Source organism: Pan paniscus, chromosome 12 (genome assembly GCF_029289425.2).
Source record: "Pan paniscus chromosome 12, NHGRI_mPanPan1-v2.0_pri, whole genome shotgun sequence".
In the NCBI taxonomy this organism is placed as follows: Eukaryota; Metazoa; Chordata; class Mammalia; order Primates; family Hominidae; genus Pan; species Pan paniscus.
Genome location: NC_073261.2, coordinates 13,397,977 through 13,470,065, shown reverse-complemented (window position 1 = coordinate 13,470,065; position 72,089 = coordinate 13,397,977).

Sequence of the window (72,089 nt, the reverse complement as noted above, 5' to 3'; positions counted from 1 at the left end):
CATGTTGATACAGATGGCTGTGCAACTATTTCCATGTTTATACAGATGGCGGTGTAGATATTTCCATCTTTGTAGAGATAGCCATGTAGATATTTCCATGTTTATACAGATAGCGGTGTAGATATTTCCATGTTTATAGAGATAGCAGTGTATATGTTTCCATATTTATACAGATAGCAGTGTAGATATTTCCATGTTTATACAGGTAGCGGTGGAGATATTTCCATATTTATACAGATAGCGGTGTGGATATTTCCATGTTTATACAGATAGCGGTGTACATATTTGCATTTTTATAAAGATAATGGCGTAGATGTTTCCATATTTATACAGATAAAAGTGGAGATATTTCCTTGTTTATACATATAGCGGTGTATATATTTCCATGTTTATAGAGATAGCGGTGTACATATTTCCATATTTATACAGATAGCGGTGTAGAGATTTCCATGTTTATTCAGATGACGGTGTAGATATTTCCATGTTTATACAGACGGCGGTGTACATATAACCACGTTTATACTAATAGCAGTCTAGATATTTCCATGTTTATACAGATTGCAGTGTAGATATTTCCATGTTTATACAGATAGCGTTGTAGATATTTCCATGTTTATACAGACCGTGGTGTAGATATTTCCATGTTTAGACATATAGTGGTGTAGGTATTTCCATGTTTATACAGATGACTGTGTAGGTATTTCCATGTTCATACAGATGGCAGTTTAGATATTTCCATGTTTATAAAGATAGGGGTGTAGACATTTCCATGTTCATAGAGATAGTGGTGTAGATATTTCCATATTTATACTGACAGCTGTGTAGATATTTCCATGTTTATACAGATAGAGGTGTAGATATTTCCATGTTTATGCAGATGTCGGTGTAGATATTTCCATCTTTCCACAGATGGCAGTGTAGATATTTCTATGTTTATAGAGATGGCAGTGTTGATTACTCCATGTTTATACAGATGGCGGTGTAGTTATTTCCATGTTTATGCTGATGGCGCTGTAGATATTTCCATATTTATAGAGATGGCGGTGTAGATATTTCAAGGTTTGTTGAGATAGCGTTGTAGATAATTCCATGTTTATAGAGATGGCGGTGTAGGTATTTCCATGTTTATAGAGATAGTGGTGTAGATATTTCCATGTTTATACAGATAGCTGTGTAGAAATTTCCATGTTTCCACAGATGGCAGTGTAGTTTGTTCCATTTTTATGGAGATGGCAGTTTAGATATTTCCATGTTTATGGAGATAGCGGTTTAGATATTTCCAATTTTACACAGACACTGTTGTAGATAGTTCCATGTTTATGGAGATGGCGGTGTAGATATTTTCACGTTTATAAAGGTGGCGGTGTAGATATTTCCAGGCTTATATAGATGGCGGTGTAGATATTTCCATGTTTATAGAGATAGCTGTGTAATGACTTCCATGTGTATAGAGATACCGGTGTAGATATTTCCATCTTTACACAGATAGCTGTGTAGATATTTCCATGTTTATACAGATAGCGTTGTAGATATTTCCATGTTTATACAGCTCGCAGTGTAGATATTTCCATCTTTATACAGATGACAGTGAAGGTATTTACATGTTTATGCAGATAGTCGTGTAGATATTTCCATGTTTATACAGGTAGCGGTGTAGCTATTTCCATGTTTATATGTTTATAGAGATAGCGGTGTAGATATTTCCATGTTTATACAGATGACTGTGTAGTCATTTCCATGTGTATTCAGATGGCAGTGTAGATATTTCCATATTTATACAGATGGAGGTGTAGATATTTCCATGTTTATACAGATGACTGTGTAGATATTTCCATATTTTTACAGATGCGGTGTAGATATTTCCATGTTTATACAGATAGCGTTGTCGCTATTTCCATGTTTATAGGGATAGCGGTGTAGATAATTCCATGTTTATAGAGATGGCTGTGAGGATATTTCCATGTTTATACAGATGGCTGTGTAGATATTTCCATGTTTATACAGATAGTGGTGTAGATTTATCCATGTTGATACAGATTACTCTGTAGGTATTTCCATGTATATACAGAAGGCAGTGTAGATATTTCCAAGTTCATACAGATAGCCATGTAGATATTTCCATGTTTATACAGATAGCAGTGAAGACATTTCCATGTATATAGAGATAACGGTGTAGATATTTCCATATTTATACAGATAGCGGTGTAGATACCTCCATGTTTATACAGGAAGAGGTGTAGATATCTCCATGTTTATACAGATCACGGTGTAGATATTTCCATCTTTCTACAGATGGCAGTGTAGGTATTTATACGTTTACACAGATGGCGGTGTAGATATTTCCATTTTTACACAGATTGCGTTGTAGATATTTCCATGTTTATGCTGATGGCGGTGTAGATATTTCCATGTTTACAGAGATTGCGTTGTAGATATTTCTATGTTTATAAAGATAGTGGTGTAGATAATTCCATGTTTATAGAGATGGCGGTGTAGTTATTTCCATATTTATAGAGATATTGGGGTAGATATTTCCATGTTTACAGTCGGCGCTGTAGATATTTCCATGTTTATACAGATAGCAGTGTTGGTATTTCCATGTTTACACACATTGCTGTGAAGATATTTCCATGTTTATACAGCTCACGGTGTAGATATTTCCATCTTTATACAGATGGCAGTGTAGGTATTTCCATGTTTATTCAGATAGCGGTGTAGATATTTCCATTTTTATACTGATAGCGGTGTAGTTATTTCAATGTCTATGGAGATAGTGGTGTAGGTATTTCCATGTGTATACAGATAGCGGTGCAGATGTTTCCAAGTTTATACTGATGGCTGTGTAGATATTTCCACGTGTATACACATGGCTGTGTAGATATTTCCATGTGTATAGAGATGGTGTTGTAGATATTTCCATGTATATACACATGACTGTGTAGATATTTCCATGTTTCTACAGAAGGCGGTGTAGATATTTCCATGATTATAGAGATAGCAGTGTAGATATTTCCATGTTTATACAGATAGCGGTGCAGATATTTCCACGTTTATAGAGATAGCGGTGTAGATATTTGCAACTTTGCACAGATTGTGGTGCAGTTATTTCCATCTTTACACAGATAGCGGTGTAGATATTTCCATGTTTACACAGATAGCGTTGTAGACATTTCCATGTTTAAACAGATAGAGGTGTAGATAATTCCATGTTTACAGATATTAGGTGTGAAGATGTTTCAATGTTTATACAGATAGCGGTGGAGTTATTTCCTTGTTTATACAGATAGCGGTGTAGATATTTACATTCTTATAGAGATTCCGGTGTAGATATTTCCACGTTTATAGTGTTAGCGTTGTAGTTATTTCCATGTATATTCAGATGGTTGTGTAGATATTTCCACGAGTTTACAGATGGCGCTGTAGATATTTCCATGTTTATACATATAGCAGTGTAGATATTTCCATGTTTATACAGAGAGTGGTGTAGATATTACCATGTTTACACAGATAGCGGTGTAGATATTTCCATCTTTGCACAGATTGCGGTGTAGATATTTCCAACCTTACTAAGATAGCGGTGTAGATATTTCCATCTTTGCACAGATTGCAGTGTAGATATTTCCATATTTACGCAGATAACAGTGGTGATATTTCAATGTTTACACAGATAGCGGTGTAGATATTTCCATGTTTACACAGAAATCATTGTAGATATTTGCATGTTTATAGTGATAGCGGTGTAGATATTTCCATGTTTATACAGATAGCGGTGTAGATATTTCCATGTTTATACAGATAGCTGTGGAGATATTTCCATGTTTATACAGATAGCGGTGGAAACATTTGCATGTTTAAACAGATGGCGGTGTAGATATTTCCAACTTCATGCAGATAGCGGTGTAGGTATTTCCATGTTTATTGAGGTAGTGGTGTAGATATATCCATGTTTATAGAGATAGCGCTGTAGATATTTACATGTTTATGAACATGGTGGTTAAGGTATTTCCAAGTTTATAGAGATAGTGGTGTAGATATTTCCATGATTATACAGATAGCGGGGTAGATATTTCCATGTTTATGAAGATGGTGGTTTATGTATTTCCAAGTTTATAGAGATAGTGGTGTAGATATTTCCATGTTTATACAGATAGCGGGTTAGATATTTCCATGTTTATATATCTCGCGGTGTAGATATTTCCATCTTTACACAGACGGCAGTGTAGGTATTTCCATGTTCATGCAGATAGCGGTGTAGATATTTCCATGTTAATACAGATAGCGGTGTAGATATTTCCATGTTTACACTGATAGCGGTGTAGATATTTCCATGTTTACACATATAGCAGTGTAGATATTTCCATGTTTTTACAGATGACTCTGTAGGTATTTCCATGTTTATACAGATGGCATTGTAGATATTTCTATATTTATACACATGGCGGTGAAGGTATTTCCATGTTTATACAGATGGCGGTGTACATATTTCCATGTTTATGCAGACGGTGGTGTAGGTATTTCCATGTATATACAGATGGCGGTGTAGATATTTCCATGTTTATAGAGATAGCCATGTAGATATTTCTATGTTTATACAGATAGCGGTGTAGACATTTCCATGTTTATAGAGATAGCGCTGTAGATATTTCCAAGTTCATACAGAATAGCGGTGTATGTATTTCCATGTTTATACAGATAGCGGTGTAGATATTTCCATGTTTATACAGATAGCTGTGTAGATATTTCCAAGTTTATACAGATAGCCGTGGACATATTTCCATGTTTATACAGATGGTGGTGTAGATATTTCCAAGTTTATACAGATGGCGGTGTAGATATCTCCATGTTTATATAGAGAGCAGTGTAGATATTTCCATGTTTATACCGATAGCGTTGTAGGTTTTTCCATGTTTACAGAGATAGCGTTGTAGATATTTCCATGTTTATACAGATGGCTGTGTAGATATTTCAATGTGTAAACAGATGGCAGTGTAGATATTTCCATGTTAATACAGATGGAGGTGTATACATTTCCATGTATATTTCCATTTTTATACAGATAAGGGTGTAGAGATTTCCATGTTTATACAGATGGCTGTGTAGATATTTCAATGTGTAGAGAGATGGCAGTGTAGATAATTCCATGTAAATACAGACGGAGGTGTATACATTTCCATGTATATTTCCATGTTTAATGAGATAGCGGTGTAGGTGTTTCCGCGTTTATAGAGATAGCGGTGTAGGTATTTCCATGTTTATAGAGATAGCGTTGTAGATATTTCGGTGCTTATACAGATGGCCTTGTAGATATTTCCATTTGTAAACAGATGGCAGTGCAGATATTTCCATGTTTATATATATGGTGGTGTAGATATTTCCATGTTTATACAGATGACTGTGTAGATATTTCCATGTTTTTACAGATGGCGGTGTAATTATCTCCATATTTACAGAGATAACTGTGTAGATATTTCCACGTTTATAGAGATAGCAGTGTACATATTTCAATGTTTATAGAGATAGCGGTGTAGATATTTCCATGTTTATTCACATCGCTGTGTAGTTATTTCCATGTTTATACAGATGGCTGTGTAGATATTTCCACATTTATACAGATGGCAGTGTAGATATTTCCATGTTTATACAGATGACTTTGTAGATATTTCCATGTTTATACAGATGGCAATGTAGATATTTCCATGTTTATAGAGATAGCGGTGTAAATATTTCCATATTTATACAGATAATGGGGTAGATATTTTCATGTTTATTCAGATAGTGGTGTAGATATTTCCATGTTTATACCGATAGCGGTGTAGATTTTCCATGTTTATACAGTCATTGTGTAGGTATTTTCATCTTTACAGATAGCAGTGTAGATATTTCCATGTTTATAGAGATAGCGGTGTAGATATTTCCATGTTTGTAGAGATAGCGGTGTAGATATTTCCATGTATGTAGAGATAGCTGTGTAGATATTTCAATGTTTATTCAGATGGCAGTGTAGATATTTCCATGTTTATACAGATGGCGGGGTCGATATTTCCATGTTTATACAGATGGCGGTGTAGATATTTCCATGTTTATACAGATCACAGTGTAGATATTTCCATGTTTACAGAGATAGCGGTGTAGATATTTCCATGTTTACCCAGATATCGGTGAAGATATTTCCATGTTTATAGAGATAGCGGTGTAGGTATTTCCATGTTTATAGACATAACGGTCTAGTTATTTCCATGTTTATACAGATGGCTGTGTAGATATTTCCGAGTGTATACAGATGGCAGTGTAGATATTTCCATGTTTTTCAGATGGAGGTGTAGATATTTCCAAGTTTATACAGATGACTGTGTAAATATTTCCATGTTTTTACAGATGGCGGTGCAGATATTTGCATGTTTATACAGATAGCATTGTAGATATTTCCATGTTCATAGAGATGGCTGTGTAAATATTTCCATGTTTATACAGATGGCAATGTACGTGTTTCCATGTTTATACACATAGTGGTGTAGATATTTCCATGTTTATGCAGATGACTGTGTAGGTATTTCCATGTTTATACAGATGGAGGTGTAGATATTTCCATGTTTATACACATGACTTCATAGTTATTTCCATGTTCTTACAGATGGCGGTGTTGATATTTCCAGGTTTATACAGATATCATTGCAGTCATTTCCATGCCTATAGAGATAGCGGTGTAGGTATTTCCATATTTATACAGATAGCATTGTAGATATTTCCATGTTTATACAGATAGCGGTGTAGATATTTCCATGTTTTTACAGATTGCGGTGTAGGTATTTCCATGTTTATATAGATAGCGGTGTAGATATTTCCATGTTTATACAGATGACAGTGTATATATTTCCATGTTTATACAGATGGAGGTGTAGATATTTCCATGTTTATACACTTGGCTGTGTAGATATTTCCATGTTTTTACAGATGGCGGTGTTGATATTTCAATGTTTATACAGATAGGGTTGTACATATGCCCATGTTTATAGAGATGGCTGTGTAGATATTTACATGTTTATACAGATGGCAGTGTAGATATTTCCACGTTTATACAGATAATGGTGTAGATATGTCCATGTTTATACAGATGACTGTGTAGGTATTTCCATGTTTATACAGATGGCGGTGAAGATATTTCCATGTTTATAGAGATTGCCATGTAGATATTTCCATCTTTATGCAGAAAGCGGTGTAGCCATTTCTATGTTTATAGAGATAGCGGTGTAGATATTTCCATATTTATACAGATAGCCGTGTAGATATTTCCACGTTTATACAGATAGCGGTGTAGACAATTCCATGTTTATAGAGATTGCGGTGTAGATATTTCCATGTCTATACAGATGGCAGTGTGGGTATTTCCGTGTTTATACAGATGGAAGTGTGGATATTTCCATGTTTATACAGATGACTCTGTAGATATTTCCATGTTTTTACAGATGGTGGTGTTGATATTTCCATGTTTCTACAGATAGTGGTGTGGCTATTTGCACGTTAATACAGATAGAGGTGTAGATGTTTCCATGTTTCTGCAGATGGCTTTGTAGATACTTCCATGTTTATACAGATGGCAGTGTAGGTTTTCCATGTTTATTCTGATAGTGGTGTAGATATTTCCACGTTTATACAGAGGACTGTGTAGGTATTTCCATGTTTATACAGATGGCAGTGCAGACATTTCCATGTTTATAGACATATCCATGTCGATATTTCCATGTTTATACAGATAGCGGTGTAGACATTTCGATGTTTATGGAGATAGCGGTGTAGATATTTCCATATTAATACAGATAGCGGTGTAGAAATTTCCATGTTTATACAGATAGCGGTGTAGATAATTCCATGTTTATACAGATAGCGGTGAAGGTATTTCCATGTTTACAGAGATGGCGCTGCAGATATTTCCGTATTTGTATAGATTGCGGTGTAGATATTTCCATCTTTACACAGATAGCGGAGTACATATTTCCATGTTTACACAGATAGCTGTGTAGTTATTTCCATGTTTACACAGATAGCGGTATAGATATTTCCATGTTTATACAGATAGCGTTGTAGATATTTCCATGTTTATAAAGATAGTGGTGTAGATATTTCCATGTTTATAGATATGGCTGTGGAGATATTTCCATGTTTATACAGATATTGATATAGATATTTCCATGTTTATACAGATAGCGGTGGAGTTACTTCCATGTTTATCCAGATAGCATTGGAGATATTTCCATGTTTATACAGATAGCTGTGTAGATATTTCCATGTTTACAAAGATGGCGCTGTAGATATTTCCAAGTTTAAAAAGATAGAGTTGTAGATATTTCCATGTTTATACAGATAACGGTGAGGATATTTCCGTGTTTATACAGATTGCGGTGTAGGTTTTTCCATGTTTATAGAGATAGAGGTGTAGATATTTCCATGTTTATACAGATTGCGGTGTAGGTTTTTCCATGTTTATAGAGATAGCGGTGTAGATATTTCCATGTTTATACAGATGGCTGTGTAGATATTTATATGTGTATACAGATGGCATTGTAGATATTTCCATGTTTATACAGATGGAGGTGTAGATATTTCCATGTTTATACCGATGACTCTGTAGATATTTTCATGTTTTTATAGATGGCGGTGTAGATATTTCCATGTTTATACAGATAGCGGTGTGGCTATTTCCATGTTTATACAGATAGCAGTGTAGGTATTTCCATGTTTATAGAGATAGCTTTGTAGACATTTCCTTGTTTATACAGATAGCAGTGTAAATATTTCCATGTTTATAGAGATGGCTGTGTAGATATTTCGATGTTTATACCGATGGCCGTGTAGATATTCCATGTTTATACAGATAGCGGTGTAGATATTTCCATGTTTATACAGATGACTGTGTAGGTATTTCCATGTTTATAAAGATGGCGGTGTAGTTATTTCCATGTTTATAGAGATAACCGTGAAGATATTTCCATGTTTATACAGATAGCGGTGTATACATTTCCATGTTCATACAGATAGCGGTGTAGATATTTCCATATTTATACAGATCGTGGTGTAGATATTTCCATATTTATACAGATAGCGGTTTAGACATTTCCATGTTTATACAGATAGTGTTGTGGTTTTTCCATGTTTATACAGATAGCGGTGTAGATATTTCTGTCTTTATAAAGACAGCGGTGTAGATATTTCCATGTTTATATCAATAGCGGTGGAGATATTACCATGTTTATACAGATAGCGTTGTAGATATTTCCATGTTTATACAGATAACAACGTAGATAGTTCCATGTTTATACAGATAGCGGTGTTGGAATTTCCATGTTTATAGAGATAACGGAGTAGATATTTCCATGTTGATACACATGGCAATGTAGATATTTCCATGTGTAAACAGATGGCAGTGTAGATATTTCCATGTTTATACAGAGAGCGGTATAAATATTTCCATGGTTATACAGATAGCGGTGTAGACATTTCCATGTTTATACAGATGGCTGTGTAGGTATTTCCATGTTTATACACATGGGTGTGTAGATATTTCCATGTTTATACAGATAGGGGTGTAGATATTTCCATTTTTATACAGATAGCGGTGTAGATATTTCCATGTTTATACAAATAGCAGTGTTTGTATTTCCATGTTTCTACAGATAGCGATGTAGGTATTTCCATGTTTATACAGATGGCGGTGCAAATACTTCCATGTTTATGGAGATGGCAGTGTAGATATTTTCATGTTTACAGACATGGCGGTGTAGATGTTACCATGTTTATAAAGAAAGCGGTGTAGATATTTCCATGTTTATAGAGATAGCTGTGTAGGCATTTCCAGGTTTATAAAGATGGCTGTGTAGATATTTCCATGTGTTTAGAGATGGCAGTGTAGATATTTCCATGTTCATACAGATGGTGGTGTAGATATTTCCATGTTTATGCAGATAACTGTGTCGATATTTCCATGTTTTTACAAATGGCGGTGTAGATATTTCCATGTTTATACAGATTGCGGGGTAGATATTTCCAAGTGTAAAGAGATAGCGGTGTAGATATTTCCATATTCATACAGATAGTTGTGTAGATATTTCCATTTTTATACAGACAGCGATGTAGATATTTCCGTGTTTATACAGATCAGGATGTTGATATTTCCATGTTTATACAGACAGCAATGTAGATATTTCCATGTTTATACCGATAGTGGTGTAGATATTTCCATGTTTATACACCTCGCGGTGTAGATATCTCCATCTTTCTACAGATGGCAGCGTAGATATTTCCATGTGTATACAGATGGCGGTGTAGATATTTCCATGTTTATACAGATGGCGGTGTATATATTTCCTTGTTTATGTAGATGGCGGTGTATATATTTCCATGTTTATAGAGATAGCTTTGTAGATATTTCCATGTTTACAGAGATATCGGTGTAGGAATTTCAATGTTTATATTGATAGCGGTGTAGATATTTCCATGTTTATACAAATAGCAGTGTTGTTATTTCCATGTTTCTACCGATAGCGGTGTAGATATTTCCATGTTTATACAGATGGCAGTGTAGATATTTCCATCTTTATATAGATGGCAGTGTAGATATTTCAATGTTTATGTAGACGGCGGTGTAGATATTTCCATGTTTATAGAGATGGCGGTGTATATATTTCCATGTTTATAGAGATTGCGGTGTAGGTATTTCCAAGTTTATAGAGATATTGGTGTAGGTATTTCCATGTTTATAGAGATAGAGGTGTAGTTATTTCCATTTTTATACAGATAGCGGTGTAGATATTTCCATGTTTATACATATAGCTGTGTTGGTAATTCCATGTTTCTACAGATAGCGGTGTAGATATTTCCATGTTTATACAGATGGCGGTGTAAATAGTTTCATGTTTATGGAGATGGCAGTGTAGAGATTTTCATGTTTACAGAGATGGCGGTGTAGATATTTCCATGTTTATAAAGAAAGCGGTGTAGATATTTCCATGTATATAGAGATAGCAGTGTAGGCATTTCCACGTTTATAAAGATGGCTGTGTAGATATTTCCATGTGTTTAGAGATGGAAGTGTAGATATTTCCATGTTCATACAGATGGTGGTGAAGATATTTCCATGTTTATAATGATGACTTTGTCGATATTTCCATGTTTTTACACTTGGCGGTGTAGATATTTCCATGTTTATTGAGATAGCGATGTAGATATTTCCATGTTTATACAGATTGCGGTGTAGATATTTCCATTTTGTACAGATAGCGGTGTAGATATTTCCATGTTTATACAGTTCAGGATGTAGATATTTCCATGTTTATTCAGACAGCATTGTAGATATTTCCATGTTTATACAGATAGCGGTGTAGATATATCCATGTTTATACAGATCGCGGTGTAGATATTTCCATCTTTCTACAGATGGCAGCGTAGATATTTCCATGTGTATACAGATGGCGGTGTAGATATTTCCATGTTTATACAGATGGCGGTGTAGATATTTCCTTGTTTATGTAGATGGCAGTGTAGATATTTCCATGTTTATACACATAGCGGTGTAGATATTTCCATGTTTATAGAGATAGCGGTGTAGATATTTCCATGTTTATACAGATAGCGGTGTAGATATTTCCATGTTTATACAGATGGCTGTGTAGATATTTCCATGTTTATACACATGGGTGTGTAGATATTTCCATGTTTATACAGATGACTGTGTAGATATTTCCATGTTTATGGAGATAGCGGTGTAGATATTTCCATGTTTATAAAGGTAGCGGTGCAGTTATTTCCATGTTTATGGAGACAGCGGTGTAGATATTTCCACATTTATAGAGACAGCAGTGTATATATTTGCATGTTTATACAGATGACTTTCTAGATATTTCCATGTTTTTACAGATGGCGGTATAGATATTTCCATGTTTGTAGAGATAGCTGTGAAGACATTTCCACGTTTATACAGATAGCGGTGTAGATATTTCCATGTTTATGCAGATAGTGGTGTAGGTATTTCCATGTTTATACAAATAGCGGTGTAATTATTTCCATGTATATACAGATCGCGGTGTAGATATTTCCATGTTTACACAGATAGCGGTGTAGATATTTCCATGTTTATACAGATCGCGGTGTAGGTATTTCCATGTTTATACAGATAGCGGTGTATATATTTCCATGTTGATGCAGATGGCGATCTTGATATTTCCATGTTTACACAGTTGGCCGTGTAGATATTTCCATGTTTATACAGATGGCGGTGTAAATATTTCCATGTTTATGCAGATGGCGCCGTAGGTATTTCCATGTTCATAGAGATAGCGGTGTAGATATTTCCATGTTTATAGAGATAGCGGTGTAGATATTTCCATGTTTATACAGATAGCGGTGTAGATATTTCCATGTTTATAGAGATAGCTTTGTAGATATTTCCATAGTTATACAGATAGCGGTGAAGATATGTTTATACACATAGCGGTGTATATATTTCCTTGTTTAGACAGATTGCGGTGTAGATATTTCCATCTATTTACAGATGGCAGTGTAGCTATTTCCATGTTTATACATATGGAGGTGTAGATATTTCCATGTTTATACTGATGGCGGTGTAGATTTTTCCATGTTTATAGAGATTGCGGTGTATATATTTCTATGTTTATAGAGATAGCGGTGTAGATATTTCCAAGTTTGTATAGATGGCGGTCTATATATTTCCATGTTTATCGAGATAGCCGTTTAGGTATTTCCATGTTTATATAGATGGCGGTGTAGATATTTCCTTTTTTATGTAGATGGCGGTGTAGATTTTTCTATGTTTATAGAGATGGTGGTGTATATATTTCTATGTTTATAGAGATAGCGGTGTAGATATTTCCATGCTTATAGAGATAGCGGTGTAGATATTTCCATATTCATACAGATAGTGGCGTAGATATTTCCATTTTTATACAGATAGCGATGTAGATATTTCCATGTTTATACAGATCAGGATGTAGATATTTCCATGTTTATACAGACAGCATTGTAGATATTTCCATGTTTATACAGATAGTGGTGTAGATATTTCCATGTTTATACAGATCGCGGTGTCGATATCTCCATCTTTCTACAGATGGCAGCGTAGATATTTCCATGTGTATACAGATGGCGGTGTAGATATTTCCATGTTTATACAGATGGCAGAGTAGATATTTCCTTGTTTATGTAGATGGCGGTGTAGATATTTCCATGTTTATAGAGATGGCGGTTTATATATTTCCATGTTTATACAGATAGCTGTGTAGATATTTCCATGTTTACAGAGATATCGGTGTAGGAATTTCAATGTTTATATTGATAGCGGTGTAGATATTTCCATGTTTATACAAATAGCGGTGTTGGTATTTCCATGTTTCTACAGATAGCGGTGTAGATATTTCCATGTTTATACAGATGGCGGTGTAGATATTTCCATCTTTATATAGATGGCAGTGTAGATATTTCAATGTTTATGTAGACGGCGGTGTAGATATTTCCATGTTTATAGAGATGGCGGTGTATATATTTCCAAGTTTATAGAGATTGCGGTGTAGGTATTTCCATGTTTATAGAGATAGCGGTGTAGGTATTTTCATGTTTATAGAGATAGCGGTGTTGTTATTTCCATTTTTATACAGAAAGCGGTGTAGATATTTCCATGTTTATACATATAGCGGTGTTGGTAATTCCATGTTTCTACAGATAGCGGTGTAGATATTTCCATGTTTATACAGATGGCGGTGTAAATAGTTTCATGTTTATGGAGATGGCAGTGTAGATATTTTCATGTATACAGAGATGGCGGTGTAGATATTTCCATGTTTATAAAGAAAGCGGTGTAGATATTTCCATGTATATAGAGATAGCAGTGTAGGCATTTCCACGTTTATAAAGATGGCTGTGTAGATATTTCCTTGTGTTTAGAGATGGCAGTGTAGATATTTCCATGTTCATACAGATGGTGGTGAAGATATTTCCATGTTTATACAGATGACTGTGTCGATATTTCCATGTTTTTACACTTGGCGGTGTAGATATTTCCATGTTTATAGAGATAGCGGTGTAGATATTTCCATGTTTATAGAGATAGCTTTGTAGATATTTCCATAGTTATACCGATAGCGTTGAAGATATTTCCATGTATATACACATAGCGGTGTAGATATTTCCATGTTTATACAGATCATGGTGTTGATATTTCCATGTTCATACAGATATCGTTGCAAATATTTCCATGTTTATACACATAGCGGTGTAGATATTTCCTTGTTTAGACAGATTGCGGTGAAGATATTTCCATCTATTTACAGATGGCAGTGTAGATATTTCCATGTTTATACAGATGGAGGTGTAGATATTTCCATGTTTATACAGATGGCGGTGTAGATTTTTCCATGTTTAGAGAGATGGCCGTGTATATATTTCTATGTTTATAGAGATAGCGGTGTAGATATTTCCAAGTTTGTATAGATGGCGGTCTATATATTTCCATGTTTATAGAGATAGCCGTTTAGATATTTCCATGTTTATATAGATGGCGGTGTAGATATTTCCTTTTTTATGTAGATGGCGGTGTAGATTTTTCCATGTTTATAGAGATGGCGGTGTATATATTTCTATGTTTATAGAGATAGCGGTGTAGATATTTCCATGCTTATAGAGATAGCGCTGTAGTTATTTCCATGTTTATACAGATAGGGGTGTAGATATTTCCATTTTTATACAGATAGCGGTGTAGATATTTCCATGTTTATACAAGTAGCAGTGTTGGTATTTCCATGTTTCTACAGATAACGATGTAGGTATTTCCATGTTTATACAGATGGCGGTGTAAATACTTCCATGTTTATGGAGATGGCAGTGTAGATATTTTCATGTTTACAGACATGGCGGTGTAGATGTTACCATGTTTATAAAGAAAGCGGTGTAGATATTTCCATGTTTATAGAGATAGCTGTGTAGGCATTTCCAGGTTTATAAAGATGGCTGTGTAGATATTTCCATGTGTTTAGAGATGGCAGTGTAGATATTTCCATGTTCATACAGATGGTGGTGTAGATATTTCCATGTTTATGCAGATAACTGTGTCGATATTTCCATGTTTTTACAAATGGCGGTGTAGATATTTCCATGTTTATACAGATTGTGGTGTAGATATTTCCAAGTGTAAAGAGATAGCGGTGTAGATATTTCCATATTCATACAGATAGTGGTGTAGATATTTCCATTTTTATACAGATAGCGATGTAGATATTTCCATGTTTATACAGATCAGGATGTAGATATTTCCAAGTTTATACAGACAGCAATGTAGATATTTCCATGTTTATACCGATAGTGGTGTAGATATTTCCATGTTTATACAGATCGCGGTGTAGATATCTCCATCTTTCTACAGATGGCAGCGTAGATATTTCCATGTGTATACAGATGGCGGTGTAGATATTTCCATGTTTATACAGATGGCGGTGTAGATATTTCCTTGTTTATGTAGATGGCAGTGTAGATATTTCCATGTTTATGCACATAGCGGTGTATATATTTCCATGTTTATAGAGATAGCGGTGTAGATATTTCCATGTTTATACAGATAGCGGTGTAGACATTTCCATGTGTATACAGATGGTGGTGTAGATATTTCCATGTTTATACAGATGGCAGTGTAGATATTTCCTTGTTTATGTAGATGGCGGTGTAGATATTTCCATGTTTATAGAGATGGCGGTTTATATATTTCCATGTTTATAGAGATAGCTGTGTAGATATTTCCATGTTTATACAAATAGCGGTGTTGGTATTTCCATGTTTCTACAGATAGCGGTGTAGATATTTCCATGTTTATACAGATCAGGATGTAGATATTTCCATGTTTATACAGACAGCAATGTAGATATTTCCATGTTTATACCGATAGTGGTGTAGATATTTCCATGTTTATACAGATCGCGGTGTAGATATCTCCATCTGTCTACAGATGGCAGCGTAGATATTTCCATGTGTATACAGATGGCGGTGTAGATATTTCCATGTTTATACAGATGGCGGTGAAGATATTTCCTTGTTTATGTAGATGGCAGTGTAGATATTTCCATGTTTATGCACATAGCGGTGTATATATTTCCATGTTTATAGAGATAGCGGTGTAGATATTTCCATGTTTATACAGATAGCGGTGTAGACATTTCCATGTATATACAGATGGTGGTGTAGATATTTCCATGTTTATACAGATGGCGGTGTAGATATTTCCTTGTTTATGTAGATGGCGGTGTAGATATTTCCATGTTTATAGAGATGGCGGTTTATATATTTCCATGTTTATAGAGATAGCTGTGTAGATATTTCCATGTTTACAGAGATATCGGTGTAGGAATTTGAATGTTTATATTGATAGCAGTGTAGATATTTCCATGTTTATACAAATAGCTGTGTTGGTATTTCCATGTTTCTACAGATAGCGGTGTAGATATTTCCATGTTTATGCAGATGGCGGTGTAGATATTTCCATCTTTATATAGATGGCAGTGTAGATATTTCAATGTTTATGTAGACGGCGGTGTAGATATTTCCATGTTTATAGAGATGGCGGTGTATATATTTCCATGTTTATAGAGATTGCGGTGTAGGTATTTCCATGTTTATAGAGATAGCGGTGTAGGTATTTTCATGTTTATAGAGATAGCGGTGTTGTTATTTCCATTTTTATACAGATAGCGTTGTGGATATTTCCATGTTAATACATATTGCGGTGTTGGTAATTCCATGTTTCTACAGATAGCTGTGTAGATGTTTCCATGTTTATACACATGGCGGTGTAAATAGTTTCATGTTTATGGAGATGGCAGTGTAGATATTTTCATGTTTACAGGGATGGCGGTGTAGAGATTTCCATGTTTATAAAGAAAGCCGTGTAGATATTTCCATGTATATAGAGATAGCAGTGTAGGCATTTCCACGGTTATAAAGATGGCTCTGTAGATATTTCCATGTGTTTAGAGATGGCAGTGTAGATATTTCCATATTCATACAGATGGTGGTGAAGATATTTCCATGTTTATACAGATGACTGTGTCGATATTTCCATGTTTTTACACTTGGCGGTGTAGATATTTCCATGTTTATTGAGATAGCGATGTAGATATTTCCATGTTTATACACATTGCAGTGTAGATATTTCCATGTGTAAAGAGATAGCAGTGTAGGTATTTCCATATTTATACAGATAGTGGTGTACATATTTCCATTTTGTACAGATAGCGGTGTAGATATTTCCATGTTTATACAGATCAGGATGTAGATATTTCCATGTTTATACAGACAGCTTTGTAGATATTTCCATGTTTATACAGATAGCGGTGTAGATATATCCATGTTTATACACATCGCGGTGTTGATATTTCCATCTTTCTACAGATGGCAGCGTAGATATTTCCATGTGTATACAGATGGCGGTGTAGATATTTCCATGTTTATACAGATGGCGGTGTAGATATTTCCTTGTTTATGGAGATGGCAGTGTAGATATTTCCATGTTTATACACATAGCGGTGTAGATATTTCCATGTTTATAGAGATAGCGGTGTAGATATTTCCATGTTTATACAGATAGCGGTGTAGACATTTCCATGTTTATACAGATGGCTGTGTAGATATTTCCATGTTTATAAACATGGGTGTGTAGATATTTCCATGTTTATACAGATGACTGTGTAGATATTTCCATGTTTATGGAGATAGCGGTGTAGATATTTCCATGTTTATAAAGGTAGCGGTGCAGTTACTTCCATGTTTATGGAGACAGCGGTGTAGATATTTCCATGTTTATACAGACAGCAGTGTAGATATTTCCATGTTTATACAGATGACTGTGTAGATATTTCCATGTTTTTACAGATGGCGTTATAGATATTTCCATGTTTGTAGAGATAGCTGTGAATACATTTCCACGTTTATACAGATAGCGGTGTAGATATTTCCATGTTTATAAAGGTAGCGGTGCAGATCTTTCCATGTTTATAGAGAGAGCAGTGTAGATATTTCCATCTTTCTACAGATGGCAGTGTAGTTATTTCCATGTTTATAGAGATAGCGGTTGAGATATTTCCATGTTTATACAGATGGCAGTGTAGATATTTCCAGGTTATAGATATAGCGCTGTAGATATTTCCATGTTTATACAAATAGCGGTGTAATTATTTCCATGTATATACAGATCGCGGTGTAGATATTTCCATGTTTACACAGAAAGCGGTGTAGATATTTCCATGTTTATACAGATCGCGGTGTAGGTATTTCCATGTTTATACAGATAGCGGTGTAGGTATTTCCATGTTGATGCAGATGGCGATCTTGATATTTCCATGTTTACACAGTTGGCCGTGTAGATATTTCCATGTTCATACAGATGGCGGTGTAAATATTTCCATGTTTATGCAGATGTCGCCGTAGATATTTCCATGTTCATAGAGATAGCGGTGTAGATATTTCCAGGTTTATAGAGGTAGCGGTGTAGATATTTCCATGTTTATACAGATAGCGGTGTAGATATTTCCATGTTTATAGAGATAGCGGTGTAGATATTTCAATGTTTATACAGATAGCGGTGTAGACATTTCCATTTTTATACAGATGGCTGTGTAGATATTTCCAGGTTTATACACATGGGAGTGTAGATATTTCCATGTTTATACAGATGACTGTGTAGATATTTCCATGTTTATGGAGATCCGGTGTAGATATTTCTATGTTTATAATGGTAGCGGTGCAGTTATTTCCATGTTTATGGAGACAGTGGTGTAGATATTTCCATGTTTATACAGACAGCAGTGTAGATATTTCCATGTTTATACAGATGACTGTGTAGATATTTCCATGTTTTTACAGATGGCAGTATAGATATTTCCATGTTTGTAGAGATAGCTGTGAAGACATTTCCACGTTTATACAGATAGCGGTGTAGATATTTCCATGTTTATAAAGGTAGCGGTGCAGATATTTCCATGTTTATAGAGAGAGCAGTGTAGATATTTCCATCTTTCTACAGATGGCAGTGTAGTTATTTCCATGTTTATAGAGATAGCGGTTGAGATATTTCCATGTTTATACAGAAGGCAGTGTAGATATTTCCAGGTTATAGATATAGCGCTATAGATATTTCCATGTTTATACAAATAGCGGTGTAATTATTTCCATGTATATACAGATCGCGGTGTAGATATTTCCATGTTTACACAGATAGCGGTGTAGATATTTCCATGTTTATACAGATCGCGGTGTAGGTATTTCCATGTTTATACAGATAGCGGTGTAGGTATTTCCATGTTGATGCAGATGGCGATCTTGAAATTTCCATGTTTAAACAGTTGGCCGTGTAGATATTTCCATGTTCATACAGATGGCGGTGTAAATATTTCCATGTTTATGCAGATGTCGCCGTAGATATTTCCATGTTCATAGAGATAGCGGTGTAGATATTTCCAGGTTTATAGAGATAGCGGTGTAGATATTTCCATGTTTATACAGATAGCGGTGTAGATATTTCCATGTTTATAGAGATAGCCTTGTAGATATTTCCATAGTTATACAGATAGCGGTGAAGATATTTCCATGTTTATACAGAGAGCGGTGTAGATATTTCCATGTTTATACACATAGCGGTGTAGATATTTCCATGTTTATACAGATCATGGTGTAGATATTTCCATGTTCTTACAGATATCGTTGCAAATATTTCCATGTTTATACACATAGCGGTGTAGATATTTCCTTGTTTAGACAGATTGCGGTGTAGATATTTCCATCTATTTACAGATGGCAGTGTAGCTATTTCCATGTTTATACAGATGGAGGTGTAGATATTTCCATGTTTATACAGATGGCGGTGTAGATTTTTCCATGTTTATAGAGATGGCGGTGTATATATTTCTATGTTTATAGAGATAGCGGTGTAGATATTTCCATGTTTGTATAGATGGCGGTCTATATATTTCCATGTTTATCGAGATAGCCGTTTAGGTATTTCCATGTTTATATAGATGGCGGTGTAGATATTTCCTTTTTTATGTAGATGGCGGTGTAGATTTTTCCATGTCTATAGAGATGGCGGTGTATATATTTCTATGTTTATAGAGATAGCGGTGTAGATATTTCCATGCTTATAGAGATAGCGGTGTAGGTATTTCCATGTTTATATTGATAGCGGTGTAGATATTTCCATGTTTATAGAGATCGCACGGTAGATATTTCCATGTTTACACATATAGGGGTGTTGATATTTCCATATTTCTAGGGAGAACCGTGTAGATATTTCAATGTGTACTCAGATAGCGGTATAGATATTTCCATCTTTACACAGTTGGCCGTGTAGATGGTTAAATGTTTATGGAGATGACTGTGTAGATATTTTCTAGTTTATAGAGATGGCCGTGTAGTTATTTGCATGTTTATTGAGATAGCGGTGTAGATATTTCCATGTTTAAACAGATGGTGGTGTAGGTTTTTCCATGTTTATAGAGTTAGCGGTGTAGATATTTCCAAGTTTATAGAGATGGCTTTGTAGATATCTCCATGTGTATACAGATGGGAGTGTAGATATTTCCATGTTTGTACAGATGACTTTGTAGATATTTCCAGGTTTTCACAGATGGCGGTGTAGACATTTCCATGTTTATAGAGATAGCGGTGTAGATAGTTCCATGTTTATAGAGATGGCTTTGTAGATATTTCCATGTGTATACAGATGGCAGTGTAGATATTTCCATGTTTGTACAGATGACTTTGTAGATATTTCCATGTTTTCACAGATGGCGGTGTAGACATTTCCATGTTTATGGAGATAACGGAGTAGATATTTCCATGTTTATATAGATGGCGGGGTCGATATTTCCTTGTTTATGTAGATGGCATTGTAGATATTTCCGTGTTTATAGAGATGGCGGTGTATACATTTCCATGTTTATAAAGACAGCGGTGTAGATATTTCCATGTTTATACAGATAGCGATGTAGATATTTCCATGTTTACACAGATAGCGGTGTAGATATTTCCATGTTTATAGAGACAGCGGTGTAGATATTTCCATCTTTATAGAGATAGCAGTGTAGATATTTCCATGTTGATACAGATGACTGTGTAGGTATTTCCATGTTTATACAGATAGTGGTGTAGATCATTCCATGTTTATACAGATCGTGGTGTAGATATTTCCTTTTTTACAGAGATACCGGTGTAGTTATTTTCATGTTTACACAGATGGCGGTGTAGACATTTCCATGTTCATACAGATGGCGGTGTTGATACTTCCATGTTTATGCAGATAGCGGTGTTGTTATTTCCATGTTTATACAGATGGTGGTGTAGATATTTCCATGTTTATACAGATGGCGGTGTAGATATTTCCAAGTTTATACAGATGGCGGTGTAGATATTTCCATGTTTATAGAGATGGCGTTGTAGAAAATTCCATGTTTACACAGATGGCGGTGTAGATATATCCATGTTTGCACAGATAGCGGTGTAGATATTTCCAGGTTTACACAGGTATCGGTGTATATATTTCCGTGTTTATATAGATGGCGGTGTAGATATTTCCATGTTTACACAGATAGCGGTGTAGATATTTCCATCTTTACACTGATAGCTGCGTAGATATTTCCATCTTTACACAGATAGCGATGTAGTTATTTCCATGTTTACACAGATAGCTGTGTAGATATTTCCATATTTAAACAGATAGCGTTGTAGGTATTTCCATGTTTATACAAATACCGGTGTAGATATTTCCATGATTATGCAGATAGCGGTGTTGGTATTTCCATGTTAGTAGAGATAGCGGTGTAGACATTTCCATGTTTATACAGCTCACCATGAAGATATTTCCATTTTTATACAGATGGCGGTGTAGGTATTTCGACGTTTATACAGATGGCGTTGTACATATTTAGATGTTTATGCAGATGGTGGTGTAGATAGTTCTATGTTTATGGAGATGGCAGAGTAGATGTTTCCATGTTTATAGACCTAGCGGTGTAGATATTTCCATGTTTATAGAGATAGTGGTGTAGGTATTTCCATGTTTATAGAGATAGCGGTGTAGTTATTTCCATGTTTTTACAGATGTCTGTGTAGATATTTCCATGTTTTTACTGATGGCCGGGTAGATATTTCCATGTTTATAGAGATAGCATTGTAGATATTTCCTTGTTTATAGAGATGGCGGTGTAGATATTTCCATGTTTATACAGACCGCGGTGTACATATTTCCGTCTTTCTATAGATGGCAGTGTAGGTATTTCCATGTGTATAGAGATAGCGGTTGAGGTATTTCCATGTTTATATAGATGGCAGTGTAGATATTTCCATGTTTATAGAGATAACGTTGTAGATATTTCCATGTTTATACAAATAGCGGTGTAATTATTTCCATGTATATACAGATCGCGGTGTAGATATTTCCATCTGTATACAGTTGGCGTTATAGATATTTCCATGTTTATACAGATGGCGGTGTAGTTATTTGAGTGATTACGTAGATGTCGTTGCAGATATTTCCATGTTTATACACGTAGCGGTGTAGATATTTCCATGTATATAGAGATGGTGTTGTAGATATTTCCATGTTTCTACACATAGCGGTGTAGACATTTCCATGTTTATACAGATGGCTGTGAAGGTATTTCCATGTTTATACAGATGGCTGTGTTGTTATTTCCATGTTTCTACAAATGGCTGTGAAGATATTTCCACGTTTATACAGATGGCGGTGTAGATATTTCCATGTTTATACAGATAGCGGTGTAGATATTTCCACGTTTATACACATCATGGTGTAGATATTTCCATGGTTATACAGATAGCGTTGCAAATATTTCCATGTTTATACACATAGCTGTGTAGATATTTCCATGTTTACACAGATCGCGGTGTAGATATTTCCATCTATTTACAGATGGCAGTGTAGATATTTCCATGTTTAAACAGGTGGTGGTGTAGATATTTCCATGTTTAAATAGATGGCGGTGTAGATATTTCCTGGTTTATGTAGATTGCGGTGTAGATATTTCCAAGTTTATAGAGATGGCGGTGTATATATTTCCATGTTTATAGAGATAGCGGTGGAGATATTTCCATGTTTATATAGATGGCGGTGTAGATATTTCCTTGTTTATGTAGATGGCGGTGTAGATATTTCCAAGTTTATAGAGATGGCGGTGTATATATTTCCATGTATATAGAGATAGCGCTGTAAATATTCCTATGTTTATAAAGATAGCATTGTAGGTATTACCATGTTTATAGAGATGGCGGCGTAGATATTTCCATTTTTATACAGATAGCGGTGTAGATATTTTCATGTTTATACAAATAGCGGTGTTGGTATTTCCATGTTTCTACAGATAGCGGTGAAGGTATTTCCATGTTTGTACAGATGGCGGTGTAAACAGTTCCATGTTTATGGAGTTGGCAGTGTAGATATTTTCATGTTTACAGAGATGGCGGTGTGGATATTTCCATGTTTATGAAGAAAGTGGTGTAGATATTTCCATATTTATAGAGATATCGGTGTAGGCATTTCCATGTTTATAAAGATGGCTGTGTAGATATTTCCTTGTGTATAGAGATGGCAGTGTAGATATTTCCATGTTCATACAGATGGTGGTGTAGTTATTTCCATGTTTATTCAGATGACTGTGTCGATATTTCCATTTTTTTACAAATGGCGGTGTAGATATTTCCATGTTTATACAGATAGCGATGTAGATATTTTCATGTTGAAACAAATTGCGGTGTAGATATTTCCATGTGTAAAGAGATAGCGGTGTAGATATTTCCATATTTATACAGATAGCGGTGTAGATATTTCCATTTTTTACAGATAGCGGTGTAGATATTTCCATGTTTATACAATTCATGATGTAGATATTTCCATGTTTATACAGACAGCGTTGTAGATATTTCCATGTTTACAGACAGCGTTGTAGATATTTCCATGTTTATACAGATAGCGGCATAGATATTTCCAAGTTTATACAGATCGCGGTGTAGATATTTCCATCTTTCTACAGATGGCAGCGTAGATATTTCCATGTATTTACAGATGACGGTGCAGATATTTCCATCTTTATACAGATAGCGGTGTTGGTATTTCCATGTTTATACAGATAGCGGTGTAGCTATTTCCGTGTTGGAAATGATGGCTGTGTAGATATTTCCATGTTTATACAGATGGCAGTGTATATATTTCCATGTTTATACAGATGGTCGGGTAGATATCTCCATGTTTATACAAATGACTGTGTAGTTATGTCCATGTTTATACAGATAGCGGTGTAGACATTTCCATGTTTATGGAGATATCAGTTTAGATATATCCATATTTATACAGATAGCCGTGTAGATATTTCCATGTTCATACAGATAGTGGTGTAGACATTTCCATGTTTATATAGATAGCGGTGTAGGTATTTCCATGTTTCTGAAAATGGAGGTGTAGATATTTCCATGTTTATAAAGATGACTGTGTAGATATTTCCATGTTTTTACAGATGGCGGTGTATATATTTCCATGTTTATACAGATACCGGTGTGGCTATTTCCATGTTCATACAGATAGCGGTGTAGATACCTCCACGTTTATACAGATAGCGGTGTAGGTATTTCCATGTTTATGGAGGTAGCAGTGTAGATATTTCCACGTTTATACTGATGGCTGGGTAGATATTTCCATGTGTATACAGATGGCAGTGCAGATATTTCCATGTTTATACTCATGGAGGTGTAGATATTTCCACGTATATACAGATGTCTGTGAAGATATTTCCATGTTTATAGAGATGGCGCTGTAGATATTTCTATGTTTATAGCGATAGCAGTGTAGACAATTCCATGTTTATAGATGTGGCGGTGTAGGTATTTCCACGTTTATGGAGACAGTGGTGTAGATATCTCCATGTGTATACAGATATCAGTGTAGATATTTCCATGTTAATACAGATAGTGGTGTTGGTATTTCCATGTTTATACAGATAGCGGTGTAGATATTTCCAGGTTTATGCATCTCGCGATGTAGACATTTCCATCTTTGCACAGATTGCGGTGTAGAATTTTCCATCTTTACACAGATTGCGGTGTAGATATTTCCATGTTCACACAGATAGCTGTGTAGATATTTCCATGTATACACAGATAGCGTTGTAGACACTTCCATGTTTATACAGATAGCGGTGTAGATATTTCCATGTTTATACACATAGCGCTGTAATTATTTCCATGTTTATACAGATAGCGGTGGAGATGTTTCCATGTTTATTCAGATAGCGATGTAGATATTTCCATGTTTACACAGATAGCCGTTATATATTTGCATGTTTATACAGATCGTTGTGTAGATATTTCCATGTATATACCGATAGCAGTGTAGATATTTCCATGTTTATAGAGATAACGGTGCAGATATTTCCATGTTTAAACAGATGGCTGTGTAGATATTTCCATGTTTATAGAAATGGCGGTGTAGATATTTCCACGTATATAACGATGGCGGTGTAGATAATTCCATGTTTATAGAGATGGCTGTGTAGATATTTCCATATTTATAGAGATGGCGGAGTAGATGTTTCCATGTTTATGCAGATGGCAGTGAAGATATTTCCATGTTTAAACAGATAGCGGGGTAGATATTTCCATGTTCTCGCAGATAGCGTTGTAGATATTTCCATGTTTATACAGATGGCGGTGTAGATAATTCCATGTTTATACAGATAGCGGTGTAGTTATTTCCATGTTTATACAGATGACGCTGTTGATATTTCCATGTTTTTAGGGATAGCGCTGTAGATATTTCCTTGTTCTTAGAAGTAGTTGTGTAAATATTTCCATGTTTATACAGATAGCGGTGTAGATATTTCTATGTTTATACACAAAGCGGTGTAGATCTTTCCATGTTTATAGAAATGGCGGTGTAGGTATATCCATGTTTATAGAGATAGTGATGTAGATATTTCCATATTTATACAGATACCGGTGTAGAAATTTCCATGTTTATACAGATAGCGATGTTGGTATTTCCATGTTTATACAGCTTGCGGTGTAGATATTTCCATCTTTATACAGATTACAGAGTAGATATTTCCATGTTTACACAAATATTGGTGTAGACATTTCCATGTTTATACAGATAGCGCAATAGATTTTTGAAAGTTTACATTGATAGCGCTGTAGATATTTCCGTCTTTACACAGATAGCGGTGTAGATATTTCCATGTTTATACAGATAGCGGTGTACATATTTCCATGTTTATACAGATAGCGGTTAAGTTATTTCCATGTTTATACCGATAGCGGTGTTGATATTTCCATGTTTATAGCGATAGTGGTGTAGGTAATTTCATGCTTTTGCAGATAGCGGTGTAGTTATTTCCATGTTTACACAGATAGCGGTGTAGATATTTCCATCTTTATACAGATGGCAGTGAAGGTATTTCCATGTTTATACAGATGGAATTTTAGATATTTCCATGTTTAAACAGATGGTGGTGTAGATATTTCCATGTTTGTACAAATGACTGTGTAGATATTTCCATTCATATACAGATGGCAGTGTAGGTATTTCCATGTTTATACAGATGGCGGCGTAGATATTTCCATGTTTATAGAGATAGCGGTGCAGCTATTTCCAAGTTTACCCAGAAAGAGGTGTAGGAATTTGCATGTTTATACAAATGGCGGTGTAGAAAATTCCATCTTTATACAGATAGTGATGTAGATATTTCCATGTTCATACAGATGACTGTGTAGATATTTCCATTTTTATAGAGATTGTGGTGTAGATATTTCAATGTTTATACAGATGGCGTTGTAGATATTTTCATGTTTATACAGATGGCGGTGTAGGTATTTCCATGTTTATACAGATGGCGGTGTAGATATTTCCAAGTTTATACAGATTGCGGTGTAGAGATTTCCATGATTAAACAGATGACTGTGTATATATTTCCTTGTTTTTACAGATGGCGGTGTAGGTATTTCCATGTTTATACAGATTGCGGTGTGGCTATTTCCATGTTTATACAGATAGCGATGTAGATATTTCCATGTTTATAGAGATGGCTGTGTAGATATTTCCATGTTTATGCAGATGGCAGTGTAGATATGTCCATGTTTATACAGATAGTGGTGGAGATTTTTCCACATTTATACGGACAGCTGTGTAGAAATTTCCATGTTTATACAGATAGCGGTGGAGATATCTCCATGTTTATAGAGATAGCGGTTGAGATACTTCCATGTTTATACAGATGGTGGTGTAAATATTTCCAAGTTTATACAGATAGCGGTGTAGGTATTTCCATGTTTATAGAGAATGCCGTGTAGACATTTCCATGTTTATAAAGATGGCGGTGTAGTTATTTCCATGTATATACAGATAGCGGTGTAGGTATTTCCATGTTGACAGAGTTTGCCGTGTAGATATTTCCATGTTTATACAGATGGCTGTGCAGTTATTTCCATGTTTATACAGATGGCGGTGTAGATATTTCCATGTTTATACAGATAGCCGTGTAGATATTTCCATGTTTATTCAGATGGCGGTGTAGATATTTCCATGTTTATACAGATAGCCCTGTGACTATTTCCATGTTTATACAGACGGCAGTGTAGATATTTTCATGTTAATACAGATAGCGCTGTAGATATTTCCATGTTTATACAGATAGCGGTGTAGATATTTCCATGTTTATAGAGATAGCGGTGTAGGTATTTCCATGTTTATAGAGATAGCGGTGTAGATATTTCCATGTTAATACAGATGGCTGTGTTGATATTTCCATGTGTATAGAGATGGCAGTGTAGATATTTCCATGTTAATACAGATGGAGATGTAGATATGTCCATGTTTCTACAGATGACTGTGTAGATATTTCCATGTTTTTACAGATGGCGGTGAAGATATTTCCATGTTTATACAGATAGCGTTGTGGCTTTTTCCATGTTTACACAGATAGCGATGAAGATATTTCCATGTTTATACAGATAGCGGTGGAGATATTTCCTTGTTTACACAGATGGCAGTGTAGATATTTCCAAGTTTATGCAGATAGCGGTGTAGATATTTCCATGTTTACGGAGATAGCGGTGTAGATATTTCAATGTTTATACAGAGAGCAGTGTAGATATTTCCATGTTTATAGAGATAGTGGTGTAGATATTTCCATGTTTATACAGATAGCGGTGTAGATATTTTGATGTTAATAAAGATAGTGGTGTAGATATTTCCATGTTTATAGAGATAGCGGTGGAGATATTTTCATGTTTATATAGATAGCGGTGGCGGTATTTCCATGTTTATACAGATGAAGATGTAGATATTTCCATGTTAATACAGACATTGGTGTTGATATTTCCATGTTAATACAGATAGAGGTGTAGATATTTCCATGTTTATACAGATAGCGGTGTAGGTATTTCCATGTTTTTACTGATTGCGGTGGAGATATTTCCATGTTTATACAGATAGCGGTGTAGATATTTACATGTTTATACAGATAGTGGTGTAGGTATTTAAATGTTTATACTGATTGCGGTGGAGATATTTCCACGTGTATAGCGATAGCGGTGTAGATAATTCTATATTTATAGAGATAGCGGTGGAGATATTTTCATGTTAGTACAGATAGCGATGTAGATATTTCCATGTTCATACTGATAGCGGTGGAAAAATTTCCATGTTTATACAGATAGCGGTGGAGATATTTCCATGTTTATACAGCTAGCGGTGGTGATATTTCTAGGTTTATAACGATAGCGTTCGAGATATTTCCATGTTTATAGAGATGGCGGTGTAGATATTTCCAAGTTTATACAGATAGCGGTGTACATATTTGCATGTGTATACAGATGGCGGTGTAGATATTTCCATGTTTATACAGATAGCGGTGCATGTAATTCCATGTTTATAGAGATAGCGGTGTAGATATTTCCATGTTTATACAGATGGCTGTGTAGATATTTCCATGTGTATACAGATGGCAGTGTAGATATTTCCATGTTTATACAGATGACTGTGAAGATATTTCCATGTTTTTACAGATGGCGGTGTAGATATTTCCATGTTTATACCAATAGCGGAGTGGCTGTTTCCATGTTTATACAGATAGCGATGTAGATATTTCCATGTTTATAGAGATGGCTGTGTAGGTATTTCCATGTTTATACAGATCACGGTGTAGATATTTCCATGTTTATTCAGATAGTGTTGTATATATTTCCGTGTTTATGCGGATGACTGTGTAGGTATTTGTATGTTTACACAGATGGTGGTGTGGCTATTTCCATGTTTATACACATCGCAGTGTAGATATTTCCATGTTTATACAGATAGAGGTGTAGATATTTCCATGTTTATAGATACGACTGTGTACTTACTTCTATGTTTATACAGATGGCGGTATAGATATTTCCAAGTTTATATAGAGATCCATGTAGATATTTCCATGTATATAAAGAGAGAGGTGTAGATATTTCCATATTTATACAGATAGCGGTGTACATATTTCTAAATTTATACAGATAGCGGTGTAGATATTTCCAAGTTTATACAGATAGCGGTGTAGATATTTCCATGTTTATACAGATAGCGATGTATGTGTTTCCATGTTTATAGAGATAGTGGTGTAGATATTTCCATGTTTATACAGATGGCTGTGTAGATATTTCCATGTTTTAAAGATGGAGGTGTAGATATTTCCATGTTTATACAGATGACTGTGTAGAGATTTCCATGTTTTTACTGATGGCGGTGTAGATATTTCCATGTTTATGCAGATAGCGGTGTGGCTATTTCCATGTTTATACAGATAGCGATGTAGATATTTCCATGTTTATACAGACAGCAGTGTAGATATTTCCATGTTTACAGATAGCAGTGGAGATATTTCCCTGTTTATACAGATAGCGGTGGAGACATTTCCATGTTTATATGGATGGCGGTGTAGATATTTCCAAGTTTATGCAGATAGCGGTGTAGATATTTCCATGTTTATAGAGATAACGGTGTAGTTATTTCCATTTTTATACAGATAACGGTGTAGTTATTTCCATGTTTACAGAGATAGCTGTGTAAGTATTTCCATATTTATACAGATAGAGGTGTAGATTTTCCATGTTTATTCAGGTGTCGGTGTAGATATTTCCAGGTTCATAGAGATACCAGTGTAGATATTTCCTTGTTTATAGAGATAGAAGTGTAGATAATTCCATGTTAACAGATATAGTGGTGGAGATATTTCCATGTTTGTACAGATAGCAATGTAGACATTTCCATGTTTATAGAGATAGCATTGTAGATATTTCCAAGCTTATAGAGATAGCGGTGTAGATATTTCCATGTTTATACCGATTGCTTTGTAGATATTTCCATGTTTATAGAGATAGCGGTGTAGATATTTCCATATTTATACAAATAATCGTGTAGACATTTCGATGTTCATTCAAATGGTGGTGTAGATATTTCCATGTTTATACAGATAATGGTGTTGGTATTTACATGTTTATACAGATGACTGTGTAGTTATTTCCATGTTTGTTGAACTGGCTGTGTAGATATTTCCGTGTTTATAGAGATAGCCATGTAGATATTTCCATGTTTATACTGAAATCGGTGTAGATATTTCTATGTCTATAGAGATAGGATTGTAGGTATTTCGATATATATACAGATGGCTGTGTAGATATTTCCAAGTTTATAGAGATAACCATGTAGATATTTCCATGTTTATACAGATGGCGGTGTAGACATTTCCATGTTTATAGAGATAGCGGTGTAGTTATTTCCATATTTATACAGATACCCGTGTAGATATTTCCATGTTTATACAGATGGCGGTGTAGATATTTCCATGTTTATACAGATAGCGCTGTGGCTATTCCCATGTTTATTCAGACGGCAGGGTAGATATTTCCTTGTTAATACAGATAGCGTTGTAGATATTTCCATGTTTACAGATAGCGGTGTATATATTTCCATGTTTATACAGATAGCAGTTGAGATATTTCCATGTTTATACAGATAGCGGGTGAGATATTTCCATGTTTATACAGATAGCATTGGAGATATTTCCATGTTTATAGAGATGGCAGTGTAGATATTTCCAAGTTTATACCGATACCGCTGTAGATATTTCCATATTGATACAGATAGCGGTGTAGATATTTCCATGTTTATACAGATAGCCGTGTAGATATTTCCATGTTTATTCAGATGGCGGTGAAGATATTTTCATGTTTATACAGATAGCGCTGTGGCTATTTCCATGTTTATACGGACGGCAGTGTAGATATTTCCATGTTAATACAGATAGCAGTGTAGATATTTCCATGTTTATACATATAGCGGTGTAGACATTTCCATGTTTATAGAGATAGCGGTGTAGGTATTTCCATGTTTTTAGAGATAGCGGTGTAGATATTTCCATGTTAATACAGATGGCTGTGTTGATATTTCCATGTGTATACAGATGGCAGTGTAGATATTTCTATGTTAATACAGATGGAGGTGTAGATATTTCCATGTTTATAGAGACAGCCATGTAGATATTTCCATGTTTATACAGATGGCAGTGTAGATATTTCCATGTTTATAGAGATTGCGGTGAGGCTTTTTCCACGTTTATACAGATAGCAGTGTAGATATCTCCATGTTTATAGAGATGGCTGAGTAGATATTTACATATGTATAGAGATGGCTGTGTAGTTATTTCCATGTTTATACAGATGGCATTGTAGATATTTCCATGTTTATACAGATGGCGGTGTAGATGTTTCCATTTTCATACAGATAGCGGTGTAGATATTTCCATGTTTATACAGATGGCGGTGTAGATATTCCCGTGTTTATACAGATCACGGTGTAGACTTTTCCACCTTTCTACAGATGGCAGTATAGATATTTCTATGTTTATAGAGATGGCTGTGTAGATATTTCCATGTTTATAGAGATTTCAGTGATGATACTTCTATGTTTGTAGAGATAGCGGGGCAGATAATTCCATGTTTATAGAGATGGCGGTGTAGGTATTTCCATGTTTATAGAGACAGTGGTGTAGATATTTCCATGTTTATAAAGATGGCTTTTAGATATTTCCATATTTATACAGATGGCATTTTTGGTAATTCCATGTTTATACAGATAGCTTTGTAGATATTTCTATGTTTATACAGCTCACAGTGTAGATAATTCCATCTTTATACGGAATGCAGTGTAGGTATTTCCATGTTTATACAGATAACGGTGTCGGCATTTCCATTTTTACACAGATGGTGGTGTAGATAGTTCCATGTTTATGGAGATGTCAGTGTAGATATTTTCATGTTTATAGAGATGGCGGTGTAGATATTTCCATGTTTATAGAGATGGCGGTGTAGATATTTCCATGTTTATAGAGTTAGCGTTGTAGGAATTTCCATGTGTATAGAGAGAGCAGTGTAGATATTTCCATGTTTATACAGATGACTGTGTTGATATTTCCATGTTTATATAGATGGCGGTGTAGATATTTCCAAGTTTATACAGATAGTGGTGAAGATATTCCCATGTTTATACAAATAGCGGTTTAGATATTTCCATGTTTATACAGATTGCGGTGTAGGTATTTCCATGTTTATACAGACAGCAGTGTAGATGTTTCCATGTTTATACTGATGACTGTGTAGATATTTCCATGTTTTCAGAGATTGTAGTGTACATATATCCATGTTTACACAGATAGCATTGTGGCTATTTCCATGTTTATACAGATAGCGGTGTAGATATTTCCATGTGTATAGAGATGGCTGTGTAGATATTTCCATGTGTATTCAGATGGCCGTGTAGATATTTCCATGTTTAAACAGATGGCAGTGTAGATATTTCAATGTTTATACAGATAGTTGTGTAGATATTTCCATGTTTACACAGATGACCGTGTATGTTTTTCTATGTTTATACAGACGGCGGTGTAGCTATTTCCATGTTTATACAGACCGTGGTGTAGATATTTCCATGTTTATTCAAATAGCGGTGTAGATATTTCTATGTTTATACAGATAGTGCTGAAGATATTTCCATGTTTACAGATATAGCGGTGTAGATATTTCCATATTGCACAGATTGCTGTGTAGATATTTCCATCTTTACACAGATAGCGGTGTACATATTTCCATGTTTACAAAGATAGCTGTGTAGATATTTCCATGTTTACACAGATAGTGTTGTAGATATTTCCATGTTTATACAGATAGCGGTGTTGATATTTCCATGTTTATACAGATAGCCATGGAAATATTTCGATGTTTATACAGACACCGGTGTAGATATTTCAATTTTTATACCGATAGCGGTGTAGATATTTCCATGTTTATACAGATATCCGTCGAGATATTTCCATGATTATACAGATACAGGTGTAGATATTTCCACGTTTATACAGACTGCGGTGGAGATATTTCCATGTTTATGCAGATAGCGGTGGGGATATTTCCATGTTTATACAGAGGGCGGTGTAGATATCTCCAAGTTTATACAGATAGCCGTATACATATTTCCATGTTTACACAGATAGCTGTGTAGATATTTCCATGTTTACACAGATAGCGTTGTAGATATTTCCATGTTTATACAGACAGCGGTGTAGATATTTCCATGTTCATAAAGATAGCGGTGTAGAAATTTCCACGTTTACACAGATAGCGCTGCAGATATTTCCATGTTTATAGAGATAGCGGTGTAGATATTTCCTTGTTTATACAGATAGCGGTGTAGATATTTCCATGTTTACAGAGTTAGCGCTGTAGGTATTTCCATGTTTATAGAGATAGCAGTGTAGATACTTCCATGTTTATACAGATAGCAGTGTAGATATTTCCATGTTAATAGAGATATCGGTGTTGGTATTTCCGTGTTTATAAAGATATCGTTGTAGATATTCCCATGTTTATACAGATAGCGGTGTAGATATTTCCATGTTCGTAGAGATAGCGGTGTAGATGTTTCCTTCTTTATACAGATAGTGGTGTAGATATTTCCATGTTTATACAGATAGTGCTGAAGATATTTCCATGTTTACAGATATAGCGGTTTAGATATTTCCATATTGCACAGATTGCGGTGTAGATATTTCCATCTTTACACAGATAGCGGTGTACATATTTTCATGTTTACAAAGATAGCTGTGTAGATATTTCCATGTTTACACAGATAGTGTTGTAGATATTTCCTTGTTTATACAGATAGCGGTGTTGATATTTCCATGTTTATACAGATAGCCATGGAGATATTTCGATGTTTATACAGACACCGGTGTAGATATTTCAATTTTTATACCGATAGCGGTGTAGATATTTCCATGTTTAAACAGATAGCGGTCGAGATATTTCCATGTTTATACAGATACAGGTGTAGATATTTCCAGGTTTATACAGACTGCGGTGGAGATATTTCCATGTTTATGCAGATAGCGGTGGAGATATTTCCATGTTTATACAGAGGGCGGTGTAGATTTCTCCAAGTTTATACAGATAGCGGTGTACATATTTCCATGTTTACACAGATAGCTGTGTAGATATTTCCATGTTTACACAGATAGCGTTGTAGATATTTCCATGTTTATACAGACAGCGGTGTAGATATTTCCATGTTCATAAAGATAGCGGTGTAGAAATTTCCATGTTTACACAGATAGCGCTGCAGATATTTCCATGTTTATAGAGATAGCGGTGTAGATATTTCCTTGTTTATACAGATAGCGGTGTAGATACTTCCATGTTTTCAGAGTTAGCGCTGTAGGGATTTCCATTTTTATGGAGATAGCAGTGTAGATACTTCCTTGTTTTTGCAGATAGTCGTGTAGATATTACCATGTTAATAGAGATAGCGGTGTAGGTATTTCCATGTTTATAAAGATATCGTTGTAGATATTCCCATGTTTATACAGATAGTGGTGTAGATATTTCCATGTTTACAAAGTTAGCGCTGTAAATATTTCCATGTTTATAGAGATAGCAGTGTAGATACTTCCTTGTTTATACAGATAGCGGTGTAGATATTTCCATGTTTATAGAGACAGCAATGAAGTTATTTCCATGTTTATACAGATAGTGGTGTAGATTTTTCCATGTTTATACAGATATCAGTGTAGACATTTTCATGTTTCTAGAGATGGCGGTTGAGATATTTCCCTGTTTTACAAACAGCAGTGTGGATATTTCCATGTTTATACAGACAGAGGTGTAGATATTTCCATTTTTATAGAGATAGAGGTTTAGATATTTCCATGTGCATAAAGAGAGTGATGTAGATATTTCCGTGTTTATACAGATAGCTGTGGAGATATTTCCATGTTTCTACGGATTGCGATGTAGATATTTCCATGTTTATAGAGATGGCGGTGTAGATATTTCCATGTTTATACAGATTGCGGTGAAGATATTTCCATGTTTATAGAGGTAGCGGTGTAGATATTTCCAACTTTATAGAGATGGCGGTGTAGATATTTCCATGTTTATAGAGATAGCGGTGTAGGTATTTCCATGTTTATGGAGATGGTGGTGTAGATATTTCCAAGTTGATTCAGATGGATATATAGATATTTCCTTGTGTATACAGATGGCAGTGTAGATATTTCCATGTTTTAAGAGATGGTGGTGTAGATATTTCCACGTTTATAAAGATGACTATGTAGATATTTCCATGTTTATACAGATGGCGGTGAAGGTATTTCCATGTTTACAGAGATAGCGATGTAGATATTTCCATGTTTATAGAGATAGCGGTGCAGATATTTCCAAATTCTTACAGATAGCGGTGTTGATATTTCCATGTTTATACAGATGGCACTAGAGCTATTTCCGTGTTTATACAAATGGCACTATAGCTATATCCATGTTTACACATATAGCGGTGTAGATATTTCCATGTTTATACAGATTGCAGTGTAGGTATTTCCATGTTTATAGAGATAGCGGTGTAGATATTTCCCTGTTTATACTGATAGCGGTATAGGTATTTCCATGTTTAGAGAGATGGCGGTGTAAGTATTTCCATGTTTATAGAGATAGCGGTGTAGATATAGCCATGCTTATACAGATAGCGGTGCAGATATTTCCTTGTTTATACAGATAGCGGTGTTGGTAATTCCATGTTTATGCAGACAGTGGTGTAGATATTTCCTCGTTGGTAGAGCTCACGGTATAGATATTTCCATCTTTACACAGGTCGCAGTGTAGATATTTCCATGTTTATACAGATAGCGGGGGAGATTTTTCCATGTTTATACAGATGGCGGTGTAGATAATTCCATGTTTATGGAGATGGCGGTGTAGATATTTTCCTGTTTATAGAGATGGTGTTATAGGTATTTCCATGTTTATAGAGATAGCGGTGAAGACATTTCCATGTTTATACAGATGGCCTTGTAGATATTTCCATGTTTATAGAGATGGAGGGGTAGATATTTTCATGTTTATACAGATGACTGTGTAGATATTTCCATGTTTATACAGATGGCGGTGTAGATATTTCCATGTTTATACAGATGGCGGTGTAGATATTTCCGTGTTTATAGAGATAGCAGTGTAGATATTTCCATGTTTATACAGATGGCGGTTTAGGTATTTCCATGTTTATATAGATGGCGGTGTAGATATTTCCATGTCTTTACACATCCGGTGTAGATATTTCCATGTTCATACAGACAACGATGTACATATTTCCATGTTTGTAGAGATAGCGGTGTAGATATTTCCATGTTTATACAGATGGTGATGTAGATATTTCCATATTTATACAGATAGCGTTCTAGGTATTTCCAACTTTACACAGATAGCCGTGGAGATATTTTCATGTTTTTACAGATGTCTGTGTAGATATTTCCATGTTTATACAGAAACAGGTGTGGCTATTTCCACGTTTATACAGATAGCAGTGTTTATATTTCCATGTTAATAGAGATGGCTGTGTAGATATTTCCATGTTTATACAGATGGCATTGTAGATGTTTCCATGTTTATACAGATGGCGGTGTAGATATTTCCATGTTTATGCAGATGGCGGTACGGATATTTCCATGTTTATACAGATAGCGGTGTAGATATTTCCATGTTTATACAGGTAGCGGTGTAGATATCCCCGTGTTTATACAGATAACGGTGTAGACGTTTCCACCTTTCTACAGATGGCAGTGTAGAAATTTCTAAGTTTATAGGGATGGCGGTGTAGATATTTCCATGTTTATAGAGATCGTGGTGTAGATATTTCCATGTTTATGCAGATGGCGGTGTAGGTATTTCCATGTTTATAGAGATGGCGGTGTAGATATTTCTAGGTTTATAAAGATAGCGGGGCAGATAATTCCATGTTTATAGAGATGGCAGTGTAGGCATTTCCATGTTTATAGAGATAGTGGTGTAGATACTTCCATGTTTATACAGATGGCGGTGTAGATGTTTCCATGTTTATACAAATAACGGTGTAGGCATTTCCATTTTTACACAGAAGGTGGTGTAGATAGTTCCATGTTTATGGAGATGTCGGTGTAGATATTTTCATGTTAATAGAGATGGCAGTGTAGATATTTCCATTTTTATAGAGATAGCGTTGTAGGTATTTCCATGTGTATAGAGAGAGAGGTGTAGATATTTCCAGGTATATACAGATGGCTCTGTAGATATATCAATGTTTATACAGATGGCAGTTTAGGTATTTCCATGTTTACACAGAGAGCGGTGTAGATATTTCCATATTTGCACAGATTGCAGTGAAGATATTTCCATCTTTACACAGATAGCGGTGTCCATATTTCCATGTTTACACAGATATCTGTGTAGATATTTCCATGTTTTCACAGATACTGTTGTAGATATTTCCATGTTCATACAGATAGCGGTGCAGATATTTCCATGTTTATGCAGACAGTGATGTGGATATTTCCATGTTTATACTGATAGCGTTGTAGATATTTCCATTTTCATTCAGATAGCGGTGTAGATATTTCCATGTTTATACAGATAGCGGTGTAGATATTTCCATGTTTATACAGATATTGGTGGAGATATTTCCATGTTTCTACAGATAGCGGTGGAGATATTTCCATGTTTATACAGATGGCGGTGTAGACATTTCCAAGTTTAATCAGATAGCGGTGTACATATTTTCATGTTTACACAGATAGTTGTGTAGATATTTCCATGTTTACTAAGATAGTGCTGTAGATATTTCCATGTTTATAGAGATAGCGGTGTAGATATTTCCATGGTTATAAAGATAGCGATGCAGATATTTCTATGTTTATGCAGTTGGAGGTGCAGTTATTTCCATGCATTTCAGACGGCGGTGAAGGTATTTCCATGTTGATACATATAGCGGTGTGGCTATTTCCATGTTTATACAGATTGCGGTGTAGATATTTCCATGTTTATACAGATAACGGTGTAGGCATTTCCATTTTACACAGATGCTGGTGTAGATAGTTCCATGTTTATGGAGATGTCGGTGTAGATATTTTCATGTTAATAGAGATGGCAGTGTAGATATTTCCATGTTTATAGAGATGGCGGTGTAGATATTTCCATTTTTATAGAGATAGCGTTGTAGGTATTTCCATGTGTATAGAGAGAGATGTGTAGATATTTCCAGTTATATACAGATGGCTCTGTAGATATTTCAATGTTTATACAGATGGCAGTGTAGATATTTCCATGTTTACAGAGAGAGCGGTGTAGGTATTTCCATATTTGAACAGATTGCAGTGAAGATATTTCCATCTTTACTCAGATAGCGGTGTCCATATTTCAATGTTTACACAGATATCTGTGTAGATATTTCCATGTTTACACAGATATTGTTGTAGATATTTCCATGTTCATACAGATAGCGGTGCAGATATTTCCATGTTTATACAGACAGTGATGTGGATATTTCCATGTTTATACTGATAGCGTTGTAGATATTTCCATGTTCATTCAGATAGCGGTGTAGATATTTCCATGTTTATTCAGATAGCGGTGCAGATATTTCCATGTTTATACAGATAGTGGTGGAGATATTTCCATGTTTCTACAGATAGCGGTGTACATATTTCCATGTTTACACAGATAGTTGTGCAGATATTTCCATGTTTACTAAGATAGTGTTGTAGATATTTCCATCTTTATAGACATAGCGGTGTAGATATTTCCATGGTTATAAAGATAGCGATGCAGATATTTCCATGTTTATACAGTTGGAGGTGCAGTTATTTCCATGCTTTTACAGATGGCGGTGAAGGTATTTCCATGTTGATACATATAGCGGTGTGGCTACATCCATGTTTATACAGATTGCGGTGTAGATATTTCCAAGTTTATAGAGATGGCTGTGTAGATATTTCCATGTTTATAGAGATGGCTGTGTAGGTATTTCCATGTTTATACAGATGGCATTTTAGGTATTTCCATTTTTATACCGGTAGTGGTGTAGATATTTCCATGTTTATATAGATGACCGTTTAGGTATTTCCATGTTTATACAGATGGCGGTGTAGATATATCCATGTTTATAGAGATATCCATGTTGATATTTCCATGTTTACACAGATAGCGGTGTAGAAATTGCCAGGTTTATAGAGATAGCGGTGTAGATATTTCCATATTTATACAGATAGTGATGTAGATATTTCCATGTTTATACAGATAGCGGTGAAGATATTTCCAGGTTTATACAGATATCGGTGTAGATATTTCCATGTTTATAGAGATTGAGTTGTAGATATTTCCATGTTTATACAGATAGTGGTGTAGATATTTTCATGTTTATACAGATAGCGGTGTACCTATTTGCATGTTTACAGAGATACTGTTGGAGATTTTTCCATATTTGCACAGATTGCGGTGTAGATATTTCCATATTTACACAGATAGCGGTGTACATATTTCCATGTTTACACAGAAAGCTGTGTAGATATTTCCATGTTTACACAGATAACGTTGTAGATATTTCCATGTTTATTCAGATAGGGCTGTAGATATTTCCATGTTTATATAGATAGCTTTGTAGATATGTCTATGTTTATAGTGATAGCGGTGGAGATATGTCCATGTTCATACAGATAGCGATGTAGATATTTCCATGTTTGTTCAGATAACAGTGGAGATATTTCCATCTTTATACAGACAGCGGTGGAGATATTTCCATGTTTATACAGATGGCGGTGTAGATATTTCCAAGTTTATAAAGATAGCGGTGTAGATATTTCCATGTTTATACAGATAGCGGTGATGATATTTCCATGTTTATACAGATAGCGGTGTAGATATTTCCATGTTTATACAGATATTGGTGGAGATATTTCCATGTTTCTACAGATAGCGGTGGAGATATTTCCATGTTTACTGAGATAGCGGTGTAGCTATTTCCATATTTGCTCAGATTTCAGTGTAGATATTTCCATCTTTACACAGATAGCGGTGTACATATTTCCATGTTTACACAGATAGCTGTGTAGATATTTCCATGTTTACACAGATAGTGTTGTAGTTATTTTCATGTTTATACAGATAGCGGTGTAGATAGTTCCATGTTTATAAAGATAGCGGTGAGATATTTCCATGTTTATAGAGATAACCGTGGAGATATTTCCATGTTTATACAGATGGCAATGTAGATATTTCCAAGTATATACAGATAGCGGTGTATACATTTCCTTGTTTACACATGTAGCGGTGTAGATATTTCCACGTTTATACAGATAGCGGTGTAGATATTTCCATGTTTACACAGATGGCGGTGTAGATTGTTCCTTGTTTATGGAGATGGCGTTGAAGATAATTTCATGTTTATAGAGATGGCGGTGTAGATATTTCTATGTTTATAGAGATGGCGGTGTAGATATTTCCATGAGTATAGAGATAGCAGTGGAGATCTTTCCATGATTATACTGAAGGCTATGTAGTTATTTCCAGGTGTATACAGATGGCAGTGTAGATATTTCCATGTTTACAGAGATGGTGGTGTAGATATTTCCATCTATATACAAATCACTGTGTAGATATTTCCATGTTTATACAGATGGCAGTGTAGTTATTTCCATTTTTATGGAGGTAGCGGTGTAGATATTTCCATGTTTATGCAGATGGCGGTGTAGATATTTCCGTGTTTATAGAGATAGCGGTGTAGATATTTCCATGTTTATACAGATGGCGGTTTAGGTATTTCCATGTTTATATAGATGGCCGTGTAGATATTTCCATGTTTTTACAGATCCGGTGTAGATATTTCCATGTTCAAACAGACAACGATGTACATATTTCCATGTTTGTAGAGATAGCGGTGTAGATATTTCCATGTTTATACAGATGGCGATGTAGATATTTCCATATTTATACAGTTAGCATTCTAGGTATTTCCAACTTTACACAGATAGCCGTGGAGATATTTTCATGTTTTTACAGATGTCTGTGTAGATATTTCCATGTTTATACAGAAACAGGTGTGGCTATTTCCACGTTTATACAGATAGCAGTGTTTATATTTCCATGTTAATAGAGATGGCTGTGTAGATATTTCCATGTTTATACAGATGGCATTGTAGATGTTTCCATGTTTATACAGATGGCGGTGTAGATATTTCCATGTTTATGCAGATGGCGGTACGGATATTACCATGTTTATACAGATAGCGGTGTAGATATTTCCATGTTTATACAGGTAGCGGTGTAGATATCCCCGTGTTTATACAGATCACTGTGTAGACGTTTCCACCTTTCTTCAGATGGCAGTGTAGAAATTTCTAAGTTTATAGGGATGGCGGTGTAGATATTTCCATGTTTATAGAGATCGTGGTGTAGATATTTCCATGTTTATGCAGATGGCGGTGTAGATATTTCCATGTTTATAGAGATGGCGGTGTAGATATTTCTAGGTTTATAAAGATAGCGGGGCAGATAATTCCATCTTTATAGAGATGGCAGTGTAGGCATTTCCATGTTTATAGAGATAGTGGTGTAGATACTTCCATGTTTATACAGATGGCGGTGTAGATATTTCCATGTTTATACAGATAACGGTGTAGGCATTTCCATTTTTACACAGAAGGTGGTGTAGAAAGTTCCATGTTTATGGAGATATCGGTGCAGATATTTTCATGTTAATAGAGATGGCGGTGTAGATATTTCCATTTTTATAGAGATAGCATTGTAGGTATTTCCATGTGTATAGAGAGAGAGGTGTAGATATTTCCAGGTATATACAGATGGCTCTGTAGATATATCAATGTTTATACAGATGGCAGTTTAGGTATTTCCATGTTTACACAGAGAGCGGTGTAGATATTTCCATATTTGCACAGATTGCAGTGAAGATATTTCCATCTTTACACAGATAGCGGTGTCCATATTTCCATGTTTACACAGATATCTGTGTAGATATTTCCATGTTTTCACAGATACTGTTGTAGATATTTCCATGTTCATACAGATAGCGGTGCACATATTTCCATGTTTATGCAGACAGTGATGTGGATATTTCCATGTTTATACTGATAGCGTTGTAGATATTTCCATTTTCATTCAGATAGCGGTGTAGATATTTCCATGTTTATACAGATAGCGGTGTAGATATTTCCATGTTTATACAGATATTGGTGGAGATATTTCCATGTTTCTACAGATAGCGGTGGAGATATTTCCATGTTTATACAGATGGCGGTGTAGACATTTCCAAGTTTAATCAAATAGCGGTGTACATATTTCCATGTTTACACAGATAGTTGTGTAGTTATTTCCATGTTTACTAAGATAGTGCTGTAGATATTTCCATGTTTATAGAGATAGCGGTGTAGATATTTCCATGGTTATAAAGATAGCGATGCAGATATTTCTATGTTTATACAGTTGGAGGTGCAGTTATTTCCATGCATTTCAGACGGCGGTGAAGGTATTTCCATGTTGATACATATAGCGGTGTGGCTATTTCCATGTTTATACAGATTGCGGTGTAGATATTTCCATGTTTATACAGATAACGGTGTAGGCATTTCCATTTTTACACAGATGCTGGTGTAGATAGTTCCATGTTTATGGAGATGTCGGTGTAGATATTTTCATGTTAATAGAGATGGCAGTGTAGATATTTCCATGTTTATAGAGATGGCGGTGTAGATATTTCCATTTTTATAGAGATAGCGTTGTAGGTATTTCCATGTGTATAGAGAGAGATGTGTAGATATTTCCAGTTATATACAGATGGCTCTGTAGATATTTCAATGTTTATACAGATGGCAGTGTAGATATTTCCATGTTTACAGAGAGAGCGGTGTAGGTATTTCCATATTTGAACAGATTGCAGTGAAGATATTTCCATCTTTACTCAGATAGCGGTGTCCATATTTCAATGTTTACACAGATATCTGTGTAGATATTTCCATGTTTACACAGATATTGTTGTAGATATTTCCATGTTCATACAGATAGCGGTGCAGATATTTCCATGTTTATACAGACAGTGATGTGGATATTTCCATGTTTATACTGATAGCGTTGTAGATATTTCCATGTTCATTCAGATAGCGGTGTAGATATTTCCATGTTTATTCAGATAGCGGTGCAGATATTTCCATGTTTATACAGATAGTGGTGGAGATATTTCCATGTTTCTACAGATAGCGGTGGAGATATTTCCATGTTTATACAGATGGCGGTGTAGACATTTCCAAGTTTAATCAGATAGCGGTGTACATATTTCCATGTTTACACAGATAGTTGTGTAGATATTTCCATGTTTACTAAGATAGTGTTGTAGATATTTCCATGTTTATAGACATAGCGGTGTAGATATTTCCATGGTTATAAAGATAGCGATGCAGATATTTCCATGTTTATACAGTTGGAGGTGCAGTTATTTCCATGCTTTTACAGATGTCGGTGAAGGTATTTCCATGTTGATACATATAGCGGTGTGGCTACTTCCATGTTTATACAGATTGCGGTGTAGATATTTCCAAGTTTATAGAGATGGCTGTGTAGATATTTCCATGTTTATAGGGATGGCTGTGTAGGTATTTCCATGTTTATACAGATGGCATTTTAGGTATTTCCATGTTTATACCGGTAGTGGTGTAGATATTTCCATGTTTATATAGATGACCGTTTAGGTATTTCCATGTTTATACAGATGGCGGTGTAGATATATCCATGTTTATAGAGATATCCATGTTGATATTTCCATGTTTACACAGATAGCGGTGTAGAAATTGCCAGGTTTATAGAGATAGCGGTGTAGATATTTCCATATTTATACAGATAGTGATGTAGATATTTCCATGTTTATACAGATAGCGGTGAAGATATTTCCATGTTTATACAGATATCGGTGTAGATATTTCCATGTTTATAGAGATTGAGTTGTAGATATTTCCATGTTTATACAGATAGTGGTGTAGATATTTTCATGTTTATACAGATAGCGGTGTACCTATTTGCATGTTTACAGAGATACTGTTGGAGATTTTTCCATATTTGCACAGATTGCGGTGTAGATATTTCCATATTTACACAGATAGCGGTGTACATATTTCCATGTTTACACAGAAAGCTGTGTAGATATTTCCATGTTTACACAGATAACGTTGTAGATATTTCCATGTTTATTCAGATAGGGCTGTAGATATTTCCATGTTTATATAGATAGCTTTGTAGATATGTCTATGTTTATAGTGATAGCGGTGGAGATATTTCCATGTTCATACAGATAGCGATGTAGATATTTCCATGTTTATTCAGATAACAGTGGAGATATTTCCATCTTTATACAGAAAGCGGTGGAGATATTTCCATGTTTATACAGATGGCGGTGTAGATATTTCCAAGTTTATAAAGATAGCGGTGTAGATATTTCCATGTTTATACAGATAGCGGTGATGATATTTCCATGTTTATACAGATAGCGGTGTAGATATTTCCATGTTTATACAGATATTGGTGGAGATATTTCCATGTTTCTACAGATAGCGGTGGAGATATTTCCATGTTTACTGAGATAGCGGTGTAGCTATTTCCATATTTGCTCAGATTTCAGTGTAGATATTTCCATCTTTACACAGATAGCGGTGTACATATTTCCACGTTTACACAGATAGCTGTGTAGATATTTCCATGTTTACACAGATAGTGTTGTAGTTATTTTCATGTTTATACAGATAGCGGTGTAGATAGTTCCATGTTTATAAAGATAGCGGTGAGATATTTCCATGTTTATAGAGATAACAATGGAGATATTTCCATGTTTATACAGATGGCAATGAAGATATTTCCAAGTATATACAGATAGCGGTGTATATATTTCCATGTTTACACATGTAGCGGTGTAGATATTTCCACGTTTATACAGATAGCGGTGTAGATATTTCCATGTTTACACAGATGGCGGTGTAGATTGTTCCTTGTTTATGGAGATGGCGTTGAAGATAATTTCATGTTTATAGAGATGGCGGTGTAGATATTTCTATGTTTATAGAGATGGCGGTGTAGATATTTCCATGAGTATAGAGATAGCAGTGGAGATCTTTCCATGATTATACTGAAGGCTATGTAGTTATTTCCATGTGTATACAGATGGCAGTGTAGATATTTCCATGTTTACAGAGATGGTGGTGTAGATATTTCCATCTATATACAAATCACTGTGTAGATATTTCCATGTTTATACAGATGGCAGTGTAGTTATTTCCATTTTTATGGAGGTAGCGGTGTAGATATTTCCATGTTTATGCAGATGGCGGTGTAGATATTTCCGTGTTTATAGAGATAGCGGTGTAGATATTTCCATGTTTATACAGATGGCGGTTTAGGTATTTCCATGTTTATATAGATGGCCGTGTAGATATTTCCATGTTTTTACAGATCCGGTGTAGATATTTCCATGTTCAAACAGACAACGATGTACATATTTCCATGTTTGTAGAGATAGCGGTGTAGATATTTCCATGTTTATACAGATGGCGATGTAGATATTTCCATATTTATACAGTTAGCATTCTAGGTATTTCCAACTTTACACAGATAGCCGTGGAGATATTTTCATGTTTTTACAGATGTCTGTGTAGATATTTCCATGTTTATACAGAAACAGGTGTGGCTATTTCCACGTTTATACAGATAGCAGTGTTTATATTTCCATGTTAATAGAGATGGCCGTGTAGATATTTCCATGTTTATACAGATGGCATTGTAGATGTTTCCATGTTTATACAGATGGCGGTGTAGATATTTCCATGTTTATGCAGATGGCGGTACGGATATTTCCATGTTTATACAGATAGCGGTGTAGATATTTCCATGTTGATACAGGTAGCGGTGTAGATATCCCCGTGTTTATACAGATCACGGTGTAGACGTTTCCACCTTTCTTCAGATGGCAGTGTAGAAATTTCTAAGTTTATAGGGATGGCGGTGTAGATATTTCCATGTTTATAGAGATCGTGGTGTAGATATTTCCATGTTTATGCAGATGGCGGTGTAGATATTTCCATGTTTATAGAGATGGCGGTGTAGATATTTCTAGGTTTATAAAGATAGCGGGGCAGATAATTCCATCTTTATAGAGATGGCAGTGTAGGCATTTCCATGTTTATAGAGATAGTGGTGTAGATACTTCCATGTTTATACAGATGGCGGTGTAGATATTTCCATGTTTATACAGATAACGGTGTAGGCATTTCCATTTTTACACAGAAGGTGGTGTAGAAAGTTCCGTGTTTATGGAGATATCGGTGTAGATATTTTCATGTTAATAGAGATGGCGGTGTAGATATTTCCATTTTTATAGAGATAGCATTGTAGGTATTTCCATGTGTATGGAGAGAGAGGTGTAGATATTTCCAGGTATATACAGATGGCTCTGTAGATATATCAATGTTTATACAGATGGCAGTGTAGATATTTCCATGTTTACACAGAGAGCGGTGTAGATATTTCCATACTTGCACAGATTGCAGTGGAGATATTTCCATCTTTACACAGATAGCGGTGTCCATATTTCCATGTTTACACAGATATCTGTGTAGATATTTCCATGTTTTCACAGATACTGTTGTAGATATTTCCAGGTTCATACAGATAGCGGTGCAGATATTTCCATGTTTATGCAGAAAGTGATGTGGATATTTCCATGTTTATACTGATAGAGTTGTAGATATTTCCATGTTCATTCAGATAGCGGTGTAGATATTTCCATGTTTATACAGATAGCGGTGTAGATATTTCCATGTTTATACAGATATTGGTGGAGATATTTCCATGTTTCTACAGATAGCGGTGGAGATATTTCCATGTTTATACAGATGGCGGTGTAGACATTTCCAAGTTTAATCAGATAGCGGTGTACATATTTCCATGTTTACACAGATAGTTGTGTAGATATTTCCATGTTTACTAAGATAGTGCTGTAGATATTTCCATGTTTATAGAGATAGCGGTGTAGATATTTCCATGGTTATAAAGATAGCGATGCAGATATTTCTATGTTTATACAGTTGGAGGTGCAGCTATTTCCATGCTTTTACAGATGGCGGTGAAGGTATTTCCATGTTGATACATATAGTGGTGTGGCTATTTCCATGTTTATACAGATTGCGGTGTAGATATTTCCATGTTTATAGAGATGGCTGTGTAGGTATTTCCATGTTTATACAGATGGCATTGTAGGTATTTCCATGTTTATACCGGTAGTGGTGTAGATATTTCCATGTTTATATAGATGACCGTTTAGGTATTTCCATGTTTATACAGATGGCGGTGTAGATATATCCATGTTTATAGGGATATCCATGCAGATATTTCCATGTTTACACAGATAGCGGTGTAGAAACTGCCAGGTTTATAGAGATAGTGGTGTAGATATTTCCATATTTATACAGATAGTGATGTAGATATTTCCATGTTTATACAGATAGCGGTGAAGATATTTCCATGTTGATACAGACATCGGTGTAGATATTTCCATGTTTATAGAGATTGAGTTGTAGATATTTCCATGTTTATACAGATAGTGGTGTAGATATTTCCATGTTTATACAGATAGCGGTGTACCTATTTGCGTGTTTACAGAGATACTGGTGGAGATATTTCCATATTTGCACAGATTGCTGTGTAGATATTTCCATATTTACACAGATAGCGGCGTACATATTTCCATGTTTACACAGAAAGCTGTGTAGATATTTCCATGTTTACACAGATAACGTTGTAGATATTTCCATGTTTATTCAGATAGGGCTGTAGATATTTCCATGTTTATATAGATAGCTTTGTAGATATGTCTATGTTTATAGTGATAGCGGTGGAGATATTTCCATGTTCATACAGATAGCGATGTAGATATTTCCATGTTTATTCAGATAACAGTGGAGATATTTCCATCTTTATACAGAAAGCGGTGGAGATATTTCCATGTTTATACAGATGGCTTTGTAGATATTTCCAAGTTTATAAAGATAGCGGTGTAGATATTTCCATGTTTATACAGATAGCGGTGATGATATTTCCATGTTTATACAGATAGCGGTGTAGTTGTTTCCATGTTTTTACAGATATCGGTGTAGATATTTCCATGTTTACTGAGATAGCGGTGTAGCTATTTCCATATTTGCTCAGATTTCAGTGTAGATATTTCCATCTTTACACAGATAGCGGTGTACATATTTCCATGTTTACACAGATAGCTGTGTAGATATTTCCATGTTTACACAGATAGTGTTGTAGTTATTTTCATGTTTATACAGATAGCGGTGTAGATATTTCCGTGTTTACAGAGATGGTGGTGTAGATATCTCCATCTATATACAGATGACTGTGTAGATATTTCCATGTTTATACAGAAGGCAGTGTAGCTATTTCCATGCTTATGCAGATAGTGGTGTGGCTATTTCCATTTTTATACGGATAGCGTTGTAGATATTTCCATGTTTATACACATTGCGGTGTAGATAATTCCGAGTTTATAGAGATAGCGGTGTAGATATATCCATGTTTATATAGATGACGGTGTAGATATTTCCATGTGTATACAGATGGCAGTGTAGATATTTCCATGTTTATACAGATGGGGGTGTAGATAGTTCCATGTTTATAGAAATAGCGGTGTGGCTATTTCCATGTTTATACTGAAAGCAGTGCATATATTTCCATGTTTATAGAGATGGCTGTGTACATATTTCCAGGTTTATACATATGGCCGTGTAGATATTTCCATGTTTATAGAGATAGTGGTGTAGATATTTCCATCTTTATACAGACGACTCTCTTGTTATTTCCATGTTTATACAGATGGCCGTGTAGATATTTCCATATTTATAGAGATACACATGTAGGTATTTCCATGTTTATACAGATAGCGGTTTAGCTGTTTCCATGTTTACACAGATAGCGGTGTAGATGTTTCCATGTATACACAGATAGCGTTGTAGACATTTCGATGTTTATAGAGATAGCGGTGTGTGTATTTCCCCGTTTATACAGAGAGCGGTGTAGTTATTTCCATGTTTATACAGATAGCGGTGTAGGTATTTCCATGTTTATACAGATAGCAGTGGAGATATTTCCAGGTGTATTCACATAGCGGTGTAGATATTTCCATGTTTATAGAGATAGTGGTGTAGATTTTTCCATGAGTATAGAGATGTCTGTGTAGATAATTCCATGTTTATACCGATGGCAGTGTAGATATTTCCATGTTTATACAGATAGTGGTATAGATATTTCCATGTTTATGCAGATGACTGTGTAGGTATTTCCATGTTTATACTTATGGCGGTGTAGATATTTCCATGTTTATACAGCTAGCGTTGTAGATGTTTCCATGTTCATACAGACAGCGGTGCAGATATTTCCATGTTTATACAGATAACGGTGTAGGTATTTCCATTTTTATAGAGATAGTGGTGTAGATATTTTCATATTTATACAGATAGCGGTGTAGATATTTCCATGTTTATACTAATAGCGGTGTAGCTATTTCCATGTTTATACACATAGCGGTGTAGGTATTTCCATGTTTATACTCGTCGTGGTGTAGATATTTCCATGTTTATACAGAGAGCGGTGTAGATATTTCCATGTTTATACTGATAGCGGTGTAGATATTTCCATGTTTATACATATAGCAGTGTAGAGATTTCCATGTTTATACAGATCGTGGTGTAGATATTTCCATCTATACACAGAGAGCTGTGTACTTATTTCCATGTTTACACAGATAGCTGTGTAGATATTTCCATGTTTACACAGATAGTGTTATAGATATTTCCATGTTTATACAGATAGCGGTGTAGATATTTCCATGTCTATAAAATACCGGTGTAGATATTTCCATCTTTATAGAAATAGCAGTAGAGAAATTTCCATGTTTATACAGATAGCGATGTAGATATTTCCATGTTTGTACAGATAGCGGTGGAGTTATTTCAATGTTTATACAGATAGCGGTGTAGGTATTTCCATATTTATACAGAGAGTGTTGTAGATATTTCCATGTTTATAAAGATAGCAGAGAAGATATTTCCATGTTTATACAGATTGCGGTGTAGATATTTCCATGTTTATACAGATGGCTGTGTAGATATTTCCAGGTGTATACAGATGGCAGTGTAGATATTTCCACGTTTATACAGATGGAGGTGTAGTTATTTCCACGTTTATACAGATGGCAGAGGATATATTTCCATGATTATACAGACAGTGGTGTAGATATTTCCATGTTTATACAGATGACTGTGTAGGTATTTCCATGTTTATACAGATAGCGATGCAGATATTTCCATGTTTATACAGATAGCGGTGTATTTATTTCCATGTTTATACAGATAGCGGTGGAGATATTTCCATGCTTATATAGATTGTGGTGCAGATATTTCCATGTTTATACAGACGGTGGTGTAGATATTTCCAAGTTTATACAGATAGCGGTGTAGATATTTCCATGTTTATGCAGATAGCGGTGTAGATATTTCCATGTTTATTCAGATAGCGGTGTAGTTATTTCCATGTTTATAGAGAGAGCGGTGGAGATTTTCCATGATTATACAGATGGCAGTGTAGATATTTCCATGTGCATACAGATGGCAGTGTAGATATTTCCATGTTTATTGAGATGGAGGTGTAGATATTTCCATGTTTATACAGATGACTGTGTAGATATTTCCATGTTTTTACAGATGGCGGTGTAGATATTTCCACGTTTATACAGATAGCGGTTTGGCTATTTCCATGTTTATACACATAGCAGTGGAGTTATTTCCATGTTTCTAGAGATGGCTTTGTAGATATTTCCATGTTTATACAGATGGCACTGTACGTATTTCCATGTTTATAAAGATAGTGGTGTAGATATTTCCATATTTATACAGATGACTGTGTAGGTATTTCCATGTTTATACAGATGTCAGTGTAGTTATTTCTATGTTTATAGAGATAGCCTTGTAGATATTTGCATGTTTACAAAGATAGTGGTGTAGACATTTCCATGTTTATAGAGATAGCCTTTTAGATATTTCCATATTTATACAGATAGCGGTGTAGATAATTCCATGTTTATACAGATAGCGATGTAGATATTTCCATGTATATGCAGATCGTGGTGTACATATTTCCATGTTTATACAGATAGCAGTGCAGATATTTCCACGTTTATAGAGATAGCGGTGTGGATATTTCCATGTTTATACAGATAGTGATGCAGATATTTCCAGCTTTGTACAGATAGCGGTGTAGATATTTGCATGTTTATAGAGATAGCCATGTAGATATTTCCATGTTTATACAGAGAGCGGTGTAGACATTTCCATGTTCATAGAGATAGCTGTGTAGATATTTCCATGTTTACTGAGATAGCGTTGTAGATATTTCCAACTTTGCACAGACTACGGTGTAGATATTTCCAACTTTACAGAGATAGCGCTGTGGATATTTCCATGTTTACACAGATAGCTGTGTAGATATTTCCATGTTTACACAGATAGCGTTGTAGATATTTCCATTTTTATACAGATAACGCTGTATATATTTCCATGTTTATACAGATAGCAGTGTAGTTGTTTCCATGTTCATACCGACAGCTGTGGAGATATTTCCATGTTTATAAAGATAACAGTGTAGATATTTCCCTGTTTATAGAGATCGCACTGTAGATATTTCCATATTTATACAGATAGCGGTGTGGATATTTCCATATTTATACAGATAGCGGTGTAGATATTTCCATGTTTATACAGATAGCGGTGTAGATATTTCCATGTTTACACAGATCGTGGTGTTGATATTTCCATGTTTATACAAATACCGGTGTAGATATTTCCATGTTTATACTGTTAGCGGTGTAGATATTTCCATGTTTATACATATAGCGGTGTTGATATTTCCATGTTTATACAGATAGCGGTGTAGATATTTCCATGTTTACAGAGATAGCGGTGTAGATATTTCCATATTTGCACAAATTGCCGTGTAGATATTTCCATCTTTACACAGATAGCAATGTACATATTGCCATGTTTACACAGATAGCTGTGTAGATATTTCCGTGATTACACAGATAGTGTTGTAGATATTTCCATCTTTATACAGGTAGCGGTGTAGATATTTCCATGTTTATAAATATAGCGGTGTAGAAATTTCCATATTTATAGAGATAGTTGTGTAGATATTTCCATGTTTACACAGATTGCGGTGTAGATATTTCCATGTTTATACAGATGGCGGTGTAGATATTTCCATGTTTATACAGATAGCGGTGCAGATGTTTTCATGTTTATGCAGATAGCGGTGGAGATATTTCCATGTTTATACAGATAGCGGTGGAGGAAATTCCATCTTTATAGACATAGCGGTGCAGATATTTCCATATTAATACAGATAGCCGTGTAGATATTTCCATGTTTATTCAGATGTCGGTGTAGATATTTCCATGTTTATACAGATAGCTTTGTGGCTATTTCCATGTTTATACAGATGGCGGTGTAGATATTTCCAAGTTCATACAGATGGCAGTTTAGATATTTCCATGTTTATACAGATAGCGGTGTAGATATTTCCATGTTTATATAGATAGCAGTGCATGTATTTCCATGTTTATAGAGACAGCGGTGTAGATATTTCCAAGTTTATACAGATGGCTGTGTAGATATTTCCATGTGTATACAGATGGCAGTTTAGGTATTTCCATGTTTATACGGTTGGAGGTGTAGATATTTCCATGTTTATACAGATGACTGTGTAGATGTTTCCATGTTTTTACACATGGCGGTGTAGATATTTCCTTGTTTATACAGATAGCGATGGAGATATTTCCATGTTCATGCAGATGACTGTGTAGGTATTTCCGTGTTTACACAGATGGCGGTGTACATATTTCCATGTTTATGGAGATAGCCATGTAGGTATTTCCAAGTTTATACAGATAGCGGTGTAGATATTTCCACGTTTATAGCGATAGCGGTGTATATATTTCCATGTTTATACAGATAGCGGTGTAGATATTTCCATGTATATACAGATCGTGGTGTACATATTTCCATGTTGATACAGATAGCGGTGTAGATATTTCCATGTTTATTGAGATAGCGGTGTGGATATTTCCATGTTTATACAGATAGTGATGCAGATATTTTCAGGTTTATACAGATAGCGGTGTAGATATTTACATGTTTATAGAGATAGAAATATAGATATTTCCATGTTCATACAGAGAGCGGTGTAGACATTTCCATGTTCATAGAGATAGCAGTGAAGATATTTCCATGTTTACAATGTTTACAGAGATAGCGTTGTAGATATTTCCATCTTTGCACAGACTGCGGTGTTGATATTTCCATCTTTACACAGATAGCGCTGTAGATATTTCCATGTTTACTCAGACAACTGTGTAGGTATTTCCATGTTTACACAGATAGCGTTGTAGATACTTCCATGTTTACAAAGATGACGCTGTAGATATTTACATGTTTATAGAGATAGCGGTGCAGATGTTTCCATGTTTATACAGACAGTAGTGGAGATACTTCTATGTTTATACTGATAACGGTGTAGATATTTCCATGTTTATACAGATCGTGGTGTAGATATTTCCATGTTTATACAGATAGCGGTGTAGAAATTTACATGTTTATACATATAGCGGTGTAGTTATTTCCATGTTTATACAGATCGTGGTGTAGATATTTCCATGTTTATACAGATAACGGTGTTGGTATTTCCATGTTTATACATATAGCGGTGTAGATATTTCCATGTTTACAGTGATAGCGGTGTAGATATTTCCATATTTGCACAGATTGCGCTGTAGATATTTCCATGTTTATACAGATAACGCTGCAGATAATTCCATGTTTATACAGCTAGCGGTGTAGATGTTTCCATGTTCATAAAGACAGCGGTGGAGATATTTCTTTGTTTATGCAGATAACAGTGTAGATATTTCCATGTTTATAGAGATAGTGGTGTAGATATTTCCATCTTTATACAGATAGCGTTGTCGATATTTCCATGTTTTTACTGATAGCGGTGTAGATATTTCCATGTTTATTCACATGACGGTGTAGATATTTCCATGTTTATACATGTCGTGGTGTAGATATTTCCATGTTTATACAGATAGCGTTGTAGATATTTCCATGTTTATACTGATAGCGGTGTAGATATTTCCATGTTTCTACATATAGCGGTGTAGATATTTCCATGTTTATACGGATCGTGGTGTACACATTTCCATGTTTATACAGATAGCGGTGTTGATATTTCCATGTTTATACAGATAGCGGTGTAGATATTTCCATGTTTACTGAGATAGCGGTGTAGATATTTCCATCTTTGCACAGACTGCGGTGTAGATATTTCCATGTTTACTCTGATAGCGGTGAATATATTTCCATGTTACACAGATAGCTGTGTAGAAATTTCCTGTTTACAAAGATAGCGTTGAAGTTATTTCCATGTTTATACAGATAGCGGTGTAGATATTTCAATGTTTATACCGATAAAGGTGTAGATAATTCCATGTTTATACAGACAGCGGTGGAGATATTTCCAAGTTTATAAAGATAGCGGTGGAGATATTTCCATGTTTATACAGATGGCGGTATAGATATTTCCACGTTTATACAGATAGCGGTGTAGATATTTCCATGTTTATACAGATAGCGGTGTAGATATTTCCATGTTTATACAGACAGTAGTGTAGATATTTCCATGTGTATACAGGTGGCAGTGTAGATATTTCCATGGTTATACAGATGGAGGTGTAGATATTTCCATGTTTATACAGATGACTGTGTAGATATTTCCATGTTTTTACAGATGGTGGTGTAGATATTTCCATGTTTATACAGATAGCGGTGTAGTTATTTCCATGTTTATCGAGATGGCAGTGTAGATATTTCCATGTTTATACAAATGGCAGTGTAGATACCTCCATGTTTATACAGATGGTGGTATAGATATTTCCATCTTTATACAGATGACTGTGTAGTTATTTCCATGTATATACAGATGGCAGTTTAGATATTTCCATGATTATAGAGATAGAAGAGTAGATATTTCCATGTTGATACTGAAAACGGTGTAGACACTTCCATGCTTATCGAGATAACACTGTAGATATTTTCATATTTATACAGATAGCGGTGTAGATATTTCCATGTTTATACAGGTAGCGGTGTAGATATTCCCATGTTTATGCAGATCACGGTGTAGACATTTCCATCTTTCTACAGATGGCAGTGTAGATATTTCTATGTTTATACAGATGGCGGTGTCGATATTTCCAAGTTTATAGGCATCGCGGTGTAGATATTTCCATGTTTATGCAGATGGCGTTGTAGATATTTCCATGTTTATAGAGATTGCAGTGTAGATATTTCTATGTTTACAGAGATAGCGATGCAGATAATTCCAGGTTTATAGAGATGGCGGTGTAGATATTTCCATTTTGATAGAGATAATGGTGTAGATATTTCCATGTTTATACAGATGGCTGTGTAGATATTTGCATGTATATACAGACGGCGGTGTTGGTAATTCCATGTTTATACAGGGAGCCGTGAAGATATTTCTATCTTTATACACCTTTCAGTGTAGATATTTCCATCTTTATACAGATGGCAGTGTAGATATTTCCATGTTTATACAGATGGCAGTGAAGATATTTCCATGTATATACAGATGGCGGTGTAGATATTTCCATGTTTATACAGATGGCATTGTGGATAGTTCCATGATTATGGAGATGGCGGTGTAGATATTTTCATGTTTATAAAGATATTTGTGTAGATATTTCCATGTTTATACTGATAGCAGTGGAGATATTTCCATGTTTATACAGATAGTGGTGTTGGTATTTCCATGTTTATACAGATAGTGGTGTAGATATATCCATGTTTATACACATGACTGTGTATGTATTTCCATGTTTATACAGATGGCGTTGTAGGTATTTCAATGTTTATACAGATAGCTACGTAGATACTTCCATGTTTATACAGATATCAACGTAGATACTTTCATGTTTATACAGATAGCGTTGTAGGAATTTCCATGTTTATTGAGATAACGGTGTAGATATTTCCATGTTTGTTCACATGGCAGTGTAGATATTTCCATGTGTATACAGATGGCAGTGTAGGTATTTCCATGATTATACAGATGGAGGTGTAGATATTTCCAAGTTTATACAGATAGCGGTGTAGATATTTCCTTGTTTCTACAGATAGCGGTGTAGATATTTCCATGTTTATACAGATAGCTGTGTAGGTATTTCCGTGTTTTTAGAGATAGCGGTGTAGGTATTTCCATGTTTATACAGATGGCAGTGTAGATATTTCCATGTGTATAGAGATGGCCGTGGAGATATTTTCAGGTTTCTACAGATGGAGTTGCAGATATTTCCATGTTTACACAGATGACTGTGTAGGTATTTTCATGTTTTTACAGATGGCGGTGTAGATATTTCCATGTTTATACAGATAGCGGTGTGGCTATTTCCATGTTTATACAGATAGTAGTGTAGGTATTTCCATGTTTATAGAGATGGCTGTGTAGTTATTTCCATGTTTATACAGATGGCAGTGTAGATATTTCCATGTTTATACTGAGAGCGGTGTAGATATTTCCATGTTTATACAGATGACTGTGTAGATATTTTCATGTTTTTACAGATGGCGGTGTAGATATTACCTTGTTTTTGCAGATAAAGGTGTGGCTATTTCATGTTTATAGAGATCGTGGTGTAGATATTTCCATATTTATGCAGATAGCGGTGTAGGTATTTCCATGTTTATACAGATAGCGGTGTAGGCATTTCCATGTTTATAGAGATAGCGGTGTAGATATTTCTATATTTGCACAGATAGCGGTGTAGATATTTCCGTCTTTTCACAGATAGCGGTGTACATATTTCCATGTTTACACAGATGGCGGTGTAGATATTTCCATGTTTATACAGATAGCGGTGGAGATATTTACAGGTTTATACAGATAATGGTGGAGATATTTCCATATTTTTACAGATGGCGGTGTAGATATTTCAAAGTTAAAAAAGATAGCATTGTAGACATTTCCATTTTTATGCAGAGAGCGGTGTAGATATTTCCATGTTTATACAGACTGCGGTGTAGATATTTCCATGTTTATAGAGATAGCGGTGCAGATATTTCGTTGTTTATACATATGGCTCTGTAGATATTTCCATGTGTATATAGATGGCAGTGTAGGTATTTCCAATTTTATACAGATGAAGGTGTAGATATTTCCATGTTTATACAGATGACTGTGTAGATATTTTCCTGTTTTTACAGATGGCGGTGTAGATTTTTCCATGTTTATACAGATAGCAGTGGGGCTATTTCCATGTTTATACAGATATCAGTGTAGATATTTCCATGTTTATAGAGATGGCTGTGTAGATATTTCCTTGTTTATACAGATGGCAGTGTAGATATTTCCATGTTTATACAGATAGTGGTGTAGATATTTCCATGTTTATAAAGATGACTGTGTAGGTATTTCCATGTTTATACAGATGGCGTTGTAGATATTTCCATGTTTATAGAGATAGCCATGTAGATATTTCCATGTTCATACAGATAGCGGTATAGACGATACCATGTTTAAAGAGATACCCGTGTAGATATTTCCATATTTATACAGAGAGTGGTGTAGATATTTCCATGTTTATACAGACAGCGGTGTGGATGTTTCCATATTTATAGAGATCGTGGTGTAGATATTTCCATGTTTATACAGATAGCGGTGTAGATATTTCCATGTTTATACAGTTGGCGGTGTAGATATTTCCATGTGTATACAAACGGCAGTGTAGATATATCCGTGTTTATACAGAAGGAGGTGTAGGTATTTCCATGTTTATACAGATAGCGGTGTAGACATTTCCATGTTTATAGAGATAGCGGTGTAAATATTAACATGTTTATAGAGATAACAATGTACATATTTCCATGTTTATGCTCATAGCAGTGTAGATATTTTCATGTTTCCACAGATGGCTGTGTAGATATTTCCATGTTTATGGAGATGGCGGTGTAGATATTTTCATGTTTATAGAGATGGCTGTGTAGGTATTTCCATGTTTATAGAGATTGCAGTGTGGATATTTCCATTTTTAGAGAGATTGCGGTGTGGGTATTTCCATGTGTATAGAGATAGTGGTGCACATGTTTCCATGTTTATACTGATGGCTGTGTAGATATTTCCATGTTTATAGAGATAGCGGTGTAGATATTTCTTTAATTATACAGATAGAGGTGTAGATATATCCATGTTTATAGAGATGGGGGTGTAGATATTTCCATGTACATACAGATGACTGTGTAGATATTTCCATGTTTATACAAATGGCGGTGTAGGTATTTCCATGTTTATAGAGATAGCGGTGTAGATATTTCTATATTTGCACAGATAACGGTGTAGATATTTCCATCTTTACACAGATAGCGGTGTACATATTTCCATGTTTACAGAGATAGCAGTGTAGATATTTCCATGTTAACACAGATAGCGTTGTAGATATTTCCATGTTTATACAGATTGCGGTATAGATATTTCCATGTTTATAGAGATAGCGGTGTAGATATTTCCATGTTTATACAGATAGCGATGTAGATATTTCCATGTTTATACAGATAGCGGTGGAGATACTTACATGTTTATACAGATAGTGGTGGAGATATTTCCATGTTTACACAGATGGCGGTGTAGATATTTCCATGTTTATACAGATAGCGGTGGAGATATTCACAGGTTTATACAGATAATGGTGGAGATATTTCCATATTTATACAGATGGCGGTGTAGATATTTCAAAGTTAAAAAAGATAGCATTGTAGATATTTCCATTTTTATACAGAGAGCGGTGTAGATATTTCCATGTTTATACAGACTGCGGTGTAGTTATTTCCATGTTTATAGAGATAGCGGTGCAGATATTTCGTTGTTTATACATATGGCTCTGTAGATATTTCCATCTGTATATAGATGGCAGTGTAGATATTTCCATTTTTATACAGATGAAGGTGTAGATATTTCCATGTTTATACAGATGACTGTGTAGATATTTTCATGTTTTTACAGATGGCAGTGTAGATTTTTCCATCTTTATACAGATAGCAGTGGGGCTATTTCCATGTTTATATAGATATCAGTGTAGATATTTCCATGTTTATAGAGATGGCTGTGTAGATTTTCCATGTTTATACAGATGGCAATGTAGATATTTCCATGTTTATGCAGATAGTGGTGTAGATATTTTCATGTTTATACAGAAGACTGTGTAGGTATTTCCATGTTTATACAGATGGCGTTGTAGATATTTCCATGTTTATAGAGATAGCCATGTAGATATTTCTATGTTCATACAGATAGCGGTATAGAAGATACCATGTTTAAAGAGATGACCGTGTAGATATTTCTATATTTATACAGAGAGTGGTGTAGATATTTCCATGTTTATACAGACAGCGGTGTGGATGTTTCCATATTTATAGAGATCGTGGTGTAGATATTTCCATGTTTATACAGATAGCGGTGTAGATATTTCATGTTTATACAGTTGGCGGTGTAGATATTTCCATGTGTATACAAATGGCAGTGTAGATATATCCGTGTTTATACAGAAGGAGGTGTAGGTATTTCCATGTTTATACAGATAGCGGTGTAGACATTTCCATGTTTATAGAGATAGCGGTGTAAATATTAACATGTTTATAGAGATAGCAATGTACATATTTCCATGTTTATGCTCATAGCAGTGTAGATATTTGCATGTTTCCACAGATGGCGGTGTAGATATTTCCATGTTTATGGAGATGGCGGTGTATATATTTTCATGTTTATAGAGATGGCTGTGTAGGTATTTCCATGTTTATAGAGATTGCGGTGTGGATATTTCCATGTTTATAGAGATTGCGGTGTGGGTATTTCCATGTGTATAGAGATAGTGGTGCACATGTTTCCATGTTTATACTTATGGCTGTGTAGATATTTCCATGTTTATAGAGATAGCAGTGTAGATATTTCTTTAATTATACAGATAGAGGTGTAGATATATCCATGTTTATAGAGATGTGGGTGTAGATATTTCCATGTACATACAGATGACTGTGTAGATATTTCCATGTTTATACAATTGGCGGTGTAGATATTTCCATGTTTATACAGATAGCAGTGTAGAAATTTCCATGTGTAAAGAGATAGCAGTGTAGGTATTTCCATATTTATACAGATAGCGGTGAAGATATTTCCATTTTGTACAGATAGCGGTGTAGATATTTCCATGTTTATACAGATCAGGATGTAGATATTTCCATCTTTATTCAGACTGCGTTGTAGATATTTCCATGTTTATACAGATAGCGGTGTAGATATATCCATGTTTATACAGATCGCGGTGTAGATATTTCCATCTTTCTACAGATGGCAGCGTAGTTATTTCCATGTGTATACAGATGGCGGTGTAGATATTTCCATGTTTATACAGATGGCGGTGTAGATATTTCCTTGTTTATGTAGATGGCAGTGTAGATATTTCCATGTTTATACACATAGCGGTGTAGATATTTCCATGTTTATAGAGATAGCGGTGTAGATATTTCCATGTTTATACAGATAGCGGTGTAGACATTTCCATGTTTATACAGATGGCTGTGTAGATATTTCCATGTTTATACACATGGGTGTGTAGATATTTCCATGTTTATACAGATGACTGTGTAGATATTTCCATGTTTATGGAGATAGCGGTGTAGATATTTCCATGTTTATAAAGGTAGCGGTGCAGTTATTTCCATGTTTATGGAGACCGCGGTGTAGATATTTCCATGTTTATAGAGACAGCAGTGTAGATATTTCCATGTTTATACAGATGACTGTGTAGATATTTCCATGTTTTTACAGATGGCGGTATAGATATTTCCATGTTTGTAGAGATAGCTGTGAAGACATTTCCACGTTTATACAGATAGCGGTGTAGATATTTCCATGTTTATAGAGGTAGCGGTGCAGATATTTCCATGTTTATAGAGAGAGCAGTGTAGATATTTCCATCTTTCTACAGATGGCAGTGTAGTTATTTCCATGTTTATAGAGATAGCGGTTGAGATATTTCCATGTTTATACACATGTCAGTGCAGATATTTCCAAGTTTATAGATATAGCGCTGTAGATATTTCCATGTTTATACAAATAGCGGTGTAATTATTTCCATGTATATACAGATCGCGGTGTAGATATTTCCATGTTTACACAGAAAGCTGTGTAGATATTTCCATGTTTACACAGATAACGTTGTAGGTATTTCCATGTTTATACAGATAGCGGTGTACATATTTCCATGTTTATATAGATAGCTTTGTAGATATGTCTATGTTTATAGTGATAGCGGTGGAGATATTTCCATGTTCCTACAGATAGCGATGTAGATATTTCCATGTTTATTCAGATAACAGTGGAGATATTTCCATCTTTATACGGAAAGCGGTGGAGATATTTCCATGTTTATACAGATGGCGGTGTAGATATTTCCAAGTTTATAAAGATAGCGGTGTAGATATTTCCATGTTTATACAGATAGCGGTGATGATATTTCCATGTTTATACAGATAGCGGTGTAGTTGTTTCCATGTTTTTACAGATATCGGTGTAGATATTTCCATGTTTACTGAGATAGCGGTGTAGCTATTTACATATTTGCTCAGATTTCTGTGTAGATATTTCCATCTTTACACAGATAGCGGTGTACATATTTCCATGTTTACACAGATAGCTGTGTAGATATTTCCATGTTTACACAGAGAGTGTTGTATTTATTTTCATGTTTATACAGATAGCGGTGCAGATAGTTCCATGTTTATAAAGATAGCGGTGAGATATTTCCATGTTTATAGAGATAACAGTGGTGATATTTCCATGTTTATACAGATGGCATTGTAGATATTTCCAAGTATATACAGATAGCGGTGTATATATTTCCATGTTTACACATGTAGCGGTGTAGATATTTCCACGTTTATACAGATAGCGGTGTAGATATTTCCATGTTTACACAGATGGCGGTGTAGATTGTTCCTTGTTTATGGAGATGGCGGTGAAGTTAATTTCATGTTTATAGAGATGGTGGTGTAGATATTTCTATGTTTATAGAGATGGCGGTGTAGATATTTCCATGAGTATAGAGATAGCAGTGGAGATCTTTCCATGATTATACTGAAGGCTATGTAGTTATTTCCATGTGTATACAGATGGCAGTGTAGATATTTCCATGTTTACAGAGAAGGTGGTGTAGATATTTCCATCTATATACAAATCACTGTGTAGATATTTCCATGTTTATACAGATGGCAGTGTAGTTATTTCCATTTTTATGGAGGTAGCGGTGTAGATATTTCCATGTTTATGCAGATGGCGGTGTAGATATTTCCGTGTTTATAGAGATAGCGGTGTAGATATTTCCATGTTTATACAGATGGCGGTTTAGGTATTTCCATGTTTATATAGATGGCCGTGTAGATATTTCCATGTTTTTACAGATCCGGTGTAGATATTTCCATGTTCAAACAGACAAGGATGTACATATTTCCATGTTTGTAGAGTAAGCGGTGTAGATATTTCCATGTTTATACAGATGGCGATGTAGATATTTCCATATTTATACAGATAGCGTTCTAGGTATTTCCAACTTTACACAGATAGCCGTGGAGATATTTTCATGTTTTTACAGATGTCTGTGTAGATATTTCCATGTTTATACAGAAACAGGTGTGGCTATTTCCACGTTTATACAGATAGCAGTGTTTATATTTCCATGTTAATAGAGATGGCTGTGTAGATATTTCCATGTTTATACAGATGGCATTGTAGATGATTCCATGTTTATACAGATGGCGGTGTAGATATTTCCATGTTTATGCAGATGGCGGTACGGATATTTCCATGTTTATACAGATAGCGGTGTAGATATTTCCATGTTTATACAGGTAGCGCTGTAGATATTTCCATGTTTACACAGAAAGCTGTGTAGATATTTCCATGTTTACACAGATAACGTTGTAGGTATTTCCATGTTTATACAGATAGCGGTGTACATATTTCCATGTTTATATAGATAGCTTTGTAGATATGTCTATGTTTATAGTGATAGCGGTGGAGATATTTCCATGTTCCTACAGATAGCGATGTAGATATTTCCATGTTTATTCAGATAACAGTGGAGATATTTCCATCTTTATACAGAAAGCGGTGGAGATATTTCCATGTTTATACAGATGGCGGTGTAGATATTTCCAAGTTTATAAAGATAGCGGTGTAGATATTTCCATGTTTATACAGATAGCGGTGATGATATTTCCATGTTTATACAGATAGCGGTGTAGTTGTTTCCATGTTTTTACAGATATCGGTGTAGATATTTCCATGTTTACTGAGATAGCGGTGTAGCTATTTCCATATTTGCTCAGATTTCAGTGTAGATATTTCCATCTTTACAAAGATAGCGGTGTACATATTTCCATGTTTACACAGATAGCTGTGTAGATATTTCCATGTTTACACAGATAGTGTTGTAGTTATTTTCATGTTTATACAGATAGCCGTGTAGATAGTTCCATGTTTATAAAGATAGCGGTGAGATATTTCCATGTTTATAGAGATAACAGTGGAGATATTTCCATGTTTACACAGATGGCGGTGTAGATTGTTCCTTGTTTATGGAGATGGCAGTGAAGATAATTTCATGTTTATAGAGATGGCGGTGTAGATATTTCCATGTTTACACAGATAGTGTTGTAGATATTTTCATGTTTATACAGATAGCGGTGTAGATATTTCCGTGTTTACAGAGATGACGCTGTAGATATTTACATGTTTATAGAGATAGCGGTGCAGATGTTTCCATGTTTATACAGACAGTAGTGGAGATACTTCTATGTTTATACTGATAACGGTGTAGATATTTCCATGTTTATACAGATCGTGCTGTAGATATTTCCATGTTTATACAGATAGCGGTGTAGAAATTTACATGTTTATACATATAGCGGTGTAGTTATTTCCATGTTTATACAGATCGTGGTGTAGATATTTCCATGTTTATACAGATAACGGTGTTGGTATTTCCATGTTTATACATATAGCGGTGTAGATATTTCCATGTTTACAGAGATAGCGGTGTAGTTATTTCCATATTTGCACAGATTGCGCTGTAGATATTTCCATCTTTGCAGAGACTGCGGTGTAGATATTTCCATGTTTATACAGATAACGCTGCAGATAATTCCATGTTTATACAGCTAGCGGTGTAGATGTTTCCATGTTCATACAGACAGCGGTGGAGATATTTCTTTGTTTATACAGATAACAGTGTAGATATTTCCATGTTTATAGAGATAGTGGTGTAGATATTTCCATCTTTATACAGATAGCGTTGTCGATATTTCCATGTTTTTACTGATAGCGGTGTAGATATTTCCATGTTTATTCACATGGCGGTGTAGATATTTCCATGTTTATACATGTCGTGGTGTAGATATTTCCATGTTTATACAGATAGCGTTGTAGATATTTCCATGTTTATACTGATAGCAGTGTAGATATTTCCATGTTTCTACATATAGCGGTGTAGATATTTCCATGTTTATACGGATCGTGGTGTAGACATTTCCATGTTTATACAGATAGCGGTGTTGATATTTCCATGTTTATACAGATAGCGGTGTAGATATTTCCATGTTTACTGAGATAGCGGTGTAGATATTTCCATCTTTGCACAGACTGCGGTGTAGATATTTCCATGTTTATACAGATAACGCTGCAGATAATTCCATGTTTATACAGCTAGCGGTGTAGATGTTTCCATGTTCATACAGACAGCGGTGGAGATATTTCTTTGTTTATACAGATAACGGTGTAGATATTTCCATGTTTATAGAGATAGTGGTGTAGATATTTCCATATTTGCACAGATTGCGGTGTAGATATTTCCATCTTTACACAGAGATCTGTGTACATATTTCCATGTTTACACAGATAGCTGTGTAGATATTTCCATGTTTACAAAGATAGTGTAATAGATATTTCCATGTTTATACAGATAGCGGTGTAGATATTTCCATGTTTATAAAGATAGCGGTGTAGATATTTCCATCTTTAAAGAGATAGCGGTGGAGATATTTCCATGTTTATACAGATAGTGATGTAGATATTTCCATATTTCTACAGATAGCGGTGGAGATATTTCCATGTTTATACAGATAGCCGTGTAGACATTTCCATGTTTATAGAGTAGCGGTGTAGATATTTCCATGTTTATACAGATGGCAGTGTAGATATTTCCAGGTATATACAGATGGCAGTGTAGATATTTCCATGTTTATACAGATGGACGTGTAGATATTTCCCTGTTTATAAAGATGACAGTGTAGATATTTCCACGTTTTCACAGATGGCGGTGTAGATATTTCCATGTTTATACAGATAGCGGTGTGGCTACTTCCATGTTTATACAGATAGCGGTGTAGATATTTCAATGGTTATAGAGATGTCTGTGTAGATAATTCCATGCTTATACTGATGGCATTGTAGGTATTTCCATGTTTATACAGATAGTGGTGTAGATATTTCCATGTTTATACAGATGACTGTGTAGGTATTTCCATGTGTGTATAGATGGCGGTGTCAATATTTCCATGTTTATTGAGATAGCATTGTAGATATTTCCATCTTTGCACAGACTGCCGTGTAGATATTTCCATGTTTATACAGATAACGCTGCAGATAATTCCATGTTTATACAGCTAGCGGTGTAGATGATTCCATGTTCATACAGACAGCGGTGGAGATATTTCTTTGTTTATACAGATAACGGTGTAGATATTTCCATGTTTATAGAGATAGTGGTGTAGATATTTCCATATTTATACAGATAGCGGTGTCGATATTTCCATGTTTATACTGATAGCGGTGTAGATATTTCCATGTTTATTCACATAGGGGTGTAGATATTTCCATGTTTATACACGTCGTGGTGTAGATATTTTCATGTTTATACAGATAGCGGTGTAGATATTTCCATGTTTATACTGATAGCGGTGTGGCTAATTCCATGTTTATACAGATAGCGGTGTAGATATTTCAATGTTTATAGAGATGTCTGTGTAGGTAATTCCATGTTTATACAGATGGCAGTGGAGATATTTCCATGTTTATACAGATAGTGGTGTAGATATTTCCATATTTATACAGATAGCGGTGTCGATATTTCCATGTTTTTACTGATAGCGGTGTAGATATTTCCATGTTTATTCACATGGCGGTGTAGATATTTCCATGTTTATACATGTCGTGGTGTAGATATTTCCATGTTTATACAGATAGAGGTGTAGATATTTCCATGTTTATACTGATAGCGGTGTAGGTATTTCCATGTTTATACATATAGCGGTGTAGATATTTCCATGTTTATACAGATCGAGGTGTAGACATTTCCATGTTTATGCAGATAGCTGTGTTGATATTTCCATGTTTATACAGATAGCGGTGTAGATATTTCCATGTTTACTGAGATAGCGGTGTAGATATTTCCATATTTGCACAGATTGCGTTGTAGATATTTCCATCTTTACACAGAGACCTGTGTACATACTTCCATGTTTACACATATAGCTGTGTAGATATTTCCTTGTTTACACAGATAGTTTTATAGATATTTCCATGTTTATACAGATAGCGGTGTAGATATTTCCATGTTTATAAAGATAGCAGTGTAGATATTATCATCTTTATAGAGATAGCGGTGGAGATATTTCCATGTTTATACTGATAGCGATGTAGATATTTCCATGTTTCTACAGATAGCGGTGGAGATATTTCCATGTTTATACAGATAGCCGTGTAGACATTTCCATGTTTATAGAGATAGCGGTGTAGATATTTCCATGTTTATACAGATGGCAGTGTAGATATTTCCAGGTATATACAGATGGCAGTGTAGATATTTCCATGTTTATACAGATGGACGTGTAGATATTTCCATGTTTATAAAGATGACAGTGTAGATATTTCCATGTTTTCACAGATGGCGGTGTAGATATTTCCATGTTTATACAGATAGCGGTGTGGCTACTTCCATGTTTATACAGATAGCGGTGTAGATATTTCAATTGTTATAGAGATGTCTGTGTTGATAATTCCATGTTTATACAGATGGCAGTGTAGGTATTTCCATGTTTATACAGATAGTGGTGTAGATATTTCCATGTTTATACAGATGACTGTGTAGGTATTTCCATGTGTGTACAGATGGTGGTGTCGATATTTCCATGTTTATTGAGATAGCATTGTAGATATTTCCATCTTTGCACAGACTGCGGTGTAGCTATTTCCATGTTTATACAGATAACGCTGCAGATAATTCCATGTTTATACAGGTAGCAGTGTAGATGTTTCCATGTTCATACAGACAGCGGTGGAGATATTTCTTTGTTTATACAGATAACGGTGTAGATATTTCCATGTTTATAGAGATAGTGGTGTAGATATTTCCATATTTATACAGATAGCGGTGTCAATATTTCCATGTTTATACTGATAGCGGTGTAGATATTTCCATGTTTATTCACATAGCGGTGTACATATTTCCATGTTTATACACGTCGTGGTGTAGATATTTCCATGTTTTCACAGATGGCGGTGTAGATATTTCCATGTTTATACAGATAGCGGTGTGGCTAATTCCATGTTTATACAGATAGCGGTGTAGATATTTCAATGATTATAGAGATGTCTGTGTAGGTAATTCCATGTTTATACAGATGGCAGTGTAGATATTTCCATGTTTATACAGATAGTGGTGTAGATATTTCCATGTTTATACAGATGACTGTGTAGGTATTTCCATGTGTGTACAGATGGCGGTGTGGATATTTCCATGTTTATTGAGATAGCATTGTAGATATTTCCATCTTTGCACAGACTGCGGTGTAGCTATTTCCATGTTTATAGAGATAACGCTGCAGATAATTCCATGTTTATACAGGTAGCAGTGTAGATGTTTCCATGTTCATACAGACAGCGGTGGAGATATTTCTTTGTTTATACAGATAACGTTGTAGATATTTCCATGTTTATATAGATATTGGTGTAGATATTTCCATATTTATACAGATAGGGGGGTCGATATTTCCATGTTTTTACTGATAGCTGTGTAGATATTTCCATGTTTATTCACATGGCGGTGTATATATTTCCATGTTTATACATGTCGTGGTGTAGATATTTCCATGTTTATACAGATAGCGGTGTAGATAGTTCCATGTTTACTGAGATAGCGGTGTAGATATTTCCATATTTGCACAGATTGCGGTGTAGATATTTCCATCTTTACACAGAGACCTGTGTACATATTTTGATGTTTACGCAGATAGCTGTGTAGATATTTCCATGTTTACACAGATAGTGTTATAGATATTTCCATGTTTATACAGATAGCGGTGTAGATATTTCCATGTTTATAAAGATAGCGGTGTAGATATTATCATCTTTATAGAGATAGCGGTGGAGATATTTCCATGTTTATACTGAGAGCGATGTAGATATTTCCATGTTTCTACAGATAGCTGTGGAGATATTTCCATGTTTATACAGATAGCCGTGTAGACATTTACATGTTTATAGAGATAGCGGTGTAGATATTTCCATGTTTATACAGATGGCAGTGTAGATATTTCCAGGTATATACAGATGGCAGTGTAGATATTTCCATGTTTATACAGATGGACGTTTAGATATTTCCAAGTTTATAAAGATGACAGTGTAGATATTTCCAGGTATATACAGATGGCAGTGTAGATATTTCCATGTTTATACAGATGGACGTTTAGATATTTCCATGTTTATAAAGATGACAGTGTAGATATTTCCATGTTTTCACAGATGGCGGTGTAGATATTTCCATGTTTATACAGATAGCGGTGTGGCTACTTCCATGTTTATACAGATAGCGGTGTAGATATTTCAATGGTTATAGAGATGTCTGTGTTGATAATTCCATGTTTATACAGATGGCAGTGTAGGTATTTCCATGTTTATACAGATAGTGGTGTAGATATTACCATGTTTATACAGGTGACTGTGTAGGTATTTCCATGTGTGTACCGATGGTGGTGTCGATATTTCCATGTTTATTGAGATAGCGTTGTAGATATTTCCATCTTTGCACAGACTGCGGTGTAGATATTTCCATGTTTATACAGATAACGCTGCAGATAATTCCATGTTTATACAGCTAGCGGTGTAGATGTTTCCATGTTCATACAGACAGCGGTGGAGATATTTCTTTGTTTATAGAGATAACGGTGTAGATATTTCCATGTTTATAGAGATAGTGGTGTAGATATTTCCATATTTATACAGATAGCGGTGTCAATATTTCCATGTTTATACTGATAGCGGTGTAGATATTTCCATGTTTATTCACATAGCGGTGTAGATATTTCCATGTTTATACACATCGTGGTGTAGATATTTCCATGTTTATACAGATAGCGGTGTAGATATTTCCATGTTTATACTGATAGCGGTGTGGCTACTTCCATGTTTATACAGATAGCGGTGTAGATATTTCAATGATTATAGAGATGTCTGTGTAGGTATTTCCATGTTTATACAGATAGTGGTGTAGATATTTCCATCTTTATACAGATGACTGTGTAGGTATTTCCATGTTTGTACAGATGGCGGTGTCGATATTTCCATGTTTATTGAGATAGCATTGTAGATATTTCCATCTTTGCACAGACTGCGGTGTAGATATTTCCATGTTTATAGAGATAACGCTGCAGATAATTCCATGTTTATACAACTAGCGGTGTAGATGTTTCCATGTTCATACAGACAGCGGTGGAGATATTTCTTTGTTTATACAGATAACGGTGTAGATATTTCCATGTTTATAGAGATAGTGGTGTAGATATTTCCATATTTATACAGATAGCGGTGTCGATATTTCCATGTTTTTACTGATAGCGGTGTAGATATTTCCATGTTTATTCACATGGCGGTGTAGATATTTCCATGTTTATACATGTCGTGGTGTAGATATTTCCATGTTTATACAGATAGAGGTGTAGATATTTCCATGTTTATACTGATAGCGGTGTAGGTATTTCCATGTTTATACATATAGCGGTGTAGATATTTCCATGTTTATACAGATCGAGGTGTAGACATTTCCATGTTTATGCAGATAGCTGTGTTGATATTTCCATGTTTATACAGATAGCGGTGTAGATATTTCCATGTTTACTGAGATAGCGGTGTAGATATTTCCATATTTGCACAGATTGCGTTGTAGATATTTCCATCTTTACACAGAGACCTGTGTCGATATTTCCATGTTTACACAGATAGCTGTGTAGATATTTCCATGTTTACACAGATAGTGTTATAGATATTTCCATGTTTATACAGATAGCGGTGTAGATATTTCCATGTTTATAAAGATAGCAGTGTAGATATTATCATCTTTATAGAGATAGCGGTGGAGATATTTCCATGTTTATACTGATAGCGATGTAGATATTTCCATGTTTCTACAGATAGCTGTGGAGATATTTCCATGTTTATACAGATAGCCGTGTAGACATTTACATGTTTATAGAGATAGCGGTGTAGATATTTCCATGTTTATACAGATGACAATGTAGATATTTCCAGGTATATACAGATGGCAGTGTAGATATTTCCATGTTTGTACAGATGGACGTGTAGATATTTCCATGTTTATAAAGATGACAGTGTAGATATTTCCATGTTTTCAAAGATGGCGGTGTAGATATTTCCATGTTTATACAGATAGCGGTGTGGCTACTTCCATGTTTATACAGATAGCGGTGTAGATATTTCAATGGTTATAGAGATGTCTGTGTTGATAATTCCATGTTTATACAGATGGCAGTGTAGGTATTTCCATGTTTATACAGATAGTGGTGTAGATATTTCCATGTTTATACAGATGACTGTGTAGGTATTTCCATGTGTGTACAGATGGTGGTGTTGATATTTCCATGTTTATTGAGATAGCATTGTAGATATTTCCATCTTTGCACAGACTGCGGTGTAGATATTTCCATGTTTATACAGATAACGCTGCAGATAATTCCATGTTTATACAGCTAGCGGTGTAGATGTTTCCATGTTCATACAGACAGCGGTGGAGATATTTCTTTGTTTATACAGATAACGGTGTAGATATTTCCATGTTTATAGAGATAGTGGTGTAGATATTTCCATATTTATACAGATAGCGCTGTCAATAATTCCATGTTTATACTGATAGCGGTGTAGATATTTCCATGTTTATTCACATAGCGGTGTAGATATTTCCATGTTTATACACGTCGTGGTGTAGATATTTCCATGTTTTCACAGATGGCGGTGTAGATATTTCCATGTTTATACCGATAGCGGTGTGTCTACTTCCATGTTTATACAGATAGCGGTGTAGATATTTCAATGAT